General features: G+C 42.1%; 1 protein-coding gene and 2 pseudogenes across 1 annotated transcript; 1 reads left to right on the forward strand and 2 right to left on the reverse strand.

Annotated features, from left to right (window-relative positions):
* Nucleotides 1-3,415: 3,415 nt before the first annotated feature.
* DLX3 (distal-less homeobox 3) lies at nt 3,416-36,221 on the reverse strand. Its single transcript, XM_088443562.1, has 3 exons — nt 35,730-36,221; nt 18,603-18,793; nt 3,416-4,587 (listed from the first exon to the last, which is right to left on the reverse strand). The coding sequence occupies exons 1-3, from the start codon at nt 36,061-36,063 to the stop codon at nt 4,288-4,290; spliced, it is 825 nt and encodes a 274-aa protein (XP_088299688.1). The 5' UTR covers nt 36,064-36,221; the 3' UTR covers nt 3,416-4,287.
* Nucleotides 36,222-42,832: 6,611 nt separating this feature from the next.
* Nucleotides 42,833-42,951, reverse strand: LOC148509144 (5S ribosomal RNA; annotated as a pseudogene).
* Nucleotides 42,952-45,293: 2,342 nt separating this feature from the next.
* Nucleotides 45,294-45,412, forward strand: LOC148509145 (5S ribosomal RNA; annotated as a pseudogene).
* Nucleotides 45,413-72,089: the final 26,677 nt, after the last annotated feature.

Genomic DNA, 72,089 nt, shown 5'->3' on the forward strand with positions numbered 1-72,089 from the left:
GAGTGTGAGTAAAGGCTTGAAGCATGACGAGTAGGAGGAGAATTATTTAAGTGTATCTTGTTATATGGGTGTGGGGAAAGTGTAGGGCACATGCACACACCTGCTTTTATTACTGTGTGTGTCACCCTCTGACTGGCAGCACGACACACCACTGGACGGATTTTGAAGTCGTTTTTAGTATTCTGTTGAGCATTTGTCGAGAAAGGTTTAGGTGTATGAAACATTAATGTATGACAAAAGGGAGCCGAGCAGTAACGATTTTAGTGAAGCAAGTCAATGAAAAAATGGACGACCAATCGTTTTCTTGACTGATGCTGCCTACTCCATTAAAGATAGATCACAACGATGGACTTTATTTTATACCATGTAGAGGTTGATATGTATTATCCGGTTTCTCCAGAAAAACTGTTGTAAGACCTGTTTACTGATACAAAATTTAAGTTTTTGCCTTTATATAACATTTGTATTTCATTTATGTGAAAAAAGATTCTTTAATTTCAAATGGGTCCAATTCCCAGTAAGTGTCTGCTTTAGCATGACAATAAATAAAGCACAGGGACAGACACTTAACATGGCTGTAGTTGACCTAAGTGGAGACTGTTTTTCTCATGGGCAACTTTACATGGCCGTTTTGCTTGTCACATCAAAAATAAATCTTTTTGTGTTGACATCGTCTAAAAAGCAATCTTATAAGATCTTAGTTAAAAAGACTATCGCTAGTATATACTGTATATATATGTGTGTATATATATATATATATATATATATATATACATAATAAACTCACTGTCACAGCTCGGTTCTTCCTTACTAGGTCTGGCCAGGGGCTCCGAGAGGGGGGGAGGGCAGGTACTAATTACCTGGGCCCGGGCTTGTTGGCGGGATCTGGCAGGGGCCCGGGTTTGACGCCGCCCCCCCTCTTCCAGCAAATGCTGCTTTGTGCTGGGCTGCAGTGGGAGACAGCAGCAGTCTCCTCTGCCTGTGGGGGGAGTGATCACACTGATCGTGCCCCCCCTGGATTTACACAGGGCTGAGGGGCTTACAGCGCTCCCCAGCCCAGCGCTGCAAATGTTTTTTAACTCCTAAAGGGGCATGGCCGTGCCTCCCGTGATTAGGACACAGCCCCTTCCCTGGGTGTGGCCCGGCTCCTAATGGCCCAGGGTCCGGCAGCTCTGTTCCCTTGTGGCTGGAGCTGTTCTGTTGAGGGCCAGTGCCAGCTGATGCCTGTTGCAGTGAAGTTCTCCCTGGCATCCCCAGGTCTCTCGCTGCAGTGATAGACAGCTCTTCACTGACTGCTGCTGTGGGCGGCTGTGTGATTCCCGGCAACAGGGGCTCCCATAGGGGTGTGTGTGCCAATCTGCTTAGAATTTAAAGCAACAGGCCCATTGAACATGGCATCACGTTTTGGGCCAAATATGAATCCCCTACCTATAAAAGGGATTATCTTGTGATCAGTGCCAGAGTATTAGGCTCCATATCTTTGCTCAAACATCTGTTCCTGTAGAATTCCTAGAGTTTTGATCTGGTTCATCTGACAATTCTCCTGGCCTCTCCCCTGGTACCGTTCCTAGTGACTGCCTGGTTCTGACCTTGGCTATTCCTCTGACCCTATTCTGCTCTACTCCTTTTTTACGGCATTGTCTGTCTGATTCTGATCCATTCCTGTGGACTACGTCAGTACACCTCCTGGCGACCAGTATCACTGTTCCTTCAAACCTACCAGCCCATACATTAGAACAGAGGACCACGACAAGCGTATCAGGCCAGCGAACTTCCTTGCTGGGGTTATTGGTTAAGGTCACCAATACATTAGATTCTGCGTTGTTATTATGGTTATATGCCAACTCCAAGTGTACGAAAATTGTGACCCTGAAACTCAAACTCCCACTCTGGGACAGATATAATACAGCAAAATGTATATGACAGAATATATGCTGTGCTGGTTCTATGCAGCAGGCTGTATTGTGAAAACCACAACTACAAAACATTGCAGATGATATCATCTCGAAGTGCCGGCTGTTCCTACACTGGGGCTCCAACATTTATCGCCACCAGGGTTGGATTGCTAGGTCACGTTAATTTTTGGGACCCATGTACAATGAGCCATTACTCGGGTTGACACAGCAATAACCCCATTTATTTGGCAAGTGTAATACCCTATTACACCAAAGGTCCAGGTCTGACCCTGGACTTGGAACATGGTTCCAACTTGGGACAGACCCAGGACAGACCCCATTCACAGTTCGGCTACAACCCGTGCTATTCCCTGGTCGGACTGTTTACACTGCACATGGGTGCATTGTTAATATTTCTGCCGATGCTTGGAGATGATGTCTGTTCATTTCCTATTCCTATGCTGTAAACAGGACCCAGGTCGGATGACCCAGTCACCTGTTTACACTGCCCCGCAACCCGGGTCATTCCCGGGTCCAACCCTTCTCGCTAGCTGGGTTAGATTGCTGGGTCATTGAACACTGAGCCGACACCCGGGTTGGCACGGCAATAACCCGGGTTATATGGCCAGTGTATAAAGGGGTATAGAAGTTGTATAACAAACGCTGCCTGGTAATATAATTATATGAATAAATGGCACAGGAACAAGATAGAGTAGCATGCAAATTGGCCACCACTGCATACTCAGAAATAAATTTGAATATCCGTCTGTATTCATAAATGGTTACTATAACACTATACACTGAGCTTTTATATCATCTGTTGGCCTTTCTTGTGCTGCATTCCAAAATTTACCTTTTTGTCTTAGACCTAATATGATAACTTTTTTATCGCTGCTATTTGCACCAATAAGAAATTGCGATTTGTGAAACTGTATTAAAAATCAATCACATTAGGGACAGGGGCTATGAAAGGAGACTTTCAGGACCCCGCAGATAAACTGCACATAAGCTATTTGCTGACCACACAAGTGTGATGGCCATTGCCAGGAAGGGTTCCTCTCTCGGAAATTTCAGAGGACTGTAGTCCATAGGCTTCAGCGATTAAATCCATCTGAAGATGGCATTAGCTACTGGGTCCAAGCTACGGAATGCGAAGCCTAGCAGCCCCATTGAAACCTATGGGGGGGCTACTTCTGCTGTCGGAAATAGAGGGACTGTTGCAGACTTATGCTTAATATTTGAGCATACCCTCCAAAACTGGATGTTTCCAGGGATATCCTGCAAATATTTTTTGATCAATAGGCCCCTAAATGCCCTGAGACCCAAAAAGTGTTCTAAGATTTGGATAGTGTAATACAAGTATCATATGATTTACCTAACTTTCTATACAAACACTCATAAAATCAACACATTTACTCAGATGCACAAAAATCATTCATTATCTAATCTTATACTGGCATAGTACAGAAAAATATACAACACGTTTCAAAATCTACTGCTTATCCAGCAGAACACACTATTTTAATTTGCAGTCATACAGTAACATTCTCAGATCCCCTTCCTCTTAAATCTGAAAGTTATTCTTCCAATTCCATACATTTCCCAAAATATTACAAAAATAAGTTAAAAACCCTCTCTGCACAATCTCTAGTTAAATATTTCAAACACAATGGGAGGCAATAAAGTCAAAATTCTTAGAAAAAAAAAAAGCATCCCTGTCTTTTGTGATGATGATTTGATGAGTAAGAATTTACATCTCAAGTAGAAAGCCTTGTAACTTCTCAAACTGGCAACTGCAAAGATCAATATCAGTCTATTGTCTATGGCCTCATTTACAAACTAGTAAAGGGTAGTCATATGTTAAACTACCAAGTCTCAATGTGACCTACTTAGGATCTGGAATATCAAAGAGAAAGTGTCCCGAGATATTAATTTATCTTGGTCATCAAAAGCGGTGTGGACACAGACATAACCTGTTCTTGCCTTGCATTGCTATGAATACCTCAAACAAGGAAATTATGGGCTTGACTGTGACATGTGTTTGTACCTATGATCTAGCAAAGGAACCTGGTCGAGTAAGATACTTAAGAGATGAGCATGATTTGTTCTGTGTTTGCTGGCTTTGGCATCCACAGTTAGGTCTTTCCATTCAATGTTCATCCATATGCCTTTTTTTGAGGAGCCAAACCAATTGCTCTGAGCGATTTGTCCTTCAATAATCTTTTTCAAAATCCATAATCATCTGTGATTTCAGACTTAATTGTCTTTTTCCGCCAATACCACTTAAATATTTAGTTTGTAGCCCAAACACAGTCCATAGAATTTTTTAATAAGGGTAAAGTGGGTTATGTGATAATTAACCCATTTGAGCAACTTTCAGAGTCTTTGTCACTTAATACACTGTATTAGGTGGCGGTTGATGCAAGGCATCAGGAGGTTGTAGATGAGGTCCAGGTTGGTTTTGTTGGTTAAACCATTGATTATAGTTCTCAACATAGCTTGGAGATGTGCAATGAGGAAGGTTTGGTTGCTGAGGGGTTCGGCTTCTGCTGATTTCCCACAGAGGTGGGGATGAAGGAGAGTTGCAAGCCATCGAATCACTGTTATTGGGGCTGTGCTCCAATCCAGGTCCTTCACCATTTTTATAAAGTTTCTTGAACTTTGACCTGCGGTTTTGGAACCAAATCTTCACCTGAGGGACACAAATAAAGTAATTAAACCAAATGTAGAGTAATGTTCCTGAGTATGGTAACAAAACACAACTAGGCCTTATTGATTCAGGCAATGTTTCTTAATAAATCTAATAATACTCAGTTAATGTACAATACTGGAGAATCATGCATGTAGTACAGTGTACAATATCATAACTTAAATATCACTACTAGTGTATAATACTTACATTTTTAAAAAATATCTCTACTTAATTAATACATTGAAGTCAGTGCAGCCATTTAATTAGACCATCTAATAATCTCATAAACAGAATACATTTTCTTAGAATATTTTACAGATATTTTTATGACACTAACATTCAGATTTTTGGACCTAAGTTTCCCTGCATTCCCTCTGTATTTTGATTATTTTTCCTATTCTGTTTCTGAACTATTTTGAAGATCTTAATTGATACACCCTTTAAATTCCATGAATGTCTGTTTTGGCCCCTACATTTTTTTTTATATACTTTTTTATTAAGCAACAGAGTGTACAATAAAAGGGAACTATACAGAGAAAGTTATACAAAACAAACATAATAACTGCACATACAGTCATATTAAATGTTATTCTTGATTCTAAATAAATTGAAATAACTCCAAATACGTGCAATCAAGGTGCCAAAAAACATATAATCCCCTTGTAATTCTTCAACATGACATCAATGAATACTAATAGTCCCAGGTGCGGACCCTAAAGGGTAGGGAAAATGGGGATTTGGTCTCTAAATTTAATATAATTATTGTGTCCTTTAATAACACAGGTCTGCGAAATTTAAGGTATTGAAGCTTTTTTTAATAATACTTTTATATTCTTAATTATACTCCTGTGTACATCAAGAAATAGTATATTAAATTTTTTTTACCACATTTACCTATAAGGGAGTTACATATATTTTTAATAAAAAACAAGAAGTTTAATTGTTTTTGACATATTTATTGTGAAATACGAAGAAGTGTAGATGATATCACTGTGTTTTTGTCTTAATTACATAATAAAATAACAATAAAATCAAACAATAATAGAAACAAAACCATAATTATTGAAAAAATCATTAATATCTTGTTTTTTTGTCTTCAAACTTCGTTTTGTCGCTTTTTGCTTATAAGCTTTTTCTGTGTCATCTCTGTGTATCATCCAGCAGTAGTCAGCCATCATGCTGATGTCCCAACGACCCTGGTATCTTCTTTCTACATCTTTAACGTCTTGGTGGAACTGTTCACCCTGTTCTTCACTGTAGTCTCCGAGATTATTCGGGAAATGCTCAATATGGGAATTCAAAAAATGTACCTGTAAACTCATATTGCAGCCAAGGTTTTTGTAACTATTAAGCATTTCCCTGACAATTTATTTGTAGTTTGGATCCTTGACATTGCCTAAAAATGTTGAAATCACTTGTATTGTATGAGTGGTGTGTACTGTATATGTACTATGTGTGTGTAGTGCGTATGTGTGTGTATGTGGTGGTAGGCAGGGGTTAAAATGAGCCGGCACAGGACAAAACTGTGTTGCATCTGTTTGGTTCCACCTTCGCCAGCTCACCTTGTAGTTGTAGTTGTTGTGTGTGTGCAATGTTCCTTCAGACAGTATGGGGTTTAGGCCTTTGAAAATTTCAGCTCCATGCCATGCGGACCTTAATCTGGCACTGGGCGGGGGGAAGTTTTATGACGAGAACTAATTGCAACGTTCTATACTACCGACTGAATTCATTTAAGACAATGTTTTATAATAAATGTAGGCAGAATACATTTATTACTTCAAAGAATATGAAAAAAATTACTTATGCATAAATAGATGTTTTGCAGGAAAACATGATGTGATATGTAAAATCGGGAGTCATTTTTGTGTTCAGAAGCCAAAAATCTATAAGTATCACATAAATTCATTAAAAAAAGCTTTTTCATAGCAGACCTGTGTACTATTTTGGCTATGTAGAGCAAGCTGTATGTTATGTTAAGCAATTTCTGCAATTAGGATGCTTATATGTATATAATTGTAACCTAAGCAAAAGTTACCTGTCACATTACAAACTTAAGTTATTTTAAATTTAATTCACATAAATTCATACATGTGTATCTACATTACACTCTATGTAGATCTTCGTTTGAAGAAAGGCCATGTATATGCATACTTAGGCCCTCATTCAGAGCCGCTCGCAAAAAGCGAGCGCTCACTCTGAATGAGGGCGGCCGCTTTTGTTTTGAAAGCCGGCCTCCTGGCCGCTCGCTAAGCTGTGGGTTACCACCCACAGTTTTAGCGAGTGCCCAGGTAATGGTCGCGATGGTCGAGACCATCGCAACCATCGGGGCTTACGACGAGACCCTTGCGGTAGGGTCTCGTCTACCACAAGCCCCAGGTAGCTTCCTCTAACAGAGCAGGAAGCTCCCTACTGACATCACTGGTGATGTCAGTAGGGCAGCCTACAAATGGCAGGCGTTCCTTCAGGAACACCCCCGTTTGTCCGGCCACCCCCCACCCCACCTACAAAACTGGGCGAGCTGTCGATCAACATCGACAGCCGCCCTGTTTGTGAATTTGTCACTCGCTCCGGGGCCTGCGTACGCGCACTGCGAGCACTGCACATGCGCTGGCCCTCACCATCGACCCGCTTATGAGCGCATAACCTTCCCCCTTAGTGCCTAACCCTAACCTACCCCCTTGGGGTGCCTACCCCTAACCTACCCTCGGGGGGTGCCTAACCCTAACCCCCCTTCCCGCTCCCTAAACCTAACCATCCCGGGGGGCCTAACCCTAACCTCTCTCTGGGGGTGCCTAACACTAACCCTCCCCTCTAAGGGTGCCTAACTCTAATCTCCCCCCCAAGACCTAACCCTAACCCCACTAGATTCCCTAAAGCTAAACCCCCCCCCCACGGGGCTAACTCTAAGGGCGCCCCGGATTTACCCAGGGCTGAATTAAGGTCTGTGGGGGCCCCTGGGCAACAAACCTGTGGGGGCCCCTATCAATAAAAGTTGAAATATATATGCGTGTGTGTATAATACATATATATATATATATTTTAACACACATATATATAACTATATATATATATATATATATATATAATTTTTTTTAACACGCATACTGTATATACCCAGACACTCCCCTCATTCACCAATTACTTCCCTCCTCTGTCATGCACCAACAACAACCCAGCAGCACCTCTTACATTCATCACCAACACACAGTCCAGACACAACACTCATCATTCACTATCAGCACCCCTGCAGCACCCACCATCATATACTACTAATACATCTGCTGCATCCACCATCATATACTACTAATACATCTGCTGCACCCAGACAACCCCTTATTCACTTCCAACACCATAGCAGCACCCAGACATACCCCTTTATTTACTATCATCACCCCAACAGCACTCAGATTTTCCCCCATACACTACCAACACCCAGACTCTCTTCTCATACACTACCAGCACCAAGGCATCACCTCATACACTACCATCACCCAGGCACCCCCTCCTATACTACCAGCACCTAGGCACCCCTCCTACACTACCATCAACCAGGCACCCCCTACTACATTGCCAGCACCTAGGCACCCCTTCTACACTACCATCACCCAGGCACTCCCTACTACACTACCAACACCTAGGTACCCCTCTTCTACACTACCAACACGTAGGCACCCCTCCTACACTACCATCACCCAGGCACCCCCTACTACACTACCAACACCTAGGCACCCCTCTTCTATGCTACCAGAACCTAGGCACCCCTCCTACACTACCATCACCCAGGCACCCCCTCCTACACTACCAACACTGAGGCACCCCCCTCCTACACTACCATCACCCAGACACCCCCCTACTACACTAACAACAGCCAGACACCCCCCTCCTACACTACCAACACCCAGGCACCCCCCTCCTACACTACCATCACCCAGACACCCCCCTACTACTTTACCATCACCCAGGCACCCCCCTACTACACTACCAACACCCAGGCACCCCCCTCCTACACTACCAACACCCAGGCAACCCTCTCCTACACTACCATCACCCAGGCACCCCCCTACTACACTATCAACACCCAGACACCCCCTCCTACACTACCATCACCCAGGCATCCCCTCCTATACTACTAGCACCTAGGCACCCCCTCCTACACTACCAGCACCCAGACACCCCCCTACTATACTACCATCACCCAGACACCCCCCTCCTACACTACCAGCACCCAGACACCCCCTCCTACTATACTACCATCACCCAGACACCCCCTCCTACTATACTACCATCACCCAGACACCCCCCTCCTACACTACCAGCACCCAGGCAACCCCTCCTACACTACCAGCACCCAGACACCCCACTCCTACTCTCACTACCATCACCCAGGCATTCCCTCTTATACTACCAGCACCTAGGCACCCCCTCCTACACTACCAGCACCCAGACACCCACCTACAATACTACCATCACCCAGGCACCCCCTACTACACTACCAGCACCCAGACACCCCCTACTACACTAACCCCTAGATTGTAAGCTCCTAGGAGCAGGGTACTCCTCCCCACTGCCTCACAGCCTTCTTCTCTAGCGCTTCTATGACAGCCTTCACCTTCAGAGCTGTACTGTGTATGGAGAGTTGTGTTGCTAATTGTTACTTGTGTTCTGTTTATATTTTGGTTACTGTATTGTAATGTAGTGTTCTGTGTACCCTTTACTGTATGTACGGCGCTGCGGACCACTTGTGGCACCCTATAAATAAAATGTAATAATAATAATACCATCACCCAGGCACACCCCTACTGCACTACCATCACCCAGACACCCCCCTCCTACACTACCATTACCCAGGCGTCCCCTCCTATACTACCAGCACCTAGGCACCCCCTCCTACGCTACCAGCACCCAGACACCCCCTACTATGCTACCATCACCCAGGCACCCCCCTACTGTACTACCAGCACCCAGGCAACCCCTCCTACACTACCAGCACGCCTATCATAAATCCCTAGCCGGCATTCCGCTGTCGGGATTGTGACCGGCAGCCTTGCGGCCGCCAGTCACATGACTGCATCCCGTCGGAGTACCCAGAAAACCTCCCTGAAGGGCTGAATTATTTTATCAACAACTCCCCCCCCCCCCCCCCTGTATATCCTGGCTTGTCAATGAATTATCATTTTAAAAGCACAATAATAACAATGGATGTATTCCATAGATATGTGTCATCAAACAAATCTGCTTATCCCTGTTAGAGACTAATAGGTCTCAGGAAGTAACCTATGTTGAGCTGTTTTCCTGCATAACATAATAGTTATACATTATTTAAAAAAAACAAAAACATGAAGAATCATTACACCTAATTTCTATAGGGATATACAGTATGTGATTTCCATGAATGCACTTCTATAAGGAACTTAGGCGTAAATTTACTAAGATGGGAGTTCTATTTAAGAAGTGATGCTGGCCAAAGCAACCAATCAGATTCTACTTCTCATTTATCTAATACCTTCTAGAAGATTATACCTGGAATCTGATTGGTTGCTATGGGCAACATCACTTCTTGATAGAACTCTGATCTTAGTAAATGTACCCTCTATAGCATACCTCCCAACTGTCCCATTTTTCTGGGACTGTCCCGCTGTCCCACCCGCAGGCCGCAGTGTCCCCCGGTGGGAAGGGAAGTTGGGGGAATCATACACCGTTGCTCTGCTTAGCAGAGCAGCGGGTATGCAGAGCGGGAATAGATGCTTTTGCTATTAAATAAATACTTAGTACACTTTGATGTTAGGAAGGGACTCATTATACTTGTTGTCAGATCACATAATGAGGACTAAACGATGACGAAGAAGCACATTTGAAGTTGGTCGCACATGGGACTGACCACTAATTAAAATACCGGTCCTTGATCCTAACAGGGCTGACATCTTAGCAATGACAAGTCCTGTGTATTAAACTACTAAGCTCTCATTATGTGTTTTCTTTCTCTCTATACTCTTCCTACCCCCACACTAGCACTACACCTCTGTCCCGATTTTTCCCCGCCCTGTGAGTCATCCCAAGCTCTATTCCAAAAGGACCAAACCCAGTTTCACAGCAACATTGTGTTTTGTAAATCAGTATAAGGAAGCCTCAGGATATCACCTCCCTGACCATAAACACCCCACCCGGACATCTCCCACCCTTCACAATACCTCAGTTGACTTTTACAAACGGAGCACAAGACAAATATTCAGTGTTGTGGTTGGATAAAACCTTCCTTAGAGACCTTTACCTGACAAGGACTTGTATTTACAGGATGACCTAAATTACACTATTTATATATAACACAGGAACTGCTTGGCTATATATATATATATATATATATATATATATGTATATATATATATATATATATATATATGTATATATATATATATATATGTATATATATATATATATATATAAATATATAGAGTCAAATGAGACCAGCAGCACACACTATAGAGCGTAAAATGTTGGAGTGCAGGCACTTAACATGTTACTTGGTATAGAGAAGAGAGAGTCAGCACATCCATATAATATGAAAAAGTATTTTATCCATCAAAAAATGTATATCCATATAAAGTGCATATCCATAGAGAAGTAAAGGCTCAGAGGGACTTGTTAAACATCATACGCAGAGTATATAGCAGCAACATGGCATCATCAATAAGAGTACTCATCACAAGTTTCCCTCCAGTGTGCCGTTTCGGTGTTAAACCAACACCTTCATCATGAGCACTATAGATATAGTGGTAATACTAACAAGCAGCGGCACTCAGAGACCTTGCCAAAGGGACTTGCGTGTCCCGAAACGTTGGAATTAGGTCATGTATTTTTGCCAATACACTATTTAAATTTGTTACTAAGTCTCTGAGTGCCGCTGCTTGTTAGTATTAACACTATACCTTGTCGATATCCAGAGGGCGCCAGAGCGTGAGTATTTTTGAGAGTGGAGTGCCGGTTCCGACCACAGTCAGTCTCTCTCTCTCTCTCTCTCTCTCCTCTCCTCTCTCCTCTCTCCTCTCTCCTCTCTCCTCTCTCCTCTCTCCTCTCTCCTCTCTCCTCTCTCCTCTCTCTCTCTCTCTCTCTCTCTCTCGCGACTTTGGTCTCTGCAATGCCTTCGGCAACAGAGACCATCTAACACTCTGCACGGGACTTCTCACTCACACCTTATCTTTTTTCTATCACCATTGCCGGAGTCCCTCTCTCATCCAGTGTCCTCTCTACTATGACACCCGACAGCAGAAAGAATGGAGGCAACACAGTGCCGTACTACTCACCTATCCTATTTAATATATCTTTTGCAAAACAATGTTATGCATGGGCTATGGGGATGCAATCGGGAGGCCAGCTGACATTATACCGACAGCCGGCTTCCCGACTGTCATATCCCGGCGCACGGCATCCCGTGCCACAAGCAGAAAGCCGCGCGGGGAGGAGGGTTAGGTTTATGGCTCCCGGGGGGGACTTAAGGTTAGGCACCCCCCGGGAGGTTAGGGTTAGGCTAGGGAGAGGGAGGGTTAGGGTTAGGCACCCCCGGGTGGGAGGTTAGGGTTAGGCACCCCCTGGGGGACTTAGGTTTAGGCAGCGGGGAAGGGGGGGTTAGGGTTAGGCACTTAGAGGGGGGATTAGGGTTAGGCACTTGGGTGGGAGGTTAGGCTTAGGCACCCCTAAGGGAGGGTTAGGGTTAGGGGGGTAGGTTAGGTTAGTTAATACTTACCTAGGGACGATCAGGATTTCCAGCGTTGTCGGGCTGCCATTGAAGGGATCTGTTCCAGTGTCGGGCTGCCGCTGCCGGGAATCGAACCGCTGGACATGTGGCCGGCGGTATTTCACACCGATGTACTGTTTTTGTTATCAATAATATTATGTGTCTTTTTCCTATGGAATATCACATCTGATATACTTACTTTTTAGTTAAGGATTTTTTCTGTGAAAAATATTTCACTACACACTACAGCAACAATATTTTTTCAAGGGCTATGGTTGCCCTATCAATGCTACCAATATATGTGAAACGTTACTGATATATGTGAAATTTCTTAATTTGTGGATACTCCAGCACATATACCAATACGATTTTTAAGGGCTTTTTGCTGTCCCACTAATATTTTTGATATACTTGATATATGTGCTATATGGGTAAGCGATTTAGTGCACACATATTTTCTTGCTGCTAACTACTTTTGGAATACCTGTGAAAACACGTGTATGGAACAATTAGATGTGTTCAGTATTGATACTTTTACTGTGATTAAGAATTCTCTGTGTTCAAAAGATTGACATATACGGAGAAACACTAAACCTCTATATTGTATGCTCCTAGGTGGTGAGATACCATTGTGTATATATTTCAGATCTATTTATTCTCCACTACACCATTTTAGATCATTATATGGTTTTTCATTAATTAAAATAAGTGTTTTTTTATATTTCTAGGGGCAGACTAGTCAATTTCTACTACTTAAGTCTGGATATCTAATTCCCTACATTTTTAATGGTCTGAATAAAGGTTACATTTTATTTATATTATCTTTACATCTTAACACTGCATAAATTTTCATACAATGAGTGCCCCATGATAGGAAATTATTTTGCTTAGCATTTCTGTTGATTTGTATAGTTATGTGTATTTACTTACATTTTCCTAGGGAGCACCGGCAACTACCTCACCCATTCAAATTACTACATATATATCTTAAGACAAGTTGGTTATTACATATTGTCATATTTTAGTCCGGTGCGGGATCATCTTCAAATGATTTTGACTCATTTATTTATTACAATCTTTGAAATGACAGTTAGAAGCTGATTGGTAGCTTTGGGCAACTCTTCCACTTTATCTCTCTCCAAGGGGTATATTTACTAAAGTGCAGATTTTTGAAAGTGGAGATGTTGCCCATAGCAACCAATCAAATTCTACTTAACATTTATCTAACACTTTCTAGAAGATAATAGCTAGAATCTGATTGGTTGCTATAGCTAACATCTCCACTTCTAAAAACCCGCACTTTAGTAAATATATGCCCAAGACTTGCTACACCTCCCCCCTTAATGAGAAGGTATTTGGTGATCCTATTTGGTGATCTTATTTGTAATAACAGTTATTTATTAACAGTTACTTATATAGAGCCAGACTATTCTGTTGTACTTTATAATTGGGAACAAACAGTATTAAAACAAGTCTGGTAATTACAGGCGGAGGTATGAGGGCCCTGCTCGCAAGCTTACAATCTGTGTCTATGGCAACTAAGCATGGACAAATATTTACTTTTTTACATCAGCATATTCTATCTAACTACAATAAGTAGCTGCCATACAGCTTTCAGATCAGCAATGTATTTTTGAAGCTATAATATTGTTTGAAAGCACAGTTATACGTTTCTATTTGAGCATGTCTCTGAATAATAAACCCATAGTCATTGCACAGCTAAACATATAAAAAATTAGTTAGAACATCAAGCATGTACAGTGTACGCATCTCAGTCGCATTTGCAATTTTGACTTACTGTAATGGGCGTAACTGGGCAGCAACATGGCATTCGCTCATATGCTAAGTTTAGTGCAGGCGTGACAAGGGCTTGTACACAGAATTGCAGGCTATGCTGCGTTGTGGTACAAGGAGATCTGCCCGATTCCAGGTGGTTCTCTTGCACCAGACATAGGACTATTAATGATGATGGCTATTTAATCAAGCTAATGAATGGGGATGGTGCTGTTGCATACATGTGTACAACTAGGTATATGGGTGAATTTCTGCATCTAATTCCAGCTTGGCCTGCCTGATGACACATTTCAAACCAAGTTCCGCAAAGAGAAGTTTCAATACGTTCAGAGAAGTAAGATTATTTCGGGTGCTGCAAAAGTGATACTGATGTACATTAATGGAAAATATTGCAATGTTTTGCCCAATCCTTTTTCAATTATCAACATGTATTTGTATGTATGTAAGCAGGGCTGCAACTAGGGGGGCTGACAGGTGCATGTGCACCGGGAGCTCCGCTACACCTGTCGCCAGTGTCCTCCAGCCTGGCGCCGCAGAGGGGCTCCCATAGTTCCGAGTAGCAGCCAGGCAGACCAGAAGGCAGCGGACGTAGGAGCAGGGTTTAAGGTAAGTATTGTTATTTTTTATTGTGTAAGCGGTACTACAGGGGCATTACCATATGCGCACTACTACAGGAGCATTACTATGGGGGCATTACTATATGGGCATTACTATGGGGGCATTACCATATGGGCACTACTACAGGGGCATATCCATATGGGCACTACTACAGGGGCATTACTATATGGGTACTACTATGGGGGCAATATCATATGGGCACTACTACAGGAGCATTACTATATGGGCACTACTACAGGGGCATTACTATATGGGCACTACTAAAGGGGCATTACGATGGGGGCATTACCATATGGGCACTACTATAGGGGCATTACTATATGAGCACTACTATGGGGCATTACTATATGGGCACTACTACAGGGGCATTACCTCAGAGAGCATTACTATAGGTGCACTGATGAAAGGGGCATTACTATAGGGGTACTGCTGCAGGGGGCATTACTATGGGGGATTACCAGGAGGGCGCCAAATTACTGTCTTGCCCGGGGTGACAAAAATCCTAGTTTCGGCCCTGATGTGAGTGTTACACTACAAAACATTAATCTCAATTCTGCTGGTTTTCCATATTATATGTCACTGTTTACATGTATGTAAGTAGTTGATTTATTATGTATCGAGTCATTATATACTTGCTTTGCTGTTGTATTATATACAGATGTGTCTACATACATCTAGCATCCTTGCTCGTTAAAGAGCCCTTCTAGTCGCGCCATGCCGGGTGTGACTCGGTAAGCGCTGTTCGTCTTTTTGTGTGACTTTTTCCCCTAACTAAGAAACATAAGCAGCGTCTGCTGATTAAAATGATATGCAGCTGTAACACTGTAATGTAGCATTTTGTATGCAGACAAAGCAGCAGTCGTACACAGAATATAGGCATGCCACATATTTAATCAGCAGAAGGTGCTTGTGCGTCCTATTTGCATTGCCTCGTGAATAATATGCATTTTAAGGAAAAAAGTTACACGAAAAGATGCTCGGCACTACCGAGTCACTTGGCGCTCAAGCGTTATTTTTAACGTGACTTGTTGCGCACGGAGGATGGATGTATGTGGACACATCTGTATTTGTGCAACTAGCACAGACTGTGAACAAGCCGGTAACGGGTGAAATGTGCATCGGTACTGGCCCCCATCCAGTACAGACTCTCACAACTGCAGATGTTTCCACTGAAGATAAATTTCTTATTTCCCTGTACCCTCCTCGGCTAGGTCCATGTGACCTTGATTATACACCAATACAAGCCGAAAGCAGATGCAGATGTAACGTAAGCTGGGTACACACTACATGCAGCTTGGCATGATATATCGTACACATTGTAAAGTGTGTACGCCCGTTCTCTCGTTCTCGGCCATCGTTCATTGCATCATCCCATCTGCTGTCCTGCATGTCAGATGGGATGATGCAATGAACTATGTGGTATAGTTACATGCAGCATGTAACTAGTGTTCCCGCTAGGCTGTTTTAGCGGGGCGCGGCGCCCTGCCCTCCTTCTGGAGGGCAAAAAGCACCCTGCCCTCCAGGAGGAGGGCAAAAAGCGCCCTGCCCTAACAGCCTGCGGGAGCCGTTCTCACCCGCGGGACGCAGTGTCCCGCGGGTGGACAAACATGCGGTGACCCGGTCACCGCCGGGGAATAGACGCCGGGCGCATGCGCCCGGCGTCTATTCTCCCTTTCTGCAGCGCTTGGGGGCTGCCCGGCATGTCCGTAAGCGCCGGGCACGCCCCCAAGTATGACGAAAAGGGGGACGCGTCTTATAGACACGCCCCCTTTTCGTAACCACGCCCCTTTTCGGACGCGCGCACGCCGAAGGCGCATGCACAACATTGCCCTCTCTAGCTCCGGCGCCCTGCCTGCCGCCGGAGCTAGAGGGAACACTATGTAACGATGCATCGTACCATCATACGGCAGATCATGCAGTGTGTACGCGAGATGTATCATTACATCGGTCGCCAGATCCATGGGTCGCACCATTGTATGGTGTGTACCCAGCTTAAGATTCATCCATGTGTAGATACTCTCATTCTATTGTTCACTGCTTCTAGCAAACAATGAAAAGCAGATATCTAGCACATGCTGTTGTAAGTCTTTTCATTACTACACTTTAAACAGCAGTTAAAATATTTTTATTTATACCTAAATATTACAATTGTTTGTTCCTATACCATTGTGCGCAAGTTTGAATTACTAATTTCTTTCTCTGCTAAGCCAATTATTTTATTCAACTCTAGCGGGAACACTACCAGATTTATAATTATAGTTTTGCTATTATCTGAAAATTTGTCCTCTCAGAAAAACAGCAAATTAAATCCTTACTATCCTGGTTTCATATCATACCATTGACCCTGAGCATGAAAATATATACTGTACATGCTGTCTATATTTATACAAGCCTTAGGATTTTCATGTAGATGTGCAGTAAGCACTTCAGTTATAAAACTGTATTTAATAAAAATAGTCCAAATTAGAAAGTCAGTTAAGGACTTTTACACATACACTTTAGGGGGAGATGTATCAAACCTTGAAGAGAGATAAAGTGGAGAGAGATAAACTACCAACCAATCAGCAACTGTCATTTTTCAAACACAGGGGCCCATTTATCAATGAGTTTTATCATACACCAAGTTTTAATACTCATTGCCTATGCTAATGGTGCTCCAGCCAGTCAGCTCCTAACTGTCATCTGTTTGGAAAATGACATTTGGGAGCTGATTGGCTGGAGCACAATTATCATACGGAACGAGTTTTAAAACTCGCTTCGTATGAAAACTTGTTGATAAATGAGCCCCATAGTCTGTAAAATGGCAGTTAGAAGCTGACTGGTTGGTACTTTATCTCTCTCCACATTATCTCTCTTCAAGCTTTGATAAATCTTCCCCTTATTATATAATGGGTTTTTATGGGAATGCTCATACTATAATAATAATATTTTTTTTATATAGTGCCCTTGTCCCAATAGGACTCAAAGCACTTTGCAGAGGGTGAAGCCAGGGCCGTAACTAGAGGTGAGCAAGTGGTACTGCCACCCTAGGCGCAGGGCCTAGATGCCCCATCATTGCACCAGCATTTGACTTGCATGGTGCCTAGAATGTCACTCTGCAGCCTAGAGACTCCCCAGTCGCTACCACAGATCTGCTCAACTCCTTCCTGGGGCTGGGATGGGAAGGGCGAGGCCAGCACAAGGTGGAATATCACTCTGCTACAGCCCTGCTTAAGGCAGCCATCTTGGTTTACTATTGTTGAATGCTATTTAAGGTCATTCATTTCAGTCAGTCCCTGTCCCATTAATTTTACAGCCTAAAATCCCTAACACACAGTTGGGTCCATTTTTGACAGGTCAATTAATATACCAGTATGTTTTTGGACTTTGTAGGAGGAAAACGGGGCAAACTCATGCAAACACAGAGAGCACATACACATTCCACATAGTTAAAGCCCTAAGCCCATATATATGACGCTGCCCACAACTCACAAGCTATTTCATTTGGGCCCTGGTGGAAATCAAACCCAAGACCTCATTTTCTGTTAAAAGCAAGAACAACCTACAAGGTTTTGTCTATGCTTTTAACTACAAATGTTTTTTCGATGCCTGTGTGTGAGAGCCTTCATGGTACAATTTCTCATAATCTTGTTATTGTTATGTGACTTAATTTATTCTCATTTCAGGCCACCTCACTGTAATACTTACCTGTGTTGGCGCTGCTCTCCTCTCCTGGCCTGTCCCATCTCCGTTGCGGTAGTGAAAGCTTGAGGTGTGCGTTCCTGCTCCCAATGCGCATATCCATCTCAGGACATGCCATCATAAATTGATAGCTTTGTACAATTTTGCTTTTGCTACATTGGCGTGTCATTATATACTCTTAATTGTTAATTACCTGTGTTTGTGTAAGTCCCAACTGAGCCGCAAGTTCTGCTCTCTCAGGCAGTGCCAAATACTGGGCCTTTTGAAACCGTCTCTGCAGAGCTGCCAACTGGTAACTAGAGTAGATCGTTCTTGGTTTTCTGATCTTTTTTGGCTTCCCATTAACCATTCGTACCTCAGTTTCTGGCTCCTCTTTTATTGACACTGCAAGGATGGAGTAGGATAATTGAGGTCAGCTGCAGGTTACTTTAAAGATGCACAAATTATTATATATGGCAGGTGTAATAATTATCACACATGATCTGTTGCTGTTACCTGATAAGAAGGGTGGCACTGTGCTCTGCAACTCAAGGGCACAACACCACAGCCATTTATCAGGTCAATAAAAATGGTACCACATCCATTTTCCCCTACTTCCTTCACCACCAAAGTCATTAATATTGATATTTATACCCTGTGACCAGATTTTCATGTCTACTTATTTTTGACTATATCCATATTAGTGATGATTATCTATGCTTACCTCAGATACTGGCTATTCTCTATTTATCTATGCTTAGTTTTCCGTTACAAACTATCCTCCTTCTCTTTGTTTACCTTAGGTACTACCTGCACTCTATTTATCCCTGTCTACCTCAGATATTGTCTGCCCTCCTTCTCTGTTTACCTTAGGTACTACCTGCACTATATTTATCCCTGTCTACCTCATTTACTACCTGCCCTCCATCTCTTTGTTTACCTTAGGTACTACCTGCACTCTATTTATCCCTGTCTACCTCATTTACTACCTGCCCTCCTTCTCTTTGTTTACCTTAGGTACTACCTGCACTCTATTTATCCCTGTCTACCTCAGTTACTACCTGCTCTCCTTCTCTTTGTTTACCTTAGGTACTACCTGCACTCTATTTATCCCTGTCTACCTCAGATACTACCTGCCCTCCTTCTCTTTGTTTACCTTAGGTACTACCTGTACTCTATTTATCCCTGTCTACCTCAGATACTACCTGCCCTCCTTCTCTTTGTTTACCTTAGGTACTACCTGCACTCTATTTCTCCCTGTCTACCTCAGTTACTACCTACCCTCCTTCTCTGTGTTTACCTTAGGTACTACCTGCACTCTATTTATCCATGTCTACCTCAGTTACTACCTGCCCTCCTTCTCTTTGTTTATCTTAGGTACTACTTGCACTCTATTTATCCCTGTCTACCTCAGTTACTACCTACCCTCCTTCTCTGTGTTTACCTTAGGTACTACCTGCACTCTATTTATCCCTGTCTACCTCAGATACTACCTGCCCTCCTTCTCTCTGTTTACCTTAGGTACTACCTGCACTATATTTATCCCTGTCTACCTCAGTTACTACCTACCCTCCTTCTCTTTGTTTACCTTAGGTACTACCTGCAATCTATTTATCCCTGTCTACCTCATTTACTAGCTGCCCTCCTTCTCTTTGTTTACCTTAGGTACTACCTGCACTCTATTTATCCCTGTCTAACTCAGATACTACCTGCCCTCCTTCTCTTTGTTTACCTTAGGTACTACCTGCACTCTATTTATCCCTGTCTACCTCAGTTACTACCTGCCCTCCTTCTCTTTGTTTACCTTAGGTACTACCTGCACTCTATTTATCCCTGTCTACCTCAGTTATTACCTGCCCTCCTTCTCTTTGTTTACCTTAGGTACTACCTGTACTCTATTTATCCCTGTCTACCTCAGATACTACCTGCAATCCTTCTCTTTGTTTACCTTAGGTACTACCTGCACTCTATTTCTCCGTGTCTACCCCAGTTACTACCTACCCTCCTTCTCTGTGTTTACCTTAGGTACTACCTGCACTCTATTTATCCATGTCTACCTCAGTTACTACCTGCCCTCTTTCTCTTTGTTTACCTTAGGTACTACTTGCACTCTATTTATCCCTGTCAACCTCAGTTACTACCTACCCTCCTTCTCTTTGTTTACCGTAGGTACTACCTGAACTCTATTTATCCCTGCCTACCTCAGTTACTAGCTGCCCTCCTTCTCTTTGTTTACCTTAGGTACTACCTGCACTCTATTTATCCCTGTCTACCTCAGATACTACCTGCCCTCCTTCTCTTTGTTTACCTTAGGTACTACCTGCACTCTATTTATCCCTGTCTACCTCAGTTACTACCTGCCCTCCTTCTCTTTGTTTACCTTAGGTACTACCTGCACTCTATTTATCCCTGTCTACCTCAGATACTACCTGCAATCCTTCTCTTTGTTTACCTTAGGTACTACCTGCACTCTATTTCTCCGTGTCTACCTCAGTTACTACCTACCCTCCTTCTCTGTGTTTACCTTAGGTACTACCTGCACTCTATTTATCCATGTCTACCTCAGTTACTACCTGCCCTCTTTCTCTTTGTTTACCTTAGGTACTGCTTGCACTCTATTTATCCCTGTCTACCTCAGTTACTACCTACCCTCCTTCTCTTTGTTTACCTTAGGTACTACCTGAACTCTATTTATCCCTGCCTACCTCAGTTACTAGCTGCCTTCCTTCTCTTTGTTTACCTTAGGTACTACCTGCACTCTATTTATCCCTGTCTACCTCAGATACTACCTGCCCTCCTTCTCTTTGTTTACCTTAGGTACTACCTGCACTCTATTTATACCTGTCTACCTCAGTTACTACCTGCCCTCCTTCTCTTTGTTTACCTTAGGTACTACCTGCACTCTATTTATCCCTGTCTACCTCAGTTACTACCTGCCCTCCTTCTCTTTGTTTACCTTAGATACTACCTGCACTCTATTTATCCCTGTCTACCTCAGATATTGTCTGCCCTCCTTCTCTGTTTACCTTAGGTACTACCTGCACTCTATTTATCCCTGTCTACCTCAGTTACTACCTGCCCTCCTTCTCTTTGTTTACCTTAGGTACTACCTGCACTCTATTTATCCCTGTCTACCTCAGATATTGTCTGCCCTCCTTCTCTGTTTACCTTAGGTACTACCTTCACTCTATTTATCCCTGTCTACCTAATTTACTACCTGCCCTCCTTCTCTTTGTTTACCTTAGGTACTACCTGCACTCTATTTATCCCTGTCTATCTCATTTACTACCTGCCCTCCTTCTCGTTGTTTACCTTAGGTACTACTTGCACTCTATTTATCCCTGTCTACCTCAGTTACTACCTGCCCTCCTTCTCTTTGTTTACCTTAGGTACTACCTGCACTCTTTTTATCCCTGTCTACCTCAGTTACTACCTACCCTCCTTCTCTTTGTTTACCTTAGGTACTACCTGCACTCTATTTATCCCTGTCTACCTCAGTTACTACCTGCCCTCCTTCTCCTTGTTAACCTTAGGTACAACCTGCACTCTATTTATCCCTGTCTACCTCAGTTACTACCTGCCCTCCTTCTCTTTGTTTACCTTAGGTACTACCTGCACTCTATTTATCCCTGTCTACCTCAGTTACTACCTGCCCTCCTTCTCTTTGTTTACCTTAGGTACTACCTGCACTCTATTTATCCCTGTCTACCTCAGTTATTACCTGGCCTCCTTCTCTTTGTTTACCTTAGGTACTACCTGCACTCTATTTATCCCTGTCTACCTCAGTTACTATATACCCTCCTTCTCTTTGTTTACCTTAGGTACTGCCTGCACTCTATTTATCCCTGTCTACCTCAGTTACTACCTAACCTCCTTCTCTTTGTTTACCTTAGGTACTACCTGCACTCTATTTATCCCTGTCTACCTCAGATACTACCTGCCCTCCTTCTCTTTGCTTACCTTAGGTACTACCTGCACTCTATTTATCCCTGTCTACCTCAGTTACTACCTAACCTCCTTCTCTTTGTTTACCTTAGGTACTACCTGCACTCTATTTATCCCTGTCTACCTCAGATACTACCTGCCCTCCTTCTCTTTGCTTACCTTAGGTACTACCTGCACTCTATTTATCCCTGTCTACCGCAGTTACTACCTACCCTCCTTCTCTTTGTTTACCTTAGGTACTACCTGCACTCTATTTATCCCTGTCTACCTCAGATATTGTCTGCCCTCCTTCTCTGTTTACCTTAGGTACTACCAGCACTCTATTTATCCCTGTCTACCTCATTTACTACCTGCCCTCCTTCTCTTTGTTTACCTTAGGTACTACCTGCACTCTATTTATCCCTGTCTACCTCAGTTACTAGCTGCCCTCCTTCTCTTTGTTTACCTTAGGTACTACCTGCACTCTATTTATCCCTGTCTACCTCAGTTACTACCTGCCCTCCTTCTCTTTGTTTACCTTAGGTACTACCTGCACTCTATTTATCCCTGTCTACCTCAGTTATTACCTGCCCTCCTTCTCTTTGTTTACCTTAGGTACTACCTGTACTCTATTTATCCCTGTCTACCTCAGATACTACCTGCAATCCTTCTCTTTGTTTACCTTAGGTACTACCTGCACTCTATTTCTCAGTGTCTACCTCAGTTACTACCTACCCTCCTTCTCTGTGTTTACCTTAGGTACTACCTGCACTCTATTTATCCATGTCTACCTCAGTTACTACCTGCCCTCTTTCTCTTTGTTTACCTTAGGTACTACTTGCACTCTATTTATTCCTGTCTACCTCAGTTACTACCTACCCTCCTTCTCTTTGTTTACCTTAGGTACTACCTGCACTCTATTTATCCCTGCCTACCTCAGTTACTAGCTGCCCTCCTTCTCTTTGTTACCTTAGGTACTACCTGCACTCTATTTATCCCTGTCTACCTCAGATACTACCTGCCCTCCTTCTCTTTGTTTACCTTAGGTACTACCTGCACTCTATTTATCCCTGTCTACCTCAGTTACTACCTGCCCTCCTTCTCTTTGTTTACCTTAGGTACTACCTGCACTCTATTTATCCATGTCTACCTCAGTTACTACCTGCCCTCTTTCTCTTTGTTTACCTTAGGTACTACTTGCACTCTATTTATCCCTGTCTACCTCAGTTACTACCTACCCTCCTTCTCTTTGTTTACCTTAGGTACTACCTGCACTCTATTTATCCCTGTCTACCTCAGATATTGTCTGCCCTCCTTCTCTGTTTACCTTAGGTACTACCAGCACTCTATTTATCCCTGTCTACCTCAGTTACTACCTGCCCTCCTTCTCTTTGTTTACCTTAGGTACTACCTGCACTCTATTTATCCCTGTCTACCTCAGATATTGTCTGCCCTCCTTCTCTGTTTACCTTAGGTACTACCTGCACTCTATTTATGCCTGTCTACCTCATTTACTACCTGCCCTCCTTCTCTTTGTTTACCTTAGGTACTACCTGCACTCTATTTATCCCTGTCTATCTCATTTACTACCTGCCCTCCTTCTCTTTGTTTACCTTAGGTACTACCTGCACTCTATTTATCCCTGTCTACCTCAGTTACTACCTGCCCTCCTTCTCTTTGTTTACCTTAGGTTCTACCTGCACTCTTTTTATCCCTGTCTACCTCAGTTACTACCTACCCTCCTTCTCTTTGTTTACCTTAGGTACTACCTGCACTCTATTTATCCCTGTCTACCTCAGTTACTACCTGCCCTCCTTCTCCTTGTTAACCTTAGGTACTACCTGCACTCTATTTATCCCTGTCTACCTCAGTTACTACCTGCCCTCCTTCTCTTTGTTTACCTTAGGTACTACCTGCACTCTATTTATCCCTGTCTACCTCAGTTACTACCTGCCCTCCTTCTCTTTGTTTACCTTAGGTACTACCTGCACTCTATTTATCCCTGTCTACCTCAGTTATTACCTGGCCTCCTTCTCTTTGTTTACCTTAGGTACTACCTGCACTCTATTTATCCCTGTCTACCTGAGTTATTACCTGGCCTCCTTCTCTTTGTTTACCTTAGGTACTGCCTGCACTCTATTTATCCCTGTCTACCTCAGTTATTACCTGGCCTCCTTCTCTTTGTTTACCTTAGGTACTACCTGCACTCTATTTATCCCTGTCTACCTGAGTTATTACCTGGCCTCCTTCTCTTTGTTTACCTTAGGTACTACCTGTACTCTATTTATCCCTGTCTACCTCAGATACTACCTGCAATCCTTCTCTTTGTTTACCTTAGGTACTACCTGCACTCTATTTCTCCGTGTCTACCTCAGTTACTACCTACCCTCCTTCTCTGTGTTTACCTTAGGTACTACCTGCACTCTATTTATCCATGTCTACCTCAGTTACTACCTGCCCTCTTTCTCTTTGTTTACCTTAGGTACTACTTGCACTCTATTTATTCCTGTCTACCTCAGTTACTACCTACCCTCCTTCTCTTTGTTTACCTTAGGTACTACCTGCACTCTATTTATCCCTGCCTACCTCAGTTACTAGCTGCCCTCCTTCTCTTTGTTACCTTAGGTACTACCTGCACTCTATTTATCCCTGTCTACCTCAGATACTACCTGCCCTCCTTCTCTTTGTTTACCTTAGGTACTACCTGCACTCTATTTATCCCTGTCTACCTCAGTTACTACCTGCCCTCCTTCTCTTTGTTTACCTTAGGTACTACCTGCACTCTATTTATCCATGTCTACCTCAGTTACTACCTGCCCTCTTTCTCTTTGTTTACCTTAGGTACTACTTGCACTCTATTTATCCCTGTCTACCTCAGATATTGTCTGCCCTCCTTCTCTGTTTACCTTAGGTACTACCTGCACTCTATTTATCCCTGTCTACCTCATTTACTACCTGCCCTCCTTCTCTTTGTTTACCTTAGGTACTACCTGCACTCTATTTATCCCTGTCTATCTCATTTACTACCTGCCCTCCTTCTCTTTGTTTACCTTAGGTACTACCTGCACTCTATTTATCCCTGTCTACCTCAGTTACTACCTGCCCTCCTTCTCTTTGTTTACCTTAGGTTCTACCTGCACTCTTTTTATCCCTGTCTACCTCAGTTACTACCTACCCTCCTTCTCTTTGTTTACCTTAGGTACTACCTGCACTCTATTTATCCCTGTCTACCTCAGTTACTACCTGCCCTCCTTCTCCTTGTTAACCTTAGGTACTACCTGCACTCTATTTATCCCTGTCTACCTCAGTTACTACCTGCCCTCCTTCTCTTTGTTTACCTTAGGTACCACCTGCACTCTATTTATCCCTGTCTACCTCAGTTACTACCTGCCCTCCTTCTCTTTGTTTACCTTAGGTACTACCTGCACTCTATTTATCCCTGTCTACCTCAGTTATTACCTGGCCTCCTTCTCTTTGTTTACCTTAGGTACTACCTGCACTCTATTTATCCCTGTCTACCTGAGTTATTACCTGGCCTCCTTCTCTTTGTTTACCTTAGGTACTGCCTGCACTCTATTTATCCCTGTCTACCTCAGTTATTACCTGGCCTCCTTCTCTTTGTTTACCTTAGGTACTGCCTGCACTCTATTTATCCCTGTCTACCTCAGTTACTACCTAACCTCCTTCTCTTTGTTTACCTTAGGTACTACCTGCACTCTATTTATCCCTGTCTACCTCAGATACTACCTGCCCTCCTTCTCTTTGCTTACCTTAGGTACTACCTGCACTCTATTTATCCCTGTCTACCGCAGTTACTACCTACCCTCCTTCTCTTTGTTTACCTTAGGTACTACCTGCACTCTATTTATCCCTGTCTACCTCAGATATTGTCTGCCCTCCTTCTCTGTTTACCTTAGGTACTACCTGCACTCTATTTATCCCTGTCTACCTCATTTACTACCTGCCCTCCTTCTCTTTGTTTACCTTAGGTACTACCTGCACTCTATTTATCCCTGTCTACCTCAGTTACTAGCTGCCCTCCTTCTCTTTGTTTACCTTAGGTACTACCTGCACTCTATTTATCCCTGTCTACCTCAGATATTGTCTGCCCTCCTTCTCTGTTTACCTTAGGTACTACCTGCACTCTATTTATCCCTGTCTACCTCATTTACTACCTGCAATCCTTCTCTTTGTTTACCTTAGGTACTACCTGCACTCTATTTCTCCGTGTCTACCTCAGTTACTACCTACCCTCCTTCTCTGTGTTTACCTTAGGTACTACCTGCACTCTATTTATCCATGTCTACCTCAGTTACTACCTGCCCTCTTTCTCTTTGTTTACCTTAGGTACTACTTGCACTCTATTTATTCCTGTCTACCTCAGTTACTACCTACCCTCCTTCTCTTTGTTTACCTTAGGTACTACCTGCACTCTATTTATCCCTGCCTACCTCAGTTACTAGCTGCCCTCCTTCTCTTTGTTACCTTAGGTACTACCTGCACTCTATTTATCCCTGTCTACCTCAGATACTACCTGCCCTCCTTCTCTTTGTTTACCTTAGGTACTACCTGCACTCTATTTATCCCTGTCTACCTCAGTTACTACCTGCCCTCCTTCTCTTTGTTTACCTTAGGTACTACCTGCACTCTATTTATCCATGTCTACCTCAGTTACTACCTGCCCTCTTTCTCTTTGTTTACCTTAGGTACTACTTGCACTCTATTTATCCCTGTCTACCTCAGTTACTACCTACCCTCCTTCTCTTTGTTTACCTTAGGTACTACCTGCACTCTATTTATCCCTGTCTACCTCAGATATTGTCTGCCCTCCTTCTCTGTTTACCTTAGGTACTACCAGCACTCTATTTATCCCTGTCTACCTCAGTTACTACCTGCCCTCCTTCTCTTTGTTTACCTTAGGTACTACCTGCACTCTATTTATCCCTGTCTACCTCAGATATTGTCTGCCCTCCTTCTCTGTTTACCTTAGGTACTACCTGCACTCTATTTATGCCTGTCTACCTCATTTACTACCTGCCCTCCTTCTCTTTGTTTACCTTAGGTACTACCTGCACTCTATTTATCCCTGTCTATCTCATTTACTACCTGCCCTCCTTCTCTTTGTTTACCTTAGGTACTACCTGCACTCTATTTATCCCTGTCTACCTCAGTTACTACCTGCCCTCCTTCTCTTTGTTTACCTTAGGTTCTACCTGCACTCTTTTTATCCCTGTCTACCTCAGTTACTACCTACCCTCCTTCTCTTTGTTTACCTTAGGTACTACCTGCACTCTATTTATCCCTGTCTACCTCAGTTACTACCTGCCCTCCTTCTCCTTGTTAACCTTAGGTACTACCTGCACTCTATTTATCCCTGTCTACCTCAGTTACTACCTGCCCTCCTTCTCTTTGTTTACCTTAGGTACTACCTGCACTCTATTTATCCCTGTCTACCTCAGTTACTACCTGCCCTCCTTCTCTTTGTTTACCTTAGGTACTACCTGCACTCTATTTATCCCTGTCTACCTCAGTTATTACCTGGCCTCCTTCTCTTTGTTTACCTTAGGTACTACCTGCACTCTATTTATCCCTGTCTACCTGAGTTATTACCTGGCCTCCTTCTCTTTGTTTACCTTAGGTACTGCCTGCACTCTATTTATCCCTGTCTACCTCAGTTATTACCTGGCCTCCTTCTCTTTGTTTACCTTAGGTACTACCTGCACTCTATTTATCCCTGTCTACCTGAGTTATTACCTGGCCTCCTTCTCTTTGTTTACCTTAGGTACTACCTGCACTCTATTTATCCCTGTCTACCTCAGATATTGTCTGCCCTCCTTCTCTGTTTACCTTAGGTACTACCTGCACTCTATTTATCCCTGTCTACCTCAGTTACTACCTGCCCTCCTTCTCTTTGTTTACCTTAGGTACTACCTGCACTCTATTTATCCCTGTCTACCTCAGATATTGTCTGCCCTCCTTCTCTGTTTACCTTAGGTACTACCTGCACTCTATTTATCCCTGTCTACCTCATTTACTACCTGCCCTCCTTCTCTTTGTTTACCTTAGGTACTACCTGCACTCTATTTATCCCTGTCTATCTCATTTACTACCTGCCCTCCTTCTCTTTGTTTACCTTAGGTACTACCTGCACTCTATTTATCCCTGTCTACCTCAGTTACTACCTGCCCTCCTTCTCTTTGTTTACCTTAGGTTCTACCTGCACTCTTTTTATCCCTGTCTACCTCAGTTACTACCTACCCTCCTTCTCTTTGTTTACCTTAGGTACTACCTGCACTCTATTTATCCCTGTCTACCTCAGTTACTACCTGCCCTCCTTCTCCTTGTTAACCTTAGGTACTACCTGCACTCTATTTATCCCTGTCTACCTCAGTTACTACCTGCCCTCCTTCTCTTTGTTTACCTTAGGTACCACCTGCACTCTATTTATCCCTGTCTACCTCAGTTACTACCTGCCCTCCTTCTCTTTGTTTACCTTAGGTACTACCTGCACTCTATTTATCCCTGTCTACCTCAGTTATTACCTGGCCTCCTTCTCTTTGTTTACCTTAGGTACTACCTGCACTCTATTTATCCCTGTCTACCTGAGTTATTACCTGGCCTCCTTCTCTTTGTTTACCTTAGGTACTGCCTGCACTCTATTTATCCCTGTCTACCTCAGTTATTACCTGGCCTCCTTCTCTTTGTTTACCTTAGGTACTGCCTGCACTCTATTTATCCCTGTCTACCTCAGTTACTACCTAACCTCCTTCTCTTTGTTTACCTTAGGTACTACCTGCACTCTATTTATCCCTGTCTACCTCAGATACTACCTGCCCTCCTTCTCTTTGCTTACCTTAGGTACTACCTGCACTCTATTTATCCCTGTCTACCGCAGTTACTACCTACCCTCCTTCTCTTTGTTTACCTTAGGTACTACCTGCACTCTATTTATCCCTGTCTACCTCAGATATTGTCTGCCCTCCTTCTCTGTTTACCTTAGGTACTACCTGCACTCTATTTATCCCTGTCTACCTCATTTACTACCTGCCCTCCTTCTCTTTGTTTACCTTAGGTACTACCTGCACTCTATTTATCCCTGTCTACCTCAGTTACTAGCTGCCCTCCTTCTCTTTGTTTACCTTAGGTACTACCTGCACTCTATTTATCCCTGTCTACCTCAGATATTGTCTGCCCTCCTTCTCTGTTTACCTTAGGTACTACCTGCACTCTATTTATCCCTGTCTACCTCATTTACTACCTGCCCTCCTTCTCTTTGTTTACCTTAGGTACTACCTGCACTCTATTTATCCCTGTCTATCTCATTTACTACCTGCCCTCCTTCTCTTTGTTTACCTTAGGTACTACCTGCACTCTATTTATCCCTGTCTACCTCAGTTACTACCTGCCCTCCTTCTCTTTGTTTACCTTAGGTACTACCTGCACTCTTTTTATCCCTGTCTACCTCAGTTACTACCTACCCTCCTTCTCTTTGTTTACCTTAGGTACTACCTGCACTCTATTTATCCCTGTCTACCTCAGTTACTACCTGCCCTCCTTCTCCTTGTTAACCTTAGGTACTACCTGCACTCTATTTATCCCTGTCTACCTCAGTTACTACCTGCCCTCCTTCTCTTTGTTTACCTTAGGTACTACCTGCACTCTATTTATCCCTGTCTACCTCAGTTACTACCTGCCCTCCTTCTCTTTGTTTACCTTAGGTACTACCTGCACTCTATTTATCCCTGTCTACCTCAGATACTACCTGCCCTCCTTCTCTTTGTTTACCTTAGGTACTACCTGCACTCTATTTATCCCTGTCTACCGCAGTTACTACCTACCCTCCTTCTCTTTGTTTACCTTAGGTACTACCTGCACTCTATTTATCCCTGTCTACCTCAGTTACTACCTGCCCTCCTTCTCTTTGTTTACCTTAGGTACTACCTGCACTCTATTTATCCCTGTCTACCTCAGATACTACCTGCCCTCCTTCTCTGTTTACCTTAGGTACTACCTGCACTCTATTTATCCCTGTCTACCTCAGTTACTACCTGCCCTCCTTCTCTTTGTTTACCTTAGTTACTACCTGCACTCTATTTATCCCTGTCTACCTCATTTACTACCTGCCCTCCTTCTCTTTGTTTACCTAAGGTACTACCTGCACTCTATTTATCCCTGTCTCCTTCAGATACTACCTGCCCTCTTTTAATGTTTGCTTCAGTTTATATTTGCCTTCTATTTATCTATGCTTACCTCAGACACTACCTGCACACTAAATTTCAGTGCTTACCTCTTGTACTGTCGACCCTCTATTTTGCTCTGCCTACCTAAGGTACTGCCTGCCCTCTACTTATCTATGCTTCCCTTAGGAACTGCCTGCCCTCTACTTATCTATGCTCCCCTTAGGAACTGCCTGCTTTCTATTTATCTCTGCTTACCTCAGTTACTGCCTGCTTTCTATTTATCTCTGCTTACCAAAGGCACTGCCTGCTTTCTATTTATCTCTGCTTACCTCAGTTACTGCCTGCTTTCTATTTATCTCTGCTTACCTCAGTTACTGCCTGCTTTCTATTTATCTCTGCTTACCAAAGGCACTGCCTGCTTTCTATTTATATCTGCTTACCTCAGTTACTGCCTGCTTTCTATTTATCTTTGCTTACCAAAGGCACTGCCTGCTTTCTATTTATCTCTGCTTACCTCAGGTACTGCCTGCCCTCTTTTTATCTCTGCTTATCTCAAGTACTATCTTTATATAGAGTTATGCATTTGTTATCTATTTAACTTGTACTTGCTTTTGCAAACTTGACCGTTTTCTACCTGAAGTTGGCTATGCTTTCTATCTTTATGACAGTACTGCCTGTCCTGCATTCCCTCTTCTGATCCTGTCTACTAAAACACAGACTGCAGATTACTCAACTGTTGCTCCCTTGACTGACAACCTTTTTCTATCCAAACTGCAGCTCATTTGTATATTATATTATGAGCACAGAGAACCTCCTCCACATCAAAAGGTTGTGATTGCCTCCTAAATTCAGTACAATAGCATCCATTGTGTGTATTGTGAGATTTAGTGTGTGGTGTCTAGCTGTATATAGTAAGCTTTGAATATCTTTACTTGTATCTAAAAGTCTTGTCAAGAGGTTGTGAATCCCTATAAATGCAACAAAAGACCTGTAGTTTACATAAATGTTAAATATTTAAGAAAGCTGCTTGTGCTGCCTATTCTTGTCTGTTTAACTCAGGTTGCAACTTTGTGGCTTTTGTATCCTAATTGGCTCTGTCTGTCTCAAATACTACTCAAGAGTATTGCTTGTTGTTATCTCTGTGTATGCCAAAGGGGCATATATCCACCATCTTTTATCGCTATCCTAAGCTTCAGCACTGTTGCCCTATTCTTCTCCCGAGTTAGTTTAGATGGTAAATACAATTCTGTCTCTATGGGGTCTATTCATAAAGAAAACAAAAACTGAATTGTTACTTTTCACTTTATATTCATCAGCTTGATGAGATATATAGCTATGTTAAGTAGCAATTCATGAATACTTACCTCTCCGACGTCTTCATGCGCTGTCCAGGGGTTTGGTGGTCCTGTCGTTGGCTGCGGTCCAGGGTGAACAGCCGGGAGGTGAAGACAGGTCCTCCCTGCTCATGCGCCGGTGGCTGAGGTCAGGGGAGGCTGCAGTGGCTGCTGGGGCATTAAGGGGGCCGAGCCAGAGCCGGGAAGTGGGTACTGTGGGCAGAAGACAGGGAGGTAAACAACTTTCCTGCCTGCTTCGTGATGGTGTTCAGATTACACTATCCTGAGATGGCGAATCTGAACACAAAGGAGAAGCGGAAAGCAGAGCTTCTCCACGGTAACCCGCTTTGTAAATTGCACCAAGCAGATAAAAACCCTGTTTTCAGCAAAACAGGACTTTTCTCTGCTTCATGAATAGACCCCTGTGTATGTTCCAGTTTGTAGGAAAATTGACTACTAGAGATGTGCGCAGACCCCTGTGTTTGGTTCTTAATCATCGTTGTGTTTTGGTTTTGACCAAACCACCTTCAAGTGTTTTGATTCAGTTTTCATATTGTGTTTCTTCAAAAATTTCAAGAAACTACTAAATCATGTAACTTGGACCTGTTTTTTTCTTAAAGTATTAATATTTATTAACATCAATAACATTAATTTCATGTCCATTATGAGGCCCTCACAGCACTTGAAATCACAATGGACTTAAATGCAATCCAAAATACACGAGATCTGGTTTTTAGATCCAAGTTTCAAACTTGTGAGAAGATCCTAGCCAGGGCTTGGCTCTACTTGGAACTCCAAAGTGATCCGAGTCGGGACTCAGTTCGACTCAGTACCCCAAAGTTCATGTATGTGCGGTTTTCAGCAAAACCAAACTGCTAAACTCTATTGACTACCCTTTGCTTCTAAAAATGTACTCACACTCATCTTTCAACACATATTGAGTAGGCATTATGTTCAGGCTTAAGGGTTGCTTGACCAAGAAATTTGGCATATAGACAAGTTTTTCTTTGCATACAAGCAAACACAAATAATAAAGACTACAAAATAGTTGCAGATCAAAAGGTATAAAATTAACCTGGGATTAAGGGTGTGAAAATAAATGCAAGGACAGTCTGTAAGTAACAGATATGCAGCACCTGGAAACCAGGGCCATTTACTATAGGAAAAGATGAACATATTATGCTTCATTACAGAGTTTTGCAGCCCTGTTCCATACCATCAATAGCAAGCCATGTTTTCATAACTGCTCTGGTTGTGCACATAACTTTACTAATCACTTTGTTAGACAGTATGGGGTATATTTACTAAGGTGCAGGTTTTTAGAAGTTGAGATGTTGCCCATAGCAACCAATCAGATTCTACTTATCATATATCTAGTAACTTCTAGAAGATAATAGCTAGAATCTGATTGGTTGCTATGGGCAACATCTCCATTTCTAAAAAAACGCACTTTTGTAAATATACCCATATGTCTGTGGAATCCGGGATATCCTCAGAACAGGCTATATGGTTAATAAACTATTTGCATCTATGACTGAAGATTTTGGAATTATCAGTGTTTTTGAGAAAATCTCAAGATTTTGGTGTTCAAGAAGTTAGGATGACTCCACCCTCTCTCCATATTTTTCAATAAATTTCTTCTGTCAACATAATTTTACACTGTGTCATCCAATTGCAGCTGCTAGATCTTAAAAATTGCTGGTTTTCATAAGCACCTCTCAAAAATATATGTCTATTTAGTTCATGTGTGACATTTTTAGAATTTAAATCTGGCATATGATATTACAACATTATAGTTTAGGACTACAGGTTCAAAAAAATGTTGGTTTCCAGGATCAAATTTACAATTGACACTGGGGGGTAAATTTACTAAAGTGAGAGTTTTTAGAAGTGGAGATGTTGCCCATAGCAACCAATCAGATTCTAGCTATTATCTTCTAGAAGGTGCTTGTTAAATGTTAAGTAGAATCTGATTGGTTGCTATGGGCAACATCTCCACTTCTAAAAATATCCCTGGAAGTGAATAAGACACTACTATAAACACTTTTTTTTCTGATTTTTGCTTTTTACTAGCAAAATAGGTGCTTCGTTTAGATTTAAAAAAACACATCGTTTTCCAATAAGATAAGTATAGCCCTAGATATTTTTATTAAAGGTTTCAAAGGTTAAGTGTATTTAGAAATTTAAATTCAATGACCTTACCCACTGTCATAAACCACCAGACAACGAAGATGTGTATACATAGGGCATCCTCTATAAATTAAGCAACACCCAGATAGTCTAGATATACTGGGGAAATTGTAGATAGCTTTCCATACAGATAAATCCAGTATTACAGCTTGATCTAGGCGAGACTCTAAATTTAGTAGCAAGTAGACACCCTAGCAAAAGACAGCTTGGATATATGTAGAGACTTTCAAACATAGATTTAGACATAGACAGTCAGCTTGGATATAGGTAGAACCTGTCAGACATTATGGATTTTCTTAGACACTCACACACCTTAGATGTACAGAACATATGCAGACAGACTGGATACAGGCAGACAGGTAAACAGGAGTTTAGGATTAGAGTAGAGACAGGAAGAGAGAGATGTGCTACATCACAGAGAATAACTGTAATAAAGGTATACATTCTCTCTGATTAACGTCCCAGACAGAAAGGCAGCCAGACTCCTGTAAACCCCTTGCCTCTTAATAATGTGTCAGTCATTTAGAATCAGACACTGGGATGAACACTCTAACATTATAAACATGTCAAAGTCATTAAGTAAGTATGCCCTGTGTAAGACCAACCCAATATATTACAATGTATATGAAACTCCCACACAGAAAAGTATATATATATATATATATATATATATATATATAACTATGTTGTGGAAATGTGTTACATAATATAACTTCAAAAATCAAGGAATGTGTGCAGCCAATTAAGCCTTTTATGCCTTTAAGTTCTACTTGAAAATGACAGAAATGCTATTATGAATGCTTTTGCTTACCCAATAAATTGCTCTTTCAACTCTCAACTTGTTCTTACTTTATAGATTACATTTTATTTTGCTTTGAAATTGTTTCAAAAACAAAGGTGACTTTAGCATTTGTTTTGTATTGCCCCTCTAAGAAAGATGTTTTTGTATAATGAACTAATTATAATAATAAGACCAATATTTTATAAATCCTCTCTGGTCCTACGCAGACAAACGTATATTTTGTCTATATGTGATTTTATGTATATATTATTTTCATGGTGACTTTATATATTATTAGCATCTTATTATACAGTGTTATCAGGAACTATCAATATGAACCACAATCTGTCTATTAAACACACTATCTTGTTTGTTCAGTGCCAAAGCAGACTATCACAGTAACATTAAAACTAGAAATTAATTACCATCATATGACAACAACTAGTGTTTTTTTTGTAAATTAAACTTGAATGTTGCGGTATCTTATGTTCTGATTTCTTTTTAAATATTGTAGGCTTCTGTTAATCTGGTTACTTATGCAGGCACTATGTTTTATTTGTTTTCCTTTGGATATGTGCAATTTATTGGATTGTCGCTTGTCCACTACTTTGCTTATTGTTGCTTAGAATCCTACAGTACATCCTCAATTTTCTTTTGCCCCAGTTCACTCTCTTCTTTCTCCAACAACTCTTATATTGTCATGCAGTATTTCTTTTGTATTATTTATTTTCATATGATAATTTGTATACCTCTCTAACCACATCTAATAATCATCTTCATATTCCCCATTCCTCTCTCTCTGATTTATATATATATATATATATATATATATATATATATACACACATACACAGTATATATATATATATATATATATATATATATTCATATTATGTTTTCTATAATCACGAAAAACCAATATCCCTGCATACCTGTCTCTGGAGCTGGAGCCTCTCGATAATGTCCATATGGACGGTATCCACCTCCATACTGATATTCATCCTTGGGCATGAAGCTTTCTGCCCCAACCAGTCCACTCAGGTTGTACTGGGAATGATGGTGGTAGTTGTAAGGATTGAGCGTCTGTGAATATGCCTGACTCTGGTAGTAATCATGTTGGCCACTAGCCATTGGACCACTGTAGTAGCCCATGTCGGTGGCAGTGGATTCTGGGAGGGTGGGGGAGTCCTTGGACACAGAATGGCAACTCAAAGATGTGCTCAAGTCAGTTAATACGGCCATCTTCTTTTCATAGGTCCCACTCATGTTATGTAGAGCAGAGGAGAGATCCCAACAGACATTCACACACACATCCCTGCTGAGCCCTTCTGCACTTCTCCCTGTACAATAAAGCCAAAACCAAAGCTCCACAGACCAGTTCTACTCCATAATTATAGGGTAGAGAAGGGAGGGTCTCACATTCCTATTGGCTTCAGGAGTAAAGCCTTCCAGGCAAAACAGATTTCTTCACCAGCTCTGTATTTATGGCTCAGCTTCTTGTCAGTACAAAAAGAAAACACACACACACACACACACACACACACACACATACACGCGCGATTGCGTGAATGCTTATATAAAAACACCAACATATTCATTGGTTAGATTTACAAAAACAGTATGAACTAAGGTTGTATGAGAGATAGTCCTGTACAGCATGATCAAAAGTAAGGAAACTACATATATCTTATTCACAAATGTACTAACACAGCACAACTGCAGTACATCTTGTGGAATGAAAACATCATGCAACCACAAAATATTTATGTACACATCTATCTATCTATCTATCTATCTATCTATCTATCTATCTATCTATCTCTCTATCTATCCAAAATATTTTCTCTTTGTACATTTTGTATTTTTTTAAGGCCATCATTTATTTAAATTTAAATATGCAATGCTGCACGTTATATACCTTAGCAAACACATATCAAAAAACAAGGCATAAACAGACACAAAACCAATGTTATGTATGAATGTTCGGTTTGTAGACAGTCAGCTATAGCAACACTAGGACTGTCCCTACCTGATTTAGGTATGTAATGAGACATGGTATATCTGACTGAACTTTCATTCTCTTTGTCTGTTTGCGACAAAAAGAATTAAAGATCAGTCAGAAATACTATGATTAGAGTTTGGTAGCATTTGGTAAGATGAGCTGCATGTGGTCTCTTGTACATCTAAGAATAATATAGCTGCCACAAAGCACCAGGTAAGGTAAATGTGTGCATGTGTTGTAAAAGTGAACATAAGTAATACTGAAAATATGTTGGGTAGATATGTACATGGATGGGAAATCAGTGTGCCATACCAGTGCAGTTTAAAAATGGCTGCAGGGCTGCTTGGGTTTCCATAGAAATCTCCTGACAACATTTATCAAGTTGTGTGATATTGACAGTGTCTATGTGGTATGTGATTTGTTAAGCAAAACCACAGAATGATAATGGCTAAACATATATCTGTCTTCTACATTTTTTTTAATACTAAAACCAGAACATAAACCCACCTTGTGTTTCTGATGGCCACCGTAAGTACCCACTGAAGGCACACTTCTGTCCTGTAGATCAGGTCTCCCGCTGTTGTGGAACTAAAAGTCTCTGCATGCCTTGCCAGTCTTTTATATAGGAAAACACAGATCCACAACGCTTTTAGACAGAGCTGCAGATTGCCAACCTCTACTGTCCACTATGCTTATGTTTCACAAACTTATATCCTTGGGTCCAAAGAATGGGAGGTCTTGTAACAATAGGAATAGGGGGTAGAGAAGAACATCCTATGATGCAGTAGCTATTTTGTTCATGTCTCATTTATTTACATTTCTAAACCTTAGAGCTAGTTTCATGAAATGGCTCTAGGTGCACAAATAAGCAGTAACCAATAGCAATCAGAATCATATGTTTACCTTCATGTTCTAAACTGCACTAGAAAATTCAAACCTAATTGGTTGCTGTGTGCTTTTGCACATAGTTTCATTTTATTGAATATAATCCATTTGTGGGGAAATTGTCAACTTTAGAAGTGCTATAAAGTGGCTATGCCCTCTCTTACCTAAATTCTTCTAATCTGTAAAATGAAGAATGGCCCATGGGGCATCTGCCCTTCTTCCCTTTGACTCCGTTGTTTTAAACTGATACACTCCTCCAATGGTGCTTCTTTATATATTAGTGTTGAGTCAATCTGATTAACCTCCTACCTTATATTTCTCTAAAAAGCAACATATAACTTGTTCCTGTCACAATTGTGTTTAAACACCTAATAATGCTTTATGTAGCATGTAAACTTCGTGAATCTAAAATACGATCCCTGCCTGTGGATGTGCTTCCCCCTAGTGACAGAAGTTCAACCAGGAAGAGAAAATGCCTAAAAGACTAATTGCACTGCACATCTTTTATTGATTTTGTTTTGACTTTATAAAGTATATCAATATGCTATTTTATTTTTCTATAAAATATTTTACCAGGAACAAATACATTGAGAGTCAACACTCATTATCAAGATCGTCCTGGGAAAAAATTATATTTTAGTAATATTAAGATACCTTAAGCAAGTTGTACAGTAGCTCATAAATGGGAATTTACTCATTATTTCGCTATAAATGTAAAGCATCATTTATATTGTAGAACCACAAGTGCCAGCAAGCCCAGGCATTAAGGACAAGCTGGTACCTGTACTCCTTCTGTAAAAGAAATATTAAAATAAAGACAGTACATATACACCAAGTGTTGTAATATTTTATAAATATACAGTACACACACAGTAAATACTTACCTTTACTCCCTGACGCTGGTCGGTCCTCTTCTCCAAGTAGCATCCCTGGTCTTGGCCAATAAATGCGTCTTCATAGACTTCAAAGGTGGGAATGGGCGGGTTATTTGTGGTCATTCCTACCAATGAAGTCTATGGAGAAGCGTTTATTGGTTGAAAAAGACCAGAGCTCGGCTCTGTCAGCCAATCAACGGTCCACCCATAGATTTCTATAGAAAAGACTGCGGCTGAAGCTTTATTCGCTTAGTACTGTATTTGTAGTACACATAAGGGCCTGATTCATCTAGTGCACTGCTGATCACAGATTCCCAAATAACGGGAATCTGTGCATATGCAGGATCTGTTCTGCACATGTGCAGAACAGGTCCTGTAAAATCGCACACAGGGTCCCGTATTCGTCTGCTTGATTGACAGGCAGAGGCATTTGCGGGGCAGGGGCAGGGACTGTCTGCCCCCGAAAACAGGGGCGTGTCATGTCTGTGTGAGTATGTAATAAAATAATACAACAATTGGTGTGTGTGTATTGTCTTTATTTTAATATTTATTTTACAGGAGGACTACAGGTACTAGCGGGCCCTTAATGTCCGGGCTTGCTGGCATTTGCGGTTTATTAAATGCCAGCAAGCAACCTGTAGCCCCCCTCTAAAGGACAATACTATTTCTATTTTTTAACACAATCAACTCTACACCCACCGCCCAGGGTGCAGAGGATAGCCTCGGGCTATCAGCCTGGATTCTGCTCAGGGAGGAGAGGGGATCCCTTTACTGGGATGGTCCCCACTTCCCGAGGAGTCCCTTTCCTCAGCTTACTAGTGTGGGGTTGGGCATGCTTTGGCAAGGGGATCATGTCAAGGGTGTCCTCCTGCTGTGACATTACACCACCACTAGTTAGAGCCCAGTGCTCGTTATGGATACAATGGGAGACCACTACTCATTTTGTCCCCCATATTTCCACAACCAGGACCGACTCACAGTTTTTTCCTTGATTTTAACACATTCATTCACTTTTAATACACAGAAGCCTGCATGGATCTCACTGACCTACGCAGGCTTCTGTCAAACATGCTGCTGGCAATGGTTACATTGGCTAGCTTGCACCTTGTAATGAAACTCACATTACAATTTGAGAGTTTTCCTGCAGTAGCCATAGCATAAAACTCGCATGAACTCGCATTTCAGAATAACTCGCACCTTCCAACTTGCAGCCTATTACATTCTGCGAGGTTCGGAACAAACTCACATCATATTCACAACGAGACAATGCAAATCCATACTCGCACAAAAACTCGGAACCTATTACATTTACCCAATGGTGTGTCTCTATAGTGTATATGCAAACCTGAGATGCCCAAAAATGTAAAACGGTTACCCCAAAAATATTTACTTTATTCTACATTAGACAGTTAATTATCACTAGCGTTATTTGGCCTCTAGTGTTCATAGCTGTACAAGTGGAGTCTCCCATATCCAAATATTCCGAAATACGGAATATTCCGAAATACAGAATTTTTTTAGCATGACTGAGATAGTGAAACCTTTGCTTTTTTATGTTTAAATGTACATAAACCTTGTTTAAAGCACAAATTATTAAAAATATTGTATACAATTACCTTCAGGCTTTGTGTATAAGGTGTATATGAAACATAAATTCATTTAATGTATGTATACAAACTTTGTTTAAGCCACAAAATTATTGAAAATATTGTATAAAATTACCTGCAGGCTGTGTGTATAAGGTGTATATAAAACATAAAAGTATTCTGTGCTTAGATTGGGTCCCTTTCGCAAGATATTTAATTATATTATACAAATATTCCAAAATACAGAATATTCCGATATCCAAAATACCCCAGGTCCCAAGCATTTTGGATATGGGAGACTCAACCTGTACCCCAATTGTTGCCTCAACTCTATTCATAAACTAGAAACTCCACAAAATGTGAATTCACTAATGCAATGCAGAACAGCATTATGGGCCTGATTCAGAGGTGGGAGCAAAGCAAAATAATCAAGTAACTTTGTAACTGGAACAAACCATGTTGCAATGTGAGGGGTGCGCATATTTCTAGACATGAGCAGTTCAATTTTGAGAGAAAACAGGTTGTATGATTTTAGCTGTTTTTATAAATTTTTAAACAAATCCAAAACCGAAAAGAACTAAAATACTTGAAGGTGGTTTTTTCCAAAACCTTTTTAGGGTGGTTTTGGCAAAACCAAAACACAGGGGTTTGTGCACATCTCTCTAGTAAATACTGGCTGATTTTGGATGTAGCCCACGAATGCTGGGCTGCTTTAGTTTTTTTTAACAAACCTTTGCAAAAGAGCTTGATCCACCATGCTACTCAATTTAAACAAAATGTAGCCACAATTACAGTAATCCTTTCCTAATCTGTAACGTTATAATCAGGGTCATAACTAGAATTTTGTGGGCCCCATAGCAAAATTCTAGAGAGACTCTTCTCTCTGCAGCACTCCACCATAGCCTTTTATAAACATTGCTTATTTTGCCTCCTTACATATTTTAAGAAATTGTGCAACACAAGCAGCCGGACTGCCTTCCCTCTGAATCCTGGGTGGGGTAACACACACTGGCCAGATTCCTCACAGTTGCTAACAGACTGACACTCTAGTACTCTGAAACCCAGGGCCGGCAACAGAAATCTTGGGGCCCGGTACATTGAATATCTGTGGGCCCCCCTTCTCCCGTCCCTCAATCCCATCCCAGAGGGTGACATATATATATATATATATATATATATATATATATGTGTGTGTATGTATAAAAAAAAATATATATACATATATAGCTTATATATATAAATATATATAATGTGTGTATATACATATATATACTGTGTGTATATATTTATATATACACACACACACGTTTTATACATATATATATATTTTTTACATATATATATATATATATATATGTAGAAAGGGAAAGGCGGCACTCACTGATGAAATGAAAGAATCAAACTTGACAACTGTGTCTGCCTTGTTCAACGTTTCAGTCTCACATGACTTTTATCAAGAACACAATGAAAAAAACAAATACACATACCTTTATAGTGCAATGTCCAAGGTGATTGGTGAAGTGTAATGCTCCATGCTGCCGGGGGCCAGAGTCTGACATCATCACTGTGCATCAGACACTCAGGCATCACACAGGATAAAGCAGTCTGATGCCCCCGGTGGATAGGAGGAAAAATGACCACTGTACATCATGGATATGTGTGAATAGATAGTGAGGCACTGACATGCAGTGCTAGACATGATGAAATGTCAACCTCGTGTCACCATATATAATGCAATTTGCAAGGTGTGGGTCAATGCCCACACATCAAAAAATTGAAGAAACAAAGTAACAAAATACAAATCGCTCCTATAAAAAGAAGGAACATAAAAACTCCACACTACTATGTTCCTTAATAGTGAATGTGAATAAAGTGAAAATGTAAAACTATTATTCCAAGTGGAAAACAAATAAGAATAATAATACATATACAAAAAATAATAAAAAATGAAGAAGATATAGATAAAAAAAACTAAGTATGTAACCATACCATTATATATAAATGGCAAGTGTACCATCGAAAGGATCCTAAACAGAATATATTGGTGAATACATCTACCAAAACATGTGCATCAGAATAGGTATATGAGATAAAATGACAAAAAATATATATGTGTGCCACAGAAATGTAAGGAAATGAATGACTGTAGAATACATCCTAATAAAGAAATGTAGCAAAAGAATCACAAAAGAAGACTTAAAACAATATAGTCTGTGGTGAAGACTAATCCATGGTATACAAATATGACAACCGTGAGGCTATGAGAAAAAAAGCACATGGAACATAGGAAGACCCAGCAGAGCTAAACCCAAAAAGGTGCTCAGGTAATCACAAATATGACAAAACATGAACATGTGCATAAATGCAAAGATAACTTGGACCACCAAGAGAACATACAGATGACTCAACAGTATTTGAAAAACATGATAGAAAAAATCATTAGAAAAAATCAATTAGAAAAAATCAATTAGAAAAAAAATTTTACAAAAAAATATTGTACACAAAATATGTTATTAAAAAGCTCCAAAAAGTTGAAAAAGTTGAATATTCTTATAACTCCAGATGTGCACAAATGTCCAAACAAGGAAATGGTCTAACCAGGAGATAAGCCAGAATTCAAATGGAACATCTGTGACATATCATATCACTCTCCTGTGTGCTACCTGGGTATATAGGAGACTTCTTAGTGCTTATAACAGCGGATCTTCCCTGAAGGTCTCCCATTCAAGTACTAGTCAGGCCCAACACTGCTTGGCTTCCAAGTTCAGCTGAGATTGGGCAAGACCAGTGTGGTATGGTTGTAACAAAATACAACATCTCCCCCAGGGCTACACAGTGACAGACAAGAGGATATTATGTTTTTGTATCCGTCCCTGTATGTGTCCTGGAATAATCTAACTGGTAAAAAAATATATAATTGCACACATATGTGCACATTATGAAATAGAACTGAACAGTCACATGAAGGCACGAATCTAGAAGATAATATGGAGCTCACAAAAAACAAGAAAAAGATAGAGTCTCGTTTAGTCCAAAAGGAGTAACCGTATTCAATCTATGAATCCATTGAGTTTCTAATTGTAACCGCTTCTCACAGTCTCCTCCTCTCTTGTCCATAGGCACAAAGTCAATGATTTTATAGGATAAGGTTGCTAAAGAATGTCTGTTCTGCTTGAAATGACAAGCGACCGGCTGGTCCACTTCTTTTCCCGACAAAGCTTGTCGTATGGCTGTACGATGTTGAGCCATTCTTTCTTTGAATAGCCTGGTTGTTTTCCCAATATACACCAGACTACATGGACATTTGATCATATATACCACGTATTTATCCATGCAAGTCAAAATATGTCTGATGGGGATCCATTTGCCAGAATGAGGATGTGTGATGTAATTCCCGGGATCCATATAACTGCAGGTAGTACATCCTGTACATTTATAACAGCCTGTTTTTTTAGTTAAAAAGTGGGTATCCTGGGAAGGAAGTGATTGAGAAACATCATTGTGCACCAACCAGTCCTTAAGGTTCTTAGCCCTCCTATTTCACATCATGACAGATGAATCATTCAAAGATTTGATGTTGGTATCCGTGTTAATAATCGGCCATAGATCTTTAGTAGTGGTATTGATGTGGCGACTCATAGTGTTATGAGTATTAGAAAAAAACATAATTTTTTTATTATCATTGGTTTTATTTTTCTGAGTACAGATCTGTTCTTGAGTCATATTCATCACTTTAGTTTTTGAACCTTCCAATTCTTTTGCAGGTGTATCCCCTGTTGATAAATTTTTGTATCAGCTGATCAATTTCAAATTCAGCTACATTATTATCTGTGGTGATTCTTCTGATGCGTAGAAACTGGGAAAATGGTAATCCCTTCTTCAGAGAGACCGGATGGTGGCTTTGGGCATGTAACAGAGTGTTGCAATCAGTAGGTTTATGGTAGACTCTGGTTTCAAATCTGTCTCCTTTCCACTCAATTAGTACATCCAGAAAATGCACAGAGATAGAACTGCATTCAAAAGTGAATTTAATAAAGTCGTGCATAGAATTGATCTGTGTCATGCCTGACACAAATTCCTCCTGTGATCCTGACCATAAGACAAATATGTCATCTATGTACCTAATGAAAAATTTGACATGTTGAAAAAAAGACTTGTTGTCAAAAAATATATAGTTCTCCACATTAAACATGTAGATGTTAGCAAAGGAGGGGTCACGTGTGACCCCATTGCACATCCACGTAATTGAAGAAAAAACTGGTTATCAAACATGAAAAAGTTCCTGGTCAATGTTTTTTCTAAGGGTTCAAGAAAAATGTAATGTGAGGACTGGTATAATCACTGTTATTTTCAAGAAAATATTTGACACTCTGCAACCCCTGTTGATGTGGGATGCTGGTGTATAGTGATACAACGTCAATGGTACATAGGACTAAGTTAGTTGGTAGGTCCCGCATGTTGTGCAATTTTTGTAGAAGGGTGTTAGTATCCTTAAGAAACGTATGTTGTTGCATGATCATAGGCTGGACGTAATAATCTAAAAATTTAGAAATAGGGCTGTATAGTGAGCCTCTCGCTGAAATTATGGGTCGTCCAGGTGGTGATTGTAAAGATTTATGCACTTTTGGAAGTGAATAAATCAAAGGTACCACAGGTTTATCCACAAGTAAATTCTTTCTAGTGGAGTTGGAAATCCAATTCCTAGAAACAGCTTCTAAGAGTATGTCGTCTAATTCAGCTTTATACAGTATTGATGGATCTTTGTCCAATTTGAGATAAACCTCAGGGTCTAATAGTTGTCTGTATAATTCATTTTTGTAATCTCCCATATTTTGTACTACAAGGGCACCCCCTTTGTCCGCAGGGCGGATGACGATAGAGGTATCCCTGCTGAGTGATCTCAGTGCCAGCTGTTCGTCTCTAGATAAATTATAACGGATGTTAGAACTTTGTTTTTTAGATGTCTGAAGTACCTGATAGTCCAATAATCTAGAGAAAGTTTTAATAGATGGGTTATGTGACTGAGGGTCAAAAGTGGAACGTTTTTTTTTACCAGTTAGATTATTCCAGGACACGTACAGGGACGGATACAAAAACATAATATCCTCTTGTCTATCACTGTGTAGCCCTGGGGGAGATGTTGTATTTTGTTACAACCATACCACACTGGTCTTGCCCAATCTCAGCTGAACTTGGAAGCCAAGCAATGTTGGGCCTGACTAGTACTTGAATGGGAGACCTTCAGGGAAGATCCGCTGTTGTAAGCACTACTTAGAAGTCTCCTATATACCCAGGTAGCACACAGGAGAGTGATATGATATGTCACAGATGTTCCCTTTGAATTCTGGCTTATCTCCTGGTTAGGCCATTTCCTTGTTTGGACATTTGTGCACATCTGGAGTTATAAGAATATTCAACTTTTTCAATTTTTTGGAGCTTTTTAATAACATATTTTGTGTACAATATTTTTTTGTAAACATTTTTTTCTAATTGATCTTTTCTAATTATTTTTTCTATCATGTTTTTCCAATACTGTTGAGTCATCTGTATGTTCTCTTGGTGGTCCAAGTTATCTTTGCATTTATGCACATGTTCATGTTTTGTCATATTTGTGATTACCTGAGCACCTTTTTGGGTTTAGCTCTGTTGGGTCTTCCTGTGTTCCATGTGCTTTTTTTCTCATAGCCTCACGGTTGTCATATTTGTATACCATGGATTAGTCTTCACCACAAACTATATTGCTTTAAGTCTTCTTTTGTGATTCTTTTGCTACATTTCTTTATTAGGATGTATTCTACAGTCATTCATTTCCTTACATTTCTGTGGCACACATATATATTTTTTGTCGTTTTATCTCATATACCTATTCTGATGCACATGTTTTGGTAGATGCATTCACCAATATATTCTGTTTAGGATCCTTTCGATGGTACACTTGCCGTTTATATATAATGGTATGGTTACATACTTAGTTTTTTTTATCTATATTTTCTTCATTTTTTATTATTTTTTGTATATGTATTATTATTATTATTTGTTTTCCACTTGGAATAACAGTTTTACATTTTGACTTTATTCACATTCACTATTAAGGAACACAGTGGTGTGGAGTTTTTATGTTCCTTCTTTTTATAGGAGCGATTTGTATTTGTTACTTTGTTTGTTCAATTTTTTGATGTGTGGGCATTGACCAACACCTTGCAAATTGCATTATATATGGTGACACGATGTTGACATTTCATCATGTTTAGCTAGTCCTAGGTTTTTGACCTATGTGTTCAAAAAACTCCCAGGAGAAAAGTTTGCAGTGAAGCAGGTTTGAGTGTCGGCTTTTTGAAAAGCCGGTTTGGGTCTTGGGGTGTGGATGTGAGGAGAGGGAGGGCTCCATCCACAAGCCACTCCAGGTTTTGGCCTTTTTGGCCTGTTAGTAGGCTCATTAGGGTCTGCACCATGAACTGGCTGATATAGGCTGTGTGTGATTGTAAGCTAGTGTCTCATACCTGGGAGAGCAAGCAGACTGGCTGGCTCAGAGACACTTGGTGAAAACTAACTGTAAGTCTTGTGCATACGCTTGTGTTGATGGTGGAGGCAGTAGACCCCACTATTTCTTTAGAGAGGGAACCTCTTGTCTAGTCAGCACCCAGACAGGCTAGCGTTTACTTTTATGTGTTGTTTTCCTTTTATGTTGCACAATTAAGACTGGTACCGACCAGCTAATACGGCTCCCCAGACTGGTGTACTATTTTTCCGGCTGCTGTGTGTGTGAAGAGGGAGTCCACTTACCCCAGGAGAGGGAGCCCTAATTCGGTCGTTTTACAATTGGTGGAGAATGCGGGCAAAGGAAAATTTGTCCTTTAGAATTTAAAGGGACAGACACGTGATCATTGAATCCTTAAAGGTGGCGTCAGCCAATGCTCAGAGAGTCAATGTTCAGCTTCCAACCAGCACCTGGAGGTAAAATGTAGGACGTTGTAAAAGCTCTGCTTCAGGCTACGGTAGCTCAGCAGGAGACTAATAAAGCTCAGCAAGAAGCTACCCGGGCTCAGCAGGAAGCTACCAATGTACAACTGATGGCCTTGGAGGCAGCCCAGAGGCAGCAACAAGTCACCCTTGAGGAAACCCGCCAGGCTATTAAGGAGGTGGTACAGTACCTGGTCGCTCGGCCTGGAGATGCTACTACTGGTCCTCCCACCACCACTCACTCCATACGAGCCAGTCACTTCCTACAAAAGATGACTTCAGGCGATGATGTGGAGGCATATCTCACTGCATTTGAGAGAACAGCCGAAAGGGAGAGTTGACCCAAGGAACAATGGGCAAGTCTGGTGGCACCTTTCTTGTCTGGGGAGCCGCAAATGGCCTATTACAATTTATGCCTGGCCGATACTAAGGACTATGTGAAATTAAAACGGGAGATCCTAACTCACTTGGGAGTCACGTCCATCTATCCACCAAGTGGTTACAGCCCGAGACGCTGACAGGACCACAAATCGTCAAACGAGACGTGATGGACCAGTATCTGCGATCCTTACCTGCATCCTTGCGCAAGTGGGTGAGCCATGCCGACCCTAAGTCCGCAGACCAGTTAGTCGAACTGGTGGACAGGTACGTGGCGGCTGAGGAGCTGATGAGTCTGCCCCACCGAGCCCCGATGGCGCACCGGCGAACTCCCATCAACAATGGTAAGACTGTTCCTGGAGAGAAGGGTGCTGGGCGGTGGAATGTGCCTAAGACTGAGGGTGGGGAACCTGAAGACAGGCCTGCCAGGCCAGGATGGTTCTTACCCTGCAAAAGACTAGACATTAATGTGACTCAATGTTTCCGATGTGGTGGCTTCGGCCATATAGCAGCTAATTGTTCACTTTCCTCTGAGCCCATGCAATGTGATACTGCTTCTGTTAACCGCAGGGGGTCTTTCTTTGCACAGCCAGTCTGTACTGCAGACCGGCAGGCTGAGACAGATAAACACATGTGTGCACTCACTGTGGAAGGCAACCAAGTAGAGGCTCTGTTAGACTCTGGTAGCCTGGCTACACTTTTGAGAACTGAGCTGGTGAACCCTTTGAAGCATAAGGGAAAAACTGTTGGTGTGACATGCATACGTGGGGATACTCTGTATTATATTACTGCCGAAGTGAACATCGAGACGCCATGTGGTTCCGCGGTAGTCTCTGTGGGTTTGGTATAGGGCTTAATGTATGATGTGATATTGGGAAGAGACTTTGCTCACTTCTGGAAGTTGTGGGAAAGCCGGTTTTGCAAAGTGGTAAATCACCCTGCCTCGTCTGAAAGGGTGACTGATGTAGTGGCAGAGGCGGAGATGGTCCCATTTTCTAGTATGATTGGCGAACTAGAGAATGCGGAGCATGATGGTGGCTCACCAAGTGTTGTAGAGCCCGTTGATTGTCTGCCGGATTTAGAGGTCAGAAGAGAGGTCTTTGCCGTAGAGCAGTTAATTGACCCTACTCTGGTGAAAGCCAGGGAGAATGTCAAGGTGGTCAGTGGTAAACCCATAGATCTCGATAGTCCCTTGACATATTCTCTTGAGAGAATTGCGCTGTAGTGCCGATAGTTAAGGAGCACTTGGAACAGGCCCAACTAGCACAGCAGAGGGTATATAACCACAATGTACGGTTAAGAAACTTTGCTCCTGGAGACAGAGTGTTGGAGTGTTGGTGTTAGTTCCCACGGTAGAAAGTAAACTGTTGGCTAAGTGGCAAGGGCCCTTTGAGATCTTAGAAAAAGTGGGACAGGTCAACTATAAAGTTTACCAGCCGGGGAAAAGAAAACCAGAACAGATATATCATGTGAGACTGATAAAACCCTGGAAGGATAGAGCAGCACTGTCAGCCATCCAAGCCCCTCAAGTAAACCCAGGTCCTGGTTTACCCGAATTGACAGTGGCAAAAACCCTGTCAGTCAGTCAACAGCAGGAGGTCAAGGAATTTTTGATCAGAAATAGGGTACTGTTTTCTGACATGCCAGGAAAAACCACGGTCATCAAACATGACATAGTCACTGACCCGGTGGTTAAAGTTAACCTAAAGCCCTATAGGTTGCCCAAAGCCCAAAGAGATTCTGTGTCAAAGGAAATTAAAAAAATTTTAGAATTGGGGGTAATTGAAGAATCACAGTGAGTGGTCCAGTCCCATTGTGCTGATTCCAAAGCCCGATGGGAGTATGAATTTTTGTAATGACTTCCAAAAGCTGAACAGTGTTTAAAAATTTGATGCCTACCCGATGCCAAGGGTGGATGAACTAATTGAAAGGCTGGGGACAGCAAGATATTTAACCACTCTGGACCTAACCAAAGGGCAATGGCAAGTGCCAGTAACCGAAAACGCCAAAGAAAAAACAGCTTTTTCTAAACCAGAAGGGTTGTTTCATTACAAGATGTTAGCCTTTGGGCTACATGGGGCGCTTGCTACCTTTCAAAGAATGATGGATAGGATTCTAAGACCCCATAGACGATATGCTGAGGCTTATCTGGATGATGTGGTCATACATAGTCCTGACTGGCAGTCTCACTTACCCAGAGTAAAAGCAGTGTTAGACTCCATCTTTAAGGCAAGTTTGACAGCCAACCTGAAAAAGTGTTGTCTAGGGATGGAGGAAATAAAATATCTGGGATACATCATTGGCAGAGGTTTGATAAAACCACAGCTCAATAAGATTGAGGCAATACAGAACTGGCCATGACCCCTCAATAAGAAGCAGGTTAGAGCCTTCTTAGAGATCACTGGATACTATAGGAGGTTCATACCCAGTTTTGCCACCATTGCGGTCCCACTTACTGACCTTACCAAGGGCAAACAAAAAATCATGATGGAATGGGGTCCTGAAGCAGAGAAAGCTTTCCAAGAATTAAAAATGGCCTTATGTACCCAACCCATTCTGGTGACCCCTGATTTGGACAAAGAGTTTGTGGTACAAACCGATGCATCTGGTGTAGGCATCGGAGCGGTCCTGTCCCAAAGCACAGAGGTTTTTACCGAAGCAGGAAATTGAATATACATGGGAGAAACTATGCCACAGTGGAGAAGGAAGCTTTGGCCATAAAATGGGCGTTAGAAACTCTCAGGTACTATTTGGTGGGCAGGAAGTTCAAACTGATTACTGACCATGCCCCTCTGAAATGGATGTCAGAATAACAAGGACAGTAATGCAAGAATAACGAGATGGTTCTTGGCACTACAAACCTTTAAATTTTCAGTAGAAAACAGGTCAGGAAGTCAGCTGGCCAATGCAGACGCGTTGTCACACATTCATTGCTTGGGGGCTTCAGTTGTTCCGCCCCAGAGGTCGAAACAAATTGGGGGATATGTGATAGGAACACTGGTAAAGTGGTCAGTGGTAGATACATTTGTCCTAGGTTTTTGACCTATGTGTTCTAAAAAACCCCAGGACAAAAGTCTGCAGTGAAGCAGATTTGAGTGTCGGCTTTTTGAAAAGCCGGTTTGGGTCTTGGGAGTCTGGATGTGAGGAGAGGGAGGGCTCCATCCACAGGCCACTCCAGGTTTTGGCCTTTTTGGCCTGTTAGCAGGCTCATTTGGGTCTGCACCGGGAACTGGCTGATATAGGCTGTGTGTGATTGTAAGCTAGTGTCTCATACCTGGGAGAGCAAGCAGACTGGCTGGTGAAAACAACCTGTAAGTCTTGTGCATACGCTTGTGTTGATGGTGGAGGCAGTAGGCCCCATTATTTCTTTAGAGAGGGAACCTCTTGTCTAGTTCGTGCCCAGACAGGCTAGCGTTTACTTTTACGTTTTGTTTTCCTTTTATGTTGCACAATAAAGACTGGTACCGACCAGCTAGTATGGCTCCCCAGACTGGTGTACTATTTTTCCGGCTGCTGTATGTGTGTGAAGAGGGAGTCCACCTACCCCAGGAGATTGACCCCTAATCCGGTCGTGTTACAATATACACACACACACACACATACAGTATATATAAATGGTGAAGGCTTCTGGGGGAGACTGACATCCAGGGAGAGTGTTTGAACTGACCTGTCACCTGGGGCCGGAGTTACTTCCTGCTTCCCAGCTGCAGTTACGGTTAGGTCTACACTCTACATTTACAACGAGGTGCCGCAGTCACGCAGTGATATGGAAGAGCCGGAGCCTAGACAGCATCATGCGCGATGACGTCGCGTGCCGTGACGTCATTCATATGCCCAGAGGATCGGACCAAGTGACAGCGTCAGTAAGGGGGAGGTGTAGGGGCCGGTTAATCAATTTATTTTTTGCCCATTTGCGGAATGCGCTGGACGGGCAGCCAGAACATTTAGTGCCAGGGACCCATTTTGTGCCCCTGAACCTCGGGGCCCCTCTGAACATCGGGGCCTGGAACGGGTGTACCCTTAGTACCCCCCTGTCGCCGGGCCTGCTGAAACCCCTACATGCTGTCCTCTTGCCCCCTCATCCAGTTCAAACACTTACGGTAAGGGTTGCTAGCAATTAATTTCTTACATAATAGGCGTATCGGTGCACAGTGCTTCATAGGGACTAATTACAATCTGGTTGAGGCTCTGCAGTCTCCTCCTCCCAGTATCTGGGGTTCACTGGAGAACTCCCTGCTGCTAACTGTCACTTTCGAGTCTATTTAGTAAGCTGTGTTAGGAGATAAAGTGAACGGTGATAAGGTACCAGCCAATTAGCTCCTAACTGCCATTTTTCAAACACAGCCTGTAACATGGCAGTTAGGAGCTGATTGGTTGGTACCTTATCACCGTTCACTTTATCTCCTAACACAGCTTAGTAAATAGATCCCTGAGTGAGGTAAGCTGGGTGCAGGAGCAAGCTGGTCCCTAGAAGTGCTCCGGGCCCAGTAGCAGTAGCACCCCCTGCATACATGGTAGTTACGCCACTGGTTATATAGCAGTGATACTCATTCCTTTGTAAGTAGAGACAACCAAATTCCTTTTTTCCAATTTTTGCAATATCTTCTTGTATTGAGCAGAAAAAAGCATTTGATGAGACATGTCTTGTAAAAATATTTTTTTTATTTAAACTAGCTAAATATTTGTATTAATTTAAAACTATTTTAGTAGTCCCACTTGTCAAATAACCTATTTGCACACTTTCTGTATTCTTGTTTTACTTAAATTTAAGTCAGATCCCGAAACAGCATTACAAAACTTGCTAAATCACTTTGCTTATTGTATTTCTCCAGATGCTTGTCAGATTGTTTAAATGTTTGTACTTACAGTTTTTCTTATACCTCTACATATTATAGGTACCATAGGTCCCTAATTTCCATAGTTTTTCCCAAATATGTTGGGGTCTATGCATGTAACAATGAAAAGCCCATCATCAGTGATAACAGGGCTTTTCACTGCTTTGTACCCTCAGAAAAGGGGTTACCGTGGAGAATTCTCAGACTTTTCCAGCGGTGCCCCTGCTTAGTGTACATATACATTAGTATGGGGAGAGCAATTCAGAGAAGAATGGAAAGCTCAGCTTTCCATTTCGCTGCTCAAAATTTGCCATCTCAGGATGGCGTAAAGAGCCTCTTGAAGGGAGTGGCCCAGTAGCATCAGTAGGGGGGTGCGGGCTACACCAGTTCACACCATCCATGGGGCACACACCAAAATAGCAGAGCTGCTTTGCTTTTTTAGTGTCACCTCCTCAGATGGGGTAACCAAGCTGCGAGCAGCGGTGATGGATGAAGTGCACATCTTCCCCCAGCATGACGAGAACGGGGGCCGGACATGTGGCCATGCCCCATAGAGGGATATTCAATATGAAACGTAAACTTCGCTGTCGAAGTTTACGTTTCATATTGGAGCTTTTACCTGCGTTAAAGTATCGGGCGCGCGCCCGCTTATCCTCATATTCAAAATGAAATTAACGAAAACGGGAGCCTGCGAAGTTGGATTTGCGTAAAGTTACGAATTTTTCCTTAAAAAAATTGTAGGACCCCCCTAAAGTTGTAAAAACATGGGGGAACACTATGGATACCCCCGTTTTAGCCTTTAAATGAAAGTCGGGGGTTTAAATAGCCGCAGCAGGTGCTTTTTTCCCAACATTGAAGAAGTGATGCAGAAGAGCATTTAGGTTATTTTTTTCGGTTTTTTAAGTAGTCCCATCAAATTTGGGGTACATGAAAATGGGTACTAGCATATTTTTAAGTCCCTAAAGTAAGTTTTTAAAAATTCTGCAATTGTGCACCTGCCGCTATAATTCTATTCTAGAAAACATCTGCCGCATACTTGCAGAATAGCCCTGAACCTATTTCCCTATTGTTTAACAATTTTTTCCCATTTTTTTTTCACCCCAATTTTTAAATTAATTTTTTGGGGTGTCCCTATTTTTTTTTTAAACTTTTTTTGACACAGTTCTTTTTTAAATGTCATTCCCAGGGGTGCAGGCTATTTTTTTTAAGCCTGCACCCCTACACCCCAATTGTGCACTTTTTTTCGACACCTATTCAATGGTGAAAAGTTATCCCCATTTTTTATCAAAGACTTTTCGAACCTGCGAAAAGTCTTTGAAATTGAATACGGTGTAAAACTAAAACCTGCAATAATGACGTCATAAGTGCGATATTAACGCAAAAACTGTGTTTTCGCTCCCATATTGAATACCCCTGATAATGTCATGCATCAGGGGGTGTGGATTCTTTGGCATAAGGTTGCTGCCCTTTCAAGGACCATAGAAGCAGTGACGCACCTGTTTCCGCTCACTTATTTTACATCAGAGGTGCCCAGGGAGAAAGTGGCAGAAAAAAAATTCTCCCCCTGATCCCCGTATGAACAGGACCATGAGCACTCGACTGAGAGAGTTTCCTGGATAGTGTATAGAAATGACCCGGCATACAGTATGCTGGGTCACTTTAGACTTCTAACTACCTGCTGCCCCCACTACCCCTACCATCCAACAGGTGGCTCACTCTGCTCCCACTCCTGCCGCCACTGTATTTTCGGGTCTACAGTGCCGCCCGTGGAACTGCCAACGCATGCTCAGTGTGAACAACACTGTGGTAATACATTCTCTGCAAGGCTCACTAGAATTGTAGATGGGCCAATTATGACCGGATGGTAATTTTTCCTAAATGGCTACAAAAACATTACTATATATCGCATTGATATGATTTGTCATGGAGGATTCTGTAATTAGCAACGGATGTAATTTCTTAATGTAGAAAAATTAATCACCTTATGATTCGAAGAGCTCGGAGCAACTGGGTATTTTTTTACTTAATATAGGCACTTATTTACCTTATATAATACCCACATCTGATTTTTTTTTTGCTGGACAAGAGCTTTAATTGAGATCCAAAATCCAGCAAAAAAATACTTATGTTTATTTTACATGTTCTCAAATTTGGTAGAGATCTGGTCATGGTATGCAAATTCAACAGGGCACATTTTATAAAGTCACTTCTTTCTTCCTTTTTTTTGCACTTTTTTAACATGCAACACAATGGAATATAACTTGAAATGAGACCGGTGTGTTTATTTTTCTTTTTATACATTCTCTGATTCTTCAGATTATTTTTCTCAGATTCGATGTTATACATATGCGCCACCTGGTGGAAGTATATGTTAATATTTGTGCATATTCAGAATAGGGCTATTCCCATTTTTGTGAGTGAAATTCTCCAAGCTGGATTTGTTAGCTAGTCATCAGATCTCTGGTATACTAGCTTAAATGAAAATGATGTAGTTTGTTTTTTTTATTTTTTTTTTAAATTGTATGTTTTGACTCTTGAGGACTGACCAGAGGCATTGGGAGGAATGCAATTACACCCGATAAACTTTCACTGGTGAAAAAGGGAGTTATCCACAGGCTTTATCGCCCGAAGCTATTCAATTAGGCTTCCATTTCCCCCCGATACCTTTGTTAATGTCCGTTAAATTGACATGTTAAATTGATGCGTTACCACCATGTACTGTATCCATAGCACTTCTAGTCTTGTCAGTGATTTTATGTGACAAGCTTATGTTTTGCACTCTGCTGGTTAAGTCTACTCTCTTCTGTGCAGAGCTGCATTTGTTTGCCTATGCCTAGCTACCTTTTTGTCATGTGACAGGTGAAAGGGTTGAATCCTCCATTTTATTTTGGTAGAGCTTATTTTCCCCTTCGCGCTAGGGACCTGGAAGTGACGTGAGTGAGGGCGGAAGTGCAGTTCCATGCCCATTAAGGCCACTGAAAGAAGAAAGTTGTCCCCACCTACACAAGAAAGTTGTCCCCTCGTGGGCTCGGTGGCTCGTTACGATCGCCACAAGATTATATTCCCGCTCTATGCCCACTTGGATGGTAGGGAATGACGCTGGACACTGGTTGATGATGTCAGGGTCCTCTCCGTGAAGGGGATTTAGACATTTCCTTTTTATTTTACTGCAGTTTTTCTGTGTATAATTTGCTGACAGGAGCTGCGTTAAGTCTCCACTACCATATAGGCTTATATCTTCTTACCGCACATTCTATCTCTATCTTATTTTATTTGTCACCATAAGTACAGTGATCTACTCTGCAGAACCACAGCTGTATTATGCAGACAACCATTCCAGTCTGTATTAATAAAAAGTGGAAATTTCTAGAAATCTCATTGCCTGTGTATTATGAGATAGACTTGGTTTAGCTATCCGAATAGTTACACGCTGCTTACACGCATTGAGGGTCAGAATAATAAGAAGATAACCTTTCTGCGGGCTCTATTTATACAAACTTATAGCCAGGCTGGTGTAATCTGACCCATTACAGATCCATGATCCAGTGACTACGTCAATACAGCCGGAACTTCCCACAAGTTCTCTCCGGACTCATCATCACTTGCAGTTGATTTTGGATCTAAGGTGTGTTGTCGCAGTCAGTTTCACCACACAGAAATCAAGTGTGTGTGCAGCGCATATGATAATCATCAGTCATAAACCTGCAAATGCCACATCATGGCAGATTATAACTCTAATGTAGAAAATGAAGATGATGAAATCCCATCACAGCCCCAGCAGGCCCAAGATGGCTGTCAGGTTGCGGTCTAGGATCGGCCATTACTCACCACAGCGCCGGCTTCCCCTGATCCCTCAGGTGGTCAAACGTCAGGCGGCGAGTGACGCTCTGAGCATTATACTTAGAGCCATGTGGACATCCATGAGCTGCGCTGTGCCTTGGTTACTGCGGTTGCAGTCATGGACGCAGCCATGACAGTTCACATCACTTGACTACCATTTACCTAATGGTAGCATGGCGGTGGTCAGCTGAACCTATCCACCAATGAACTGATAAAGCCAGTCTCTCTGGACAGAAGGAAGTTGTCTGTGCAACGTTGTCACTATCTTGTGTATACTTGCTGATATTCCATTCCAGGTTCCCTACGTAATCTCCTTGAGTCTCCAGTACCAACTCCTTGTGCAACAGTGCGTCCGAACATCTTGCCTGTGTGCGATACAAGTGCCAACTCCTTGTGCAACAGTCCGTCCGAACATCTTGCCTGTGTGCGATACAAGTGCCAATTCCTTGTGCAACAGTGCGTCCTAACATCTTCCCTGTATGCAATACAAGTGCCAACTCCTTGTGCAACACTGTGTCCGAACATCTTGCCTGTGTGCAATACAAGAACCACCTTCTGACACAACTTCGCGTCAAATACCCCTTTCCAGTGTACAGTTACGAGTGCCACTCCTTGGCACCACGTTGCCTCAAGGACTTGCCTTCATATCCATACGAGTACCAGTTCTCAGTGCAAAGGTACTTCTTGTAGAAGTATATGTTTTGGGCCATTGTCTATTTGTCTCTATTCCCACGGTATCAGACACCTGTCCAAAGGGCTGTGACCTGCCTGCGGAGTGCAGCTTAAATCCATATCCCGCTTGGAGGGGTCACTGGTGAACACCTCCCAGTTGGTTAGACACCACGCCTTTGGACAGGTCTTGTCAATGTTTGATATTCATGGATGAGGAGATCATATATACAGGCCCCATGCCTCCAGCTTCTCTCTTCTCCAGGGACCTCAGCTTCTATCCCCTCCATAGGGGATTCCTTTAAGCCAAACATGACAGTTTGCACAGGCCCTATGGAAGCTAAGTATTCCCAGGTTACAGGAGCATTGTAAGATCTTGCCACCCACATGGACAATCAAGAGGTGACACAACATCAGGTGGGTCAATACCTACACAAGCTGTGGGGACAGCTGCTGTCAATTTAAGCGATTCTAGCTATGCTCATTCCTCCTCCACCGGTGGTAGCACCTCCTACTCCATCAATCCAATCTTTGGTTTCTGGTGGTGCTAGGTCCTGTCTTCAGCTGGTGAAGGTCTTGGTGATGCTGTATTTCAGACAACGAAGGATGACGATAAAACTGCACCTTCAATGGAAGACAAGAAATTTCTAAAAATTATGAATAAACTATTCTTCAAAGAATAATTAAATAGTTGGGTTGCCTCTTCCCAACAATAAGGAATACATTATTTTGTAAGATTCAACTCGCAGAGGCATAACCTGGAAAATAATTCAGAAATGAAAGAGCATTTTGTAGCCTTTAGGAAAAACGGGCATGCAGAACAAGCTCCACAACTTGAAAAGAGTGAAGAATGTTGGTATCTCTCAATCTTCGGAGTGTACCATCCATGAAAGCCAGGTCATATTAGGGTGGTATTTGACTCAAGTGCTACATTTCAAGGTACTTCATTGAACAACATCCTCCTCACTGGACCAGATCTTACAAACAACCTCCTGGGAGTGTTAATTCACTTCAGGAAAGAATGTGTCGCTATAACAGCAGATATCCAACAGATGTTTTACTGCTTTGTTGTAAGAGAAGACAATAGAAACTATTTAAGTTTCCTTTGGTACTGCAACAATGATGTGCATGATGAAATCATTGAATACCGAATGAATGTGCATGTTTTTGGTAATAGTCCTTCACCTGCAGTGGCTACCTACGGATTCAGAAGAACATAATAGATTATGCTAAGAATTTAGATCTAGGTGTTGATACTCCTCCAATTCAGCGCAGTCTAGGAATAAGTTGGAGTTCCCAGGGGTGACTCCCAGGTAAGCTGGCTCTAAATTTGGATGCATTTATGTACGTGCCTTGATCATGAGGCCTTACATTTGTCAAAATAGATATGTGCCTTTATTATGAGTCATATAATTGATAAATATTACATTTGGGGTAAGCGTTTGGGCATAGGGCCCCCGAGGCTGCTCTGGCTGGGCCTCCTCATGGCATGACCACTTAATACACATAGTTACTTCTCACATCGCCTTTAATGTTTATCTTTTATTCATGTAATGTTTCTCATATTTTTAACCCCCTTTTCAACACTTATTAATTAGTCTTACACATCTATACTTTACACTTCACTGTCACCCTTCTTCCTTTTTTCGTGTGATGCCCTCGGGGGGTCCTGGGCTGGACATTTTTTGGGGTGCCCTTCTTCCTGGACATGAACCGCTTAGTGTTAGGGACTGCTAGTGACAGAGAAGCCATGACGTGGCCTAGCAGCTTCCCATGTATTTGCAAATGCATGCAACTAATATCTCTGAATTCCTATTACCATATAGTTTTCATATATTGTTGCAAGTATAATTCAGTTTGCTGAGGAACAATAGAGGGTTAAACCCCCCTCTTTTTTCTACTTGGTATGACCCCTTCCTTTCATGCACCTGAATAATATTGCCAGATTGATTGAGCAGCTACCATTTTGTGTTTACATATATAACCAAACAAGAAGATTCCATGTGTATGTTAGTAATAGGGTGGAAAAGATCAGAAGATCTTTCTTTCTGTAACAATGGAACTATGGGCCTGATTCAGACCTGGTCTCTAAGCTGCGAACGCTCGTTTCAGGTGATTAATGCACATCTGCGCATGTGTATGCGTCAAAGTACATATGCACGAACCAGTCACTGCGGCCGGGAATCGTGTGCTCGTAGTACACAGACTGGACGCTACTTTGAGTGACAGAGCCGTTTGTGGGTGGTGACGGGAAGGTGCTTGTGAATGGGGGAGTGGATGTTGCAATGCAGGCATGTCTGAGCATCAAAACGGAGTTTAATGGGTGTGTATAATTAGCAAAGTTGCATCATTGAATATATCACTTGGTTGTTTTTTAGCCTTAACTGATCGCACTGCTTGTGGTGGGTAAGGGCTACCTCATGCATGATGCATGCAGCTCCGATGGGTCTCGATGTTACCGATTAATCAGACACTTCCTGGATATGAGGTGTGCTAAAAGAGAAAGGTGGGAGGCATTATACTCATGCGTACGCTCACTGCCCTCGCCCTCTAAAACATAGAGGGCATCCTGAAGCCAGACAGTGCGATCGCGGGATTTGCATACCTGGCCCCTTTTGGCAGCGAGCGTTCGCAGCTTACTGACCAGCTCTGAATTAGGGGTGTGCACCGGCCACTTTTCGTGTTTTGTGTTTTGGCTTTGGATCTTTCTTTGTGTTTTGGATCTGGATTGGTTTTGCCAAAACCACCCTTCCGTGTTTTGGGTTCTGGGTTTTGTGTTTTGGATCTGTATTTTTTTGGAAAAAAGCATAAAAACAGCTAAAATCACAGAATTTGTAGGTTTTTCTGTTCCTATGCTATTATTAACCTCAATAACATTAATTTCCACTCATTTCCAGTCTATTCTGAACACCTCACAATATTATTTTTAGGCCAAAAGGTTGCACCAAGGTAGCTGGATGACTATGCTAAGTGACATAAGTGGGTGGCACAAACACCTGGCCAACTAGGAGTGACACTGCAGTGGCAGACAGGATGGCAGTTTGAAAAACTAGGCCCCAAACAGTACATAATGCAAAGAAAAAAAAGAAGTGCAAGATGGAATTGTCCTTGGGCCCTCCCACACTCCCTTATGTTGTATAAACAGGACATGCACACTTTAGCAAACCAATAATTTCATTGCCAGGGTCTGCCACATGACTGTGGCTGAAATGATTGGTTCGTTTGGGCCCCCACAGAACAAGCTGGCAATTAATCTGTCCCTGCACAAACTGGCTCTATGGAGGCAAGATGTCGTCCTCATCCTCTTCATCCACCGATTCCTCACCCTCTTCAGTGTTGTGAATATCCTCATCCACACAGAGTATTAATTCATCCCCGCTGGAATCCACCACCATAGGTCCCTCTGTACTTTCTGGAGGCTGGTCTCCCTGGAAGAATTGATAATTCATTTTGATGAACATCATCTTCTCCACATTTTGTGGAAGCAACCTCCTACGCCTTTCGCTGACAAGGTTCCCGGCTGCACTAAACACTCTTTCGGAGTACACACTGGAGGGGGGGCAACTTAGGTAAAACAGAGCCAGTTTATACAGGGGCCTCCAAATTGCCTCTTTTTCCTGCCAGTACAGGTACGGACTGTCTGACATGCCTACTTGGATGCTGTCACCGATGTAATCCTCCACCATTCTGTCAATGGTGACAGTATCATATGCATATGGTGCTACTTTGTTGATGCACGTGCGGCTACAGCACACACAAGTCACAAACACAGAAAAAAAAAAATTTATTTTTTTTGGAGCGCACTTTGGGGGCTACACCACACTTCAACAGATGAGCCAGCCGGCCCTTTACTTTTGACACAGGCACACGCTTGGCACTGCTACTTTGTTGATGCATGTGGGGCTACTGTGCACAGAATTCACAAACACAGAAAAAAAGAATTTAAAATTTTTCTGGAATGCACTTTGGGGGTTACACTACTCTTCAACAGACGAGCAAAGCTGGCCCTTGACTTATGACACAGGTACAAGCTTGGTGCTGCTACTTTGTTGATGCACGTGCAGCTACTGCGCACACAATTCACAAACACAGAAAACAAGAATTGTTTTTTTGCACTTGGGAGGAGCACCCCTGATGGACAGATCACCCCGTGGACAACACTACAGCACCCCTTTAGGACTACAGTCTTTATGAGACACTGCACAACACAGCCCAGCCAGCCCCTATGGACTTTGGAGTGGACACAGCCCCTATGGACAACTGACTGCACAACACAGCACAGCCAGCCCCTATAGACAACAGCAGCACAACACAGCCCAGCCAGCCCCTATGGACTTTGGAGTGGACACAGCACCTACGGACAACAGCAGCACAACGCAGCCCAGCCAGCGCTAACTCCCACCCTCCCTCTTCACTGTCCACAGCCGGAGTGAAAAATGGCGCTAACGCGGGGACCTTTTATAGAAACCAAAACCCGCGAGATCCGACAGCAGGATGATGACATTTTGCCTCGATTTCAGATCCGAGTCAGGCAGGAAAACTCGCTCATCCCTAGTCTGAATTAGGCCCTATGTGCTTACAGATAAAAACCCTGCAGACCGTGCCACTAGGTCAGTTCCTGCAAAGCTTCTGATGAGTACCACCTGGTTAACAGGTCCAATATTCTATTTCTAATTAACAGCATTTACTAAAGGTCGGTTTTGATGTCTAGACTGAAACCCCCTTGATCCCTGGCGGTTTCTAAACGAGAACCCGCCATGGCGTGTTCTATTTGATAGTGGTTTCTATTCTATTTCCCTGCGGTTTCTATTGAAACAACTGCAGAATAAAATCTATTCTATTCATATTCATTTAATACCGCTTTTATAGAAAGAACATTCAATTTACATCATAGAAAGAGATCACAGAGAAATATAAGTTTTGTATGCAATTCAAAGTCATTAATTTGTGCTACTCTATTTGTTATAGAAAGTAACAAGCTATTTATATCATAGAAACAGACCACAGTGGATTAGCTGCTATTCCCTATTAATTTAATGGTGTTATTGCAGAAACAGTATTTACCTGACATCATAGAGAGAGGCAGACAGCTCACTACTTTCACTTTGTGAGTCTGTGAGCAGTGTGGGTGGAGAAAGAGAAAATTGTAGGAAAGTATAAAGAGAAAGATATACATTGATTGCAAATTGTGATTTTTTTTTTTATGTTATTTTTTTCTTTTTCAGTATTTGTCTATTTGAGATGTGTTTTCCATTTAGTCAGGTTTCTTTTTAAGTCCTGTGTGTGATGTTTTCTGTGTGTGAGTGGTGTGATTGTGTGTTTTTGTCATATTTTTTTGTTTTATATTTTTATTTATATTGTTTTTGTATATCTGTTAAAGACCAGTCATGTCTAGTGAGAGACATCATAATCTTCCATAGTCCAAATGGATAATTACCAGCAAACACACCTCTCTAAGGATAGTAATTTTTTTCTGCAGGTTTGCTGCCCATTTTATGGTGGTCTTCAAAACCCCTGCTTGATAAATCCAGGGTTTCTATTCTATTATATTCTTTCTATGGTCTAAAACATAAATGGTGCTTTGATATTAAATCCTGTTCTATTCTGTTCTAAAGTGTGCTCTGACAGCAGTTTAGCAGTGGTTTTGGCATTAGTGAATCTGCGGATTGCAAAACCACCCCTAAACCGCTGAGGTTTAGAACCCGCCGCTTAGTACATTTTGCCCTTCAAGTTTTATAAATGCTCTACGAATGTTTTTCTCCATCAAAGGACCTGCAAAACAACTACGTTATGACCGAGGAACTAATTTTGTCGGAGCATCTAAAGAGCTTGACATGAAGACAAACAATGTTGACAATGCAAGTGTGGAAGGATATCTACATGATCAAAGTTGTTCTTGGGTGCTCAACCCGCCACATTCTTCCCACATGGGTGGAGTTTGGGAACGTATGATTGGAACTTCTCAACATATTCTTGATTCTATGTTGTTAAATGTCAACTCCAAGCGATTAACTCATGAGGTGTTGACTACTCTCTTAGCAGAAGTTTCAGCTATCATCAACACAAGACCGATTGTACCAATTTCTACTGATCTAGAGATGTCAGTCATCTTGACTGGCCACAAAAATTTGGCATGTCAACCATTCCATCTGGAAACTTTAATGATAAAGACTTGTACAAAAGACAGTGGAAACAGGTGCAGTGTCTTGCCAATACCTTTTGGAATCATTGGAAGTGTCAGTACCTGACTACTCTACAAAATCGTTGCAAATGGCAATCTAATTGTACCAACTTACAAGTAAAAGACCTTGTGCTACTTAAAGACAAGCAGGTCAATCGAAATTAGTGACCAATGGGACTAATTGTTACAACCTTTCCCAGTGGAGATGGAAAGATTCGGAAGGTAGCAGTCAAAGTAATTAAAGATGGAATTGCTAAGACATTCATCAGACCAATTACAGAGACTGTGCTTCTTATGTCTCATAGGGATCTTGTGTAATTGTTGTGCATGCATTACAGTGAATTTTCTTATGTGATTGCATAGTTAAGTAGTGATATCTACAGATATCCAGGGGGAGTGTACTTTATCCACAGCACTTCTATTATTGTATCATATAGTCTTGTCAGTGATTTTATGTGACAAGCTTATGTTTTGCATTCTACTGGTTAAGTCTACTCTGTATGGTGCAGCTCTACATTTGTTTACCTATACCTAGCTACCTTTTACCATGTGACAGGTCAAAGGATTGAATCCTCCATATTATTTTACTGCAGTTATTCTGTGTATGAGATGCTGACAGGAGCTGTGCTACAGGAATTGACATAGATCATTATCAACCCCTTTCCTGGTGTGGCTGTCTTCAAAGGGTGTTCCAGTCGTAAACCGCGGGGTATCCATGAAATGCAGCTACTTCATTACACATTGTTCACGAAATATAATTTCTGGCGATTATTCTTGAGATTAAACACCACTGTATATATATATATATATATATATATATATATCTATAGACAACCTTCAGGCAGTGGCACTCGTCGGACTTCCATTATTGACCTTATCCATTTTTTGCTTTTTAAATGTTATGAGGTCCCGCTTATACACAGTTTCTCTAGCCATCCACCTTTTGTGTCTTTAATCAGGGTCTGTTTATTCAGTGCTTCAAACTCCTGTATATTTTGTCTAATAAGACCCAGTTCACGTGCAGACTCTTCTATCACCAAGCTCATTAAGTCAAATGCACACTTATTGAGTACTGCTACCCATCGGCGACAGAACTCATTATTGTGCCTGCCAATGGTAGGGGTGTTCCTAGAGTTTGTACTATATAGGAATTATTTCTACTATAATGGGGATTATTACATACAACAAACCGGTTGTGCAATGGGGTCACACGTGGCCCCCACCTATGCTAACTCTTATATGTTCATTATTGAACAGGAGTTCTGTTTTAATAGGGAAGTTAGAGATAGAATTTTATTTTACTCTTGATACATAGATGACGTTATTCTGTTTTGGTCAGGCAGTTTTGACGATTTTGTAGCTCTGATGGATAACATAAATGCCACAGAGTGCCCCATTAAGTTTACCTATGACCTTAGTCTAGAGAGGATTACTTACCTTGATGTTAGCATCTCCAAATCGGATGATGTATTAAGTACGGAAATATTTACAAAGCCTACGGATCGTAATACCTTATTACTCTCTAATAGCCATCACCCACTATCTATGAAAAAAGTCTCCCGTATTCACAGCTACTTAGGGTGAAGAGGATCACGAGTGATGAGAATAAATTGGCATTAGGATTGAAAGTTATGTGTGATAAATTTAAGGAGAGAGGATATTCAGACAAAATGTTAGATGAATCATTGGTGAGGGTAGCGAAAACTACTAGACATGAATTGTTGAATAAAGTTGTAAACAAAGAAAAGAGTAATAAACTCTATTGGGTGTGGAAATTTAGTACCGCTAATCGAAATATAGAGAAAACAACACGTTCACTCTGGCCGATTATTCAGAGAGATAGAGACCTACGTGATTTAAAACATATTGAAGTAATGTCCTGTCTGAAAAGGGGTAAAAACCTTAGAGACTGGCTTGTCAAAACTGACATAACCAATCTCATGAAATCTAACACATCAGGGACAATTAAGGCCAGTGGATGCTATAAGTGTATAGGATGCACAACGTGCAGATATATGATCGCAGGGAAATATTTTTTTCACCCACATAATGGAAAACGTTTCTCCATACGATACACTTTGACTTGTATGAGTAGCTATGTCGTTTACATGGTTAAATGCCCTTGTGGATTGTGTTACATAGGCAAAACCATGCGCACTTTTAGGGAGCGCATGGCTTTGCATAGATCCGCAATTAGGGCTGCATTCAATGGTAAGCCTTCGGAGCAACCCATAGACATTTTGCTGAACAGAGGCATAGCCTATCTAGCTTTAGACACATCATTATAGACCATGTCCCTGAAAGCCCCCGGGGAGGAGACAGACATAAGAAACTTTTGCAACGTGAGGCTTGGTGGCTATTCATGCTAGATACGGTCAAACCCAGGGGACTTAATGATCATTTATCATTTGGTGTGTTTTTGTGACATGTTTACTGGTGGACATCACTCATTTTGAATTTTGAATTGTAATGTGTGCATTTTGCGATATATGCTTAGTGGCATTGTCACTTGGTGGACAACATTCATTCTCTGGTGTATTTGAGAAGGTAGGCTAATATATGTTAATATTTCAAGATTCTTTTAAGATAATAGGATGGTGTTCCTACTAGATAGTTCTAATGTGACTACATGCCTTTAGCTCTCCCCAATGTCATCGATATGATTTCTGTATGTGTCAATGATATATCATTCATCTAATATTTCACTGTACATCTGATGTATTTAGTAGGGGTGAGCGGGTTCGGATTTCTGAAATCCGAACCCCCCCGAGCCCCCCCGATCCGAGTCCGATCCGAATCAGGCTCGACTTTTCCCGCCTGACTCGGATCTGAAATCGAGGCAAAACGTCATCATCCCGCCTTCCGAGTCTCGCGGGTTTTGGATCCTATATAAGGTACCCGCGTCGGCGCCATTTTCTCACTCGGCTGTGGACAGTGAAGAGGGAGGGTGGGAGTTAGGGCTGTGTAGTGTAGTGTAGTGTAGTGCTGCTGTTGTCCACTACTTCAAAGTACTTAGGGGCTGGCTGTGTTGTGCTGTGCTGCTGTTGTTAATAGGGGCTGTGTCCACTACTTCAAAGTCCATAGGGGCTGGCTGGACTGTGTTGTGCAGTCAGTTCTCCATAGGGGCTGTGTCCACTCCAAAGTCCTGTGCAGTGTCCCAGTCCTAAAGGGGTGCTGTAGTGTTGTCCAGGGGGTGCTCTGTCCATCAGGGGTGCTCCCCCCAAGTGCTAAAAAAATAATATATTTTCTGTGTTTGTGAATTGTGTGCGCAGTAGCCGCACGTGCATCAACAAAGTAGTGCCAAGCGTGCGCCTGTGTCATAAGTAAAGGGCCGGCTGGCTTGACCGTTAAGGGTGCTGTAACCCCCGAAAGTACACTCCAGTCCAAACCAAAAAAAAAATTATTTTCTGTGTTTGTGAATTGTGTGCGCAGTAGCCGCACGTGCATCAACAAAGTAGTGCCAAGCGTGCGCCTGTGTCATAAGTAAAGGGCCGGCTGGCTTGACCGTTAAGGGTGCTGTAACCCCCGAAAGTACACTCCAGTCCAAACCAAAAAAAAAATTATTTTCTGTGTTTGTGAATTGTGTGCGCAGTAGCCGCACGTGCATCAACAAAGTAGTGCCAAGCGTGCGCCTGTGTCATAAGTAAAGGGCCGGCTGGCTTGACCGTTAAAGGTGCTGTAACCCCCGAAAGTACACTCCAGTCCAAACCAAAAAAAAATTTATTTTCTGTGTTTGTGAATTGTGTGCGCAGTAGCCGCATGTGCATCAACAAAGTAGTGCCAAGCGTGCGCCTGTGTCATAAGTAAAGGGCCGGCTGGCTTGACCGTTAAAGGGTGCTGTAACCCCCAAAGTACACTCCAGTCCAAACCAAAAAAAAAATAATTTTCTGTGTTTGTGAATTGTGTGCGCAGTAGCCGCATGTGCATCAACAAAGTAGTGCCAAGCGTGCGCCTGTGTCATAAGTAAAGGGCCGGCTGGCTTGACCGTTAAGGGTGCTGTAACCCCCGAAAGTACACTCCAGTCCAAACCAAAAAAAAAATTATTTTCTGTGTTTGTGAATTGTGTGCGCAGTAGCCGCACGTGCATCAACAAAGTAGTGCCAAGCGTGCGCCTGTGTCATAAGTAAAGGGCCGGCTGGCTTGACCGTTAAGGGTGCTGTAACCCCCGAAAGTACACTCCAGTCCAAACCAAAAAAAAAATTATTTTCTGTGTTTGTGAATTGTGTGCGCAGTAGCCGCACGTGCATCAACAAAGTAGTGCCAAGCGTGCGCCTGTGTCATAAGTAAAGGGCCGGCTGGCTTGACCATTAAAGGGTGCTGTAACCCCCGAAAGTACACTCCAGTCCAAACCAAAAAAAAAATTATTTTCTGTGTTTGTGAATTGTGTGCGCAGTAGCCGCACGTGCATCAACAAAGTAGTGCCAAGCGTGCGCCTGTGTCATAAGTAAAGGGCCGGCTGGCTTGACCGTTAAAGGGTGCTGTAACCCCCAAAGTACACTCCAGTCCAAACCAAAAAAAAAATTATTTTCTGTGTTTGTGAATTGTGTGCGCAGTAGCCGCACGTGCATCAACAAAGTAGTGCCAAGTGTGCGCCTGTGTCATAAGTAAAGGGCCGGCTGGCTTGACCGTTAAAGGGTGCTGTAACCCCCGAAAGTACAGTCCAGTCCAAATCAAAAAAAAAATTATTTTCTGTGTTTGTGAATTGTGTGCGCAGTAGCCGCACGTGCATCAACAAAGTAGTGCCAAGCGTGCGCCTGTGTCATAAGTAAAGGGCCGGCTGGCTTGACCGTTAAAGGGTGCTGTAACCCCCAAAGTACACTCCAGTCCAAACCAAAAAAAAAATTATTTTCTGTGTTTGTGAATTGTGTGCGCAGTAGCCGCACGTGCATCAACAAAGTAGTGCCAAGCGTGCGCCTGTGTCATAAGTAAAGGGCCGGCTGGCTAGACCGTTAAAGGGTGCTGTAACCCCCGAAAGTACACTCCAGTCCAAACCCAAAAAAAAATTATTTTCTGTGTTTGTGAATTGTGTGCGCAGTAGCCGCACGTGCATCAACAAAGTAGTGCCAAGCGTGCGCCTGTGTCATAAGTAAAGGGCCGGCTGGCTTGACCGTTAAAGGGTTCTGTAACCCCCAAAGTACACTCCAAACCAAAAAAATATATATTTTCTGTGTTTGTGACTTGTGTGCACTGTGGCTGCACGTGCATCAACAAAGGAGCAGCGCCAAGCATGCGCCTGTGTCCCATAAGTAAAGAGCCGGCTGGCTCATTTCTTAAAGGGTGGTGTAACCCACAAAGTGCACTACTCTCCAGCAAAAATAAAAAAATATTTTCTGTGTTTGTGTGCGCTTTAGCCGCACGTATATATATCAATATAACATAAATGGAGGACCAAACTTTCTCCGATAAAAATAAAATAGGGAAAGATCAAGAACCACTTCCTCCTAGTGCTGTTGCTGCTGCTGGGAGTTGTTCATCATCCCAGAGAGGAAGTAGGAACATCACTACTTTTACTAAACAATTGACCCTCCAACAGTCCCTAGCGATGAGGATGAAGTACGACAGCAGTCATCCTGAAGCAAAACGTATAACTGAGGCCTTGACTGCTATGTTGGTGTTAGACGTGCGTCCGGTATCCGACATTAGTGCAGTGGGATTTAGACAATTGATGGAGGTAGTGTGTCCTCGGTTCCAAATCCCGTCTAGATTCCACCTGCATCCTCAAAGCAGCAGCGACAAGCGTGCGTCTGTCTGTTAAAGGGTGGTGTAACTCTCAAAGTGCTCCAAAAAATTAAAACTATTTTTTTAATGTGTTTGTGACTTGTGTGCGATGTAGCCGCACTTGCATCCTCAAAGCAGCAGCGACAAGCGTGCGTCTGTCTGTTAAAGGGTGGTGACACCCTCAAAGTGTGCTACACAAACAATTAAAATATTGTTCTTTTTTTTCTGTCTTTGTGAATTGTGTGGGCTGTAGCCGCACCTGCATCCTTAAAGCAGCAGCGACAAGCGTGCGTCTGTCTGTTAAAGGGTGGTGTAACTCTCAAAGTGCTCCAAAAAATTAAAACTATTTTTTTAATGTGTTTGTGACTTGTGTGCGATGTAGCCGCACTTGCATCCTCAAAGCAGCAGCGACAAGCGTGCGTCTGTCTGTTAAAGGGTGGTGACACCCTCAAAGTGTGCTACACAAACAATAAAAATAATCTTGTTCTTTTTTCTGTCTTTGTGAATTGTGTGGGCTGTAGCCGCACCTGCATCCTTAAAGCAGCAGCGACAAGCGTGCGTCTGTCTGTTAAAGGGTGGTGACACCCTCAAAGTGTTGTACACAAACAATTAAAATATTGTTCTTTTTTTTTCGGTCTTTGTGAAATGTGTGGGCTGTAGCCGCACCTGCATCCTTAAAGCAGCAGCGACAAGCGTGCGTCTGTCTGTTAAAGGGTGGTGTAACTCTCAAAGTGCTCCAAAAAATAAAAAACTATTTTTTTAATGTGTTTGTGACTTGTGTGCAATGTAGCCGCACTTGCATCCTCAAAGCAGCAGCGACAAGCGTGCGTCTGTCTGTTAAAGGGTGGTGACACCCTCAAAGTGTGCTACACAAACAATAAAAAAATTCTTCTTCTTTTTCTGTCTTTGTGAATTGTGTGGGCTGTAGCCGCACCTGCATCCTTAAAGCAGCAGCGACAAGCGTGCGTCTGTCTGTTAAAGGGTGGTGACACCCTCAAAGTGTGCTACACAAACAATTAAAATATTGTTCTTTTTTTTTCTGTCTTTGTGAATTGTGTGGGCTGTAGCCGCACCTGCATCCTTAAAGCAGCAGCGACAAGCGTGCGTCTGTCTGTTAAAGGGTGGTGTAACTCTCAAAGTGCTCCAAAAAATAAAAAACTATTTTTTTAATGTGTTTGTGACTTGTGTGCGATGTAGCCGCACTTGCATCCTCAAAGCAGCAGCGACAAGCATGCGTCTGTCTGTTAAAGGGTGGTGACACCCTCAAAGTGTGCTACACAAACAATAAAAATATTCATCTTCTTTTTTCTGTCTATGTGAATTGTGTGGGCTGTAGCCGCACCTGCATCCTTAAAGCAGCAGTGACAAGCGTGCGTCTGTCTGTTAAAGGGTGGTGACACCCTCAAAGTGTGTTACACAAACAATAAAAATATTCTTCTTCTTTTTTCTGTCTATGTGAATTGTGTGGGCTGTAGCCGCACCTGCATCCTTAAAGCAGCAGCGACAAGCGTGCGTCTGTCTGTTAAAGGGTGGTGACACCTCAAAGTGTTCTACACAAACAATTAAAATATTGTTCTTTTTTTTCGGTCTTTGTGAAATGTGTTGGCTGTAGCCGCACCTGCATCCTTAAAGCAGCAGCGACAAGCGTGCGTCTGTCTGTTAAAGGGTGGTGTAACTCTCAAAGTGCTCCAAAAAATAAAAAACTATTTTTTTAATGTGTTTGTGACTTGTGTGCGATGTAGCCGCACTTGCATCCTCAAAGCAGCAGCGACAAGCGTGCGTCTGTCTGTTAAAGGGTGGTGACACCCTCAAAGTGTGCTACACAAACAATAAAAATATTCTTCTTTTTTCTGTCTTTGTGAATTGTGTGGGCTGTAGCCGCACCTGCATCCTTAAAGCAGCAGCGACAAGCGTGCGTCTGTCTGTTAAAGGGTGGTGACACCCTCAAAGTGTGCTACACAAACAATTAAAATATTGTTCTTTTTTTTTCGGTCTTTGTGAAATGTGTGGGCTGTAGCCGCACTTGCATCCTCAAAGCAGCAGCGACAAGCGTGCGTCTGTCTGTTAAAGGGTGGTGTAACCCTCAAAGTGTGCTCCACAAACAATAAAAATATTCTTTTTTTTTTTCTGTCTTTGTGAATTGTGTGGGCTGTAGCCGCACTTGAATCCTCAAAGCAGCAGCGACAAGCGTGTGCGTCTGTCTGTTAAAGGATTACATCGGTGACAGCATCCAAGTAGGCATGTCAGACAGTCCGTACCTGTACTGGCAGGAAAAAGAAGCAATTTGGAGGTCCCTGTACAAACTGGCTCTATTTTACCTGAGTTGCCCCCCCCTCCAGTGTGTACTCCGAAAGAGTGTTTAGTGCAGCCGGGAACCTTGTCAGCGAAAGGCGTAGGAGGTTGCTTCCACAAAATGTGGAGAAGATGATGTTCATAAAATGAATTATCAACTCTTCCAGGGAGACCAGCCTCCAGAACGTACAGAGGGACCTGTGGTTCCAGCAGGGACGAATTAATACTCTGTGAGGATGAGGATGTACACACTGAAGAGGGTGAGGAATCGGTGGATGAGGAGGATGAGGATGACATCTTGCCTCCGTAGAGCCAGTTTGTGCAGGGACAGATAAATTGCCAGCTTGTTTTGTGGGGGCCCAAACGAACCAATCATTTCAGCCACAGTTGTGTGGCAGACCCTGGCGCTGAAATGATTGGTTTGTTAAAGTGTGCATGTCCTGTTTATACAACATAAGGGTGGGTGGGAGGGCCCAAGGACAATTCCATCTTGCACCTCTTTTTTTTCTTTGCATTATGTACAGTTTGGGGCCTAGTTTTTCAATGCCATCCTGTCTGCCACTGCAGTGTCACGCCTAGATGGGTCACGTGTTTGTGCCGCCCACTCGTGTCGCTTAGCATAGTCATCCAGCTACCTCGGTGCAACCTTTTGGACATAAAAACACTATTGTTAGGTGTGAGGTATTCAGAATAGACTGGAAATGAGTGGAAATTAAGGTTATTGAGGTTAATAATAGCATAGGAGCAGAAAAACCTACAAATTCTGTGATTTTAGCTGTTTTTATGCTTTTTTTCAAAAAAATACAGATCCAAAACACAAAACCCAGAACCCAAAACACGGAAGGGTGGTTTTGGCAAAACCAATCCAGATCCAAAACACGAAGAAAGATCCAGATCCAAAACCAAAACACAAAACACGAAAAGTGGCCGGTGCACACCCCTAGTATTTAGTGATTAATGCTGCAATTATTGTATTAAACATATGTAGGGTTGGATATAATGTTTTGCAGTCAGATGTTGATGCCTATATGGGTTAATGTGTTACTATTGGTGTTTACACGTGGGACGTTT

Source organism: Taudactylus pleione, unplaced genomic scaffold (genome assembly GCF_031769625.1).
Source record: "Taudactylus pleione unplaced genomic scaffold, aTauple2 ptg000331l, whole genome shotgun sequence".
Classification (NCBI taxonomy): Eukaryota; Metazoa; Chordata; class Amphibia; order Anura; family Myobatrachidae; genus Taudactylus; species Taudactylus pleione.

Coding starts and splice junctions, on each gene's coding strand:
- DLX3 (XM_088443562.1), bottom strand. CDS start 36,063: ATGAGTGGGACCTATGAAAAGAAGATGGCCGTATTAACTGACTTGAGC. Junction 18,794..35,729: donor GGCTCCAGCTCCAGAGACAG/GTATGCAGGGAT, acceptor CCATCCTTGCAG/TGTCAATAAAAGAGGAGCCA. Junction 4,588..18,602: donor TGGGACTTACACAAACACAG/GTAATTAACAAT, acceptor TGTGTCCCTCAG/GTGAAGATTTGGTTCCAAAA.